The sequence below is a fragment of the Crassostrea angulata genome, chromosome 9 (assembly GCF_025612915.1).
Source record: "Crassostrea angulata isolate pt1a10 chromosome 9, ASM2561291v2, whole genome shotgun sequence".
Lineage (NCBI taxonomy): Eukaryota > Metazoa > Mollusca > Bivalvia > Ostreida > Ostreidae > Magallana > Magallana angulata.
In genome coordinates this window covers 13018079-13090167 of record NC_069119.1, presented here as the reverse complement: position 1 = coordinate 13090167, position 72089 = coordinate 13018079, and the positions used below count along the sequence as shown (strand labels likewise).

The 72089-nt window shown below is 34.0% G+C and overlaps 3 protein-coding genes and 1 long non-coding RNA gene across 7 annotated transcripts in view; 2 read left to right on the top strand and 2 right to left on the bottom strand.

Annotated features, from left to right (window-relative positions):
* LOC128164192 (uncharacterized) overlaps positions 1–8846 on the bottom strand; it is a 16307-nt gene extending 7461 nt beyond the window's left edge. The window contains exons 1-2 of one of the 3 annotated variants that reach the window (XM_052827948.1): positions 8755–8846; positions 1280–1393 (exon numbers count right to left, since the gene is read on the bottom strand). In XM_052827948.1, the coding sequence (XP_052683908.1) occupies positions 1280–1364 (85 nt within the window). In that variant the 5' untranslated portion in view covers positions 1365–1393; positions 8755–8846. Of the gene's footprint in view, positions 1–1279; positions 1508–1535; positions 1627–8754 lie in introns of those variants that run through there. The other 2 variants (XM_052827947.1, XM_052827945.1) reach the window with 2 other exon arrangements.
* A 13478-nt stretch (positions 8847–22324) lies between these two features.
* LOC128162905 (uncharacterized) lies at positions 22325–44122 on the top strand. Of its 2 annotated transcripts, XM_052826326.1 has the most exons (9): positions 22325–22639; positions 32940–33200; positions 34146–34265; positions 36500–36748; positions 37332–37424; positions 38455–38633; positions 38974–39109; positions 40013–40036; positions 41363–44122. In XM_052826326.1, exons 1-9 carry the CDS (start codon positions 22588–22590, stop codon positions 41437–41439), a joined length of 1191 nt encoding a protein of 396 aa, XP_052682286.1. In that variant the 5' UTR covers positions 22325–22587; the 3' UTR covers positions 41440–44122. The 2 variants fall into 2 exon arrangements, with proteins under 2 accessions (XP_052682286.1, XP_052682287.1); XM_052826327.1 differs by lacking the exon at positions 40013–40036 and having other exon boundaries at positions 22329–22639.
* A 1218-nt stretch (positions 44123–45340) lies between these two features.
* LOC128164131 (uncharacterized) lies at positions 45341–47543 on the bottom strand. The gene is made up of 3 exons (XR_008240904.1): positions 47456–47543; positions 46170–46239; positions 45341–45509 (listed from the first exon to the last, which is right to left on the bottom strand). It is a non-coding gene; the product is annotated as an uncharacterized LOC128164131 (long non-coding RNA).
* Positions 47544–59936: 12393 nt separating this feature from the next.
* Positions 59937–71702, top strand: LOC128162919 (probable ATP-dependent RNA helicase DDX23). Its single transcript, XM_052826338.1, has 15 exons — positions 59937–60055; positions 61045–61163; positions 61469–61591; positions 62253–62370; positions 62758–62890; positions 63145–63281; positions 63561–63737; positions 63999–64078; positions 64707–64935; positions 65244–65389; positions 66811–66988; positions 68156–68395; positions 69442–69702; positions 70397–70571; positions 70998–71702. The coding sequence occupies exons 2-15, from the start codon at positions 61054–61056 to the stop codon at positions 71225–71227; spliced, it is 2337 nt and encodes a 778-aa protein (XP_052682298.1). The 5' UTR covers positions 59937–60055; positions 61045–61053; the 3' UTR covers positions 71228–71702.
* The last annotated feature ends 387 nt before the right edge of the window (positions 71703–72089 follow it).

The window sequence follows — 72089 nt, the reverse complement described above, 5'->3', positions numbered from 1 at the left end:
TCCTCTTTATATACTTTAAAGCAATGCATTAAACGCGTACTATCAAACTCTAGTTTTTAAGATCAAATGCATAAACTGCCAATCTTATCATCGGCCTGAGCGTACCAAGTATAACAATTTTGGAAGATAAATAATAACAAAACGAAGGTTAACTTGACCTACTTTTGAATTAACTGATAACGAGACTGAAGAATACACCAACTACCAAAGTTTGGATAATACTTAAGTTATTGATTTGACTTTTAATGATCATTAACAGTAAACAAAGACAATGTGGCATTCGCTTAAAGATATGAAGATATTTAGCAGCCACCGAAATAATATCATAAGTGTAGCATTATGTTTCCTAATGAAAAGATTTTAAAACAATTTATCTATATATTTATAGATGAACTTTAAACAAACCTACGGCATATCATTTGCATGATGAGGGGTCACTCTTTGTACAAGTTGGAACCTACACAATAAGAGGATGCTTGCATAGTAATCTCAAAAACATTTTTCATATATTTTTTGTGGAAATTTGATTCCGTTTTGGGGCCCGATTATTGATCCAAGGTCATGGTTTTAAAAATCAACTCATCCAAAACATTTTCATATGTATGTGTCTACCGACTCTACAAAAATAATTTAGAAAAATGCGGTGTTTATGTATAGGTTTCATGTTATGAATTTATATTTCACTCTGTTTTTTTAATGAAAAAAAATGTGCATGTTATGAATCTAAACCCACCCACATTCCACTCGCGAATTAAAATCTTTTGCTTGCATTTTTAAACAACGCAGTTGCGCTATGCTAGCAATAATATTCATACTCTTCATATTTGAAAAATAAAACTTTTCACTTTTCACTTACATTGATGAGGAGTAAGATCTTTTGTTAAGCTTGTACACTTCTTTAAAACAGTAAAAATGGATCCGTTCTTTTTACTACAACCTTTGAAGTGGATGTTTAGGTTCTTGCAATTATGGAGTTGTTTACACTTTCAAAGATTCAAAAAGCTCGGAAGTAAAAATAATAATTTTGATGATCTAAATCAAGCTTATTTTTAGATTGCTGAAACTGTAGATTGAATTACTTTTTAAAAAATCTGCTATCATGTCCAGGAAAATTTGTTTTCTTGATATAGATACATCTATAACAAAGCATTACATTTCACGGAAGACTGTACTTCTTTTTATAAAATCACAGTTAAAGCCTTGTCCAAACAACAACGGTTTACATAAATCACTATATAACAGTATAATTTTTAAATAGAAATTTTACATAATGACTTACCTTGCATAAACATGAAATAAAGAAGAGCCGTGATAATTCGCTGTTCTCCTGTTGTCCATCTGGAAACATATCTACTGACTTCCATATTCTATGTAATGCCACGACAACGATTGCCTTGAAATTTAAGATATTACATGTAATACAATCCTTTTAACCGGACAAAAACATAAACATATAACAAATATATTTTGTAATTTTGAAGTACATGTATCACTTTAAAAAACAAAAACCATGTCTTGTTTTAAGATGTACTTACTACATGTAGTTTCCGTAGATATGATAATTTGGAGGTTGTCCAAGATCGTACTTAAATTTTATACAGTATAGATCTGTACTAGGTATCTAAAGTGGTTAAGGAAGTAAAAGCGTCATTGTCCCTTTTTAAGCGCAAAAATGAAGATTTGTTTTTTTAGGTTAAGGATGTTGTCTACGTTGTTTTTAAGTTCAATGTCATGAGAAAAATTTGTTGAAAATACAAAACATATATATAAAATTAATATGAAATTAATAAATTTTGGACATAGCATTCAATACTTTTTTGTTATTTAAATGGAAAAATGCTCACCCAGAAATGGACTTTAGCAAAACAGGAAATTCAGACTATTTTTCATATTTTGTTTTCTGCTCAAACAATTTTGACAAAACTATAACATAAACTTTTATATTTTATTGATTAGTCAATATAGTATTGTATATTGTTATTCGGTTTTTTTTATGTGTATACAAATTGAGTAATGCGCGTTAGCGCGTTAATAAACTTTGTATGTACACACCACAACAGTTATGAGACTATATCTTTTAAAAAATAACGACTAATGCTTATTTATTTACATTATTTTTTAATTCTTGCTTTGTCTGCGAATTTGATTTTTATCTTGAAAATTCTATTGCATTCTAACGGTATGTTCATTTAAATGGAAGAGCCACTGTAACAGAGACAAGCATGATTTTGATTTTCGATTGTGGTGTTGCATTTCACCAGCATTCAGTGTTTGTGATGTCTCAATAAATCTCGCCATTTGAGGTAAGGTTTGCGGTTACAGGGAGACAACCCACCCATTTTCATTGTGACGTAACACCAACTAGTGTATGTTTTAATAGATATTAGACTTTAACATGCGCACTCACATGTTAATCGAGTAATATGCATAGTATGAGAACAATGAGACTTTAGATACATTTTTTCTTAAAAACCAATAGGCTATATCATGACCCCCTGGGGTACGTAAGGCAACAAATGTAAGGGGAGGGGGCCAAAGTGTTACATGGTAGTATATTGGGAAAATCTTTAAAAATCTTTTTACCAAGAACCAGTTGAAACTTATTTGGAAAAACATCTCTATATCGTTTAAATTCTGGTCATTTCAAATCATGACCCCCAATGGCAGGATGGAGCCACAACGGGGGATCAAAATTTTACATATCTGTATTGTGTTAGATTTTGTTGCGCAGGTGACCGACGTGACCCCTGGACCTCTTAATTCATGATCTGTTGGTGTTTTAAAACTTTTAAAAGCTGTTCAGAAGGATTTGGATGTCCAATATAGAATGTCTTTGAAAAATTCTTTTTGTGCAGGAAAAAAATGATCAATGATATAAATGTAAGCATTTTTTTTTCTTTCGGAGATTAAGATTTTTAAAACAGACGTTCTCTTTATAGTGCTTAAATTCATTCTAAAAGTGCATCAAACCCCCTGACATTAATTAAGAAAATCAAAGCAAGAGTCGCATTGACCACATCGTTTACCTGAAGTTCATAAAGTACTGGCAAAAACAGAATATACAGTTAAAAAAAACATATGTACATTTGTATCTGATTTTATTTTAGCACAGAACATTTGTTTAACTTTGGATATCTCCTAAATATATCCATATATTCAGATGCAGATTTTTATATGAATTTGGTCTATGTTCATTTACCAAGTAGGAGGCTTTGAACAAAATTTGATTGAATTTGGATTTATGACCTTCTGACGTATTAATTTTGCAGCTAGATTGCTTCTTGGAAAGACATTGGTCTTTGATTTAAACAATTTATACATTCATTTTCAACTCCACATTTAGATATATTGATGATTTTTTTTTCACTCCTATGTTAACTAGATATATCACAACGAGCTTGAAATAAAACTGAGAAGAAGACATCAATTCCTATGTGGTTATTTGAATAGAAAACAATGATATCAGCCATAGCCCATGATGAAACTCACATCATAACTTTATCATGTTAAAACACATAAAATATATTAGTTGTGTTGTGGGCGACGGCTGCGGACACATTTTACTCTTCAAAAAACTATGAAAGAATGTGCCATTATTATTTTTTGAAACAAGATAAAAGTGCATAACTTGCCATTTCATATACACACTTGTTCAAGATAGTATATTTGTATTTTCATAAGATTTAAACAACTTTTGAATTTAGGGCAAATAATAAATAATAAATGTTGATGCAAGGAACACTAACAGGGTAACTGCAACAGCCGTTAAGCTGTTTTGGGAATATCTTGAGTCGAAATGCGAGAGCGGAGACTTCAAAAATTTACAGTGCGAGAAGTTAGATGACTTGCGGCTAGTTGTTACTATCAATTTCAACATAATATGTTCTGGAATACCTAAAATCAATTGAATAAATAAAGTGTAGTTATTTCAGGAAATATGAAATTACTCTATTAATCAATTGTTTTGATAAAATATTGCTTTATCAGTATAAAAGCACAACACTTATTTTAATATTAAAACTAGAAAATAATATAACGAATGTAGCCCTTTCGCTCGGTCAATCCATAGATATATCGACTTCACAGAAAGCATATCGACCTCGCGCTTCGTGCTCGGTCGATATGCTTTTCTGTGAAGTCGATAGATCTATGGATCGACCTCATGAAAGGGCTATATTTGTATAATATATTATGATATGGTAATGTATTATATGATACAATATTGTATAATATGTAAGATATGTATCACAAAATCATATTTTTATAGCATGTAATATGATAGTGTATCATATAACATAATATTGTATCATGATTTGATATTGCATTGTGTATTATGTTACATTATGGTATTGTTTTGTATAATACGACATTGCATTTCATGATAAGTAATGATAAAATAATGTATCGTGTGATACAAATTTGTATAATACATTTACCATGCGCGGATCTAGAGGGGGGGTCGGGGGGGGTCCCGACCCCCCCCCCCCTGGAAAATGAAAATTTATTAAATTTACATAGTAAAATTATCGCGAAAATATGCCTCGGACCCCCCCCCCCCCCCTGGCAAACACAATTATCCTTCGGACCCCCCCTGGAAAAATTTTCTGGATCCGCGCATGATTACACTTGCAAATAAAATGAAATATTTAGATTTAAAAAAAAAATCGTTAAATCAACAAAAGGTTCAAATGGTTTGTAAATGTATTTTTGTCTATCTATCATTCCATTCATTCTTTTGTCTTTCTGTCCTAAATATCTTTTTATTATTAGCATTTTTGGTATTATAAAAATAGTGCCTGTCTGGAAGGGTAACAGTTGAAATTGACACCCCGAGAAAACCATTGTCAACCTTCGCGAAGCGGAGGTTGACAATGGCTTCGATGAGTGTTAATTTCAACTGTTACCCTTCCAAACAGGCACTATTTTTTTATTATACTAAATGTCTACATTTTAAAGAAGACTTTTTTGCCAAGTGTGTTGCTTTCGCTGAGGGTAATAGAACGGATTATAAACTGCGTCTAAACCAATTATATTTCAGTATTTAACATGAAAGTATAATAAAACGTTATTATATCATTAAGAGTGCAATTGAAACGCTTAGTAGCTTTTTGCTTGTTTTATTAAGCATTAGGTATGCTATGCATTTGCGACGCTTCGTGATAAAATTTAATCATTAAGCTGCAATCTATCATTAGCGGTTGATGTTGTCAACTATAAATGCAATAAATTGTAGCATTAGGCAATGCTATTGCTACGTTTAATAATATTTTCATAATTAGGCGGCGTTTTATCATTAGAGGTTAATACATTGTTATCAGTTTTTACCCGTCGTCGTTCGTCGGTCATAAACTTTTGAACATTTTGAGCTTCTTCTCTAGAAACACTGAACCAATATCAACCAAATTTGGCATAAAGCATTTATGCCTAAGAGGAGTATGAATTGTGAAATACATGGCCCCTGTCCATTAAGCTTGGGGGTGGGGCTTAAGCCAACAAAATCAATGCACTCTTTTTAAACTCGTCTGTTTTACTCCTGGACATCAAGAAGTCCTACTGCTGGCATTATTGAAATAAGCGTTGAGCTTTTAAAATTGTGAAATTCATGGTCCAGAGTCAACGGTTCTAGCACTAGGATGGGGCTCTAATAATTATATAGTGAAAATGCATTAATTTGTTTAAAATGTTCTTATTTGCTTCATGGGTATTAGGCCCGTGATCTAAGTTCGTAGTTATGATGAGGAAGAATGCCTCTTCCAAAATTGTGAATTCCATGGCCCCTGGGTCAGAGGTTCTGGTGTTAGGGTGGACCTCTAAATAAATGCATTAATTCTATAACGATATTCTCCTCTGCTCCTGGGTAATAATTCAATGAATTAGGTACAGTGTTACGATTAGGAAGAGTGCTTCTTCTAAAGTTTTGAATGTAAGGTAAGGGGTTCTGGTGAAAGGGCAAGGCTCTAATGACTAAATATAGGACAGGGTGGTGTAATTTTGATCGATCATTTTTTGTACTTAAGATTTATTCATTTATGTAACTGTATGTTATGCTACAATTTCTTAGTGTTTTCTTGTAGACTTTTAAAAGTTTATTGTATCAAAAATTCCTGAAATATCTAATCTTTTATTTTTTTTAATTATGGACATGGCAAAAAAAATTACATGTTTCCTGAGAGAGATAGATAATCATAACCAAGTAGTACAATATTTACATCTTTTGGTATATCATTATCATTAATGAATTGAAACTAAAGACTCTCTCTCTCTCTGTCTCTCTCTCTCTGTCTCTCTCTCTTTCTTTCTCTCTCTCTCTCTTTCTCTCTCTCTCTCTCTCAGTTTAAATCACTTAAGAAATTTAAGTATGAAGCAACAATTATTTCTGTAATATCAGTTTATGTAACAGTTCACTACTCTGACAATAGGAAAATACGATATAACGGTAAAATACGGTACAAGTGTTGCCAAAATGATATATGTATAGTCAACTAGCAGTCATGAAACTCCTGAACATTAGAATTTCACACTGCGCATGTATACCAAGGACAGAGGCGGCAATTATTCATCAAACTGTCGACGAGGAGTGTTAAGTGAAATAGATAGGACTTGATGGACTTTACACTGTAATCATTATAAAAAAACTAAATAGTTATAAAACTAAGACGTATATTCTCTACGAGAGTTCATCAGTGCTTTAAGCGTACGAGAAAGAAAAAGAGAGATCTGCTGGTGTATGTATTAATATTTAATAGAAAAGAGATAAAGAGTGCATTGTACACGACTAAAGTATGAGAGACATGAGACTGATGAATAACACCGAGCTCTCTCAGCTTTGATCTAAAGAGAGAAAATGTGATATGATCTAATTGTTTAATGATAGGACAAGGACCTGCACTCCATGGCTGAGCTGCCGTGGGAAACCTTCTACCAGAGTTTATCCATATGTTACTAATGATGCAATGGGATGCTGATATAGAGAAATAAACTAATCCTTGTTTTAGCAGTATCCATATATTGTGCATCAAATCCCAGTCATCATGAAGCATTGTATAAAATAACTCTCATATGATAGCGCGTTCATTCTTGCCATATTATCAGCTAAGCAATGCAATAATAATATGTACATGTAGCGGTAGAAAAGGTAGATAATAGAATGGAGGAGACCTATTTTATCACGTTTCTAAACCTATATGGGAGCGCCATTCTCGATCTTGAAATTGTACAAGTCATTAAATTTGAATCTGATAGTGAACATGAACCTGTGGATATCTTAAAAAGTGTTTTATATTTGAAACATTTGCCAAAACCCTTCAGCTAGGAAAGATTTTAAAAGGTATATTAGACAATAAAAAAAATCTAATTAAGAGTTTATCATTCTAAAAGTGAAAACACATAGTAGAAATTTATGATAATACTCATTCTCACTTTTTTAAAAATTGTTACCATGGCAACAATTTGAGCTTTTAATAACTACGTTTCCGGTATTTTGTCAGCTAACTGTTAAGTTATCAACACATATTAGTAATTTATGAATAAATTCTTATTTTAATAAGTCTGAATTTGAAATTTGAATATAATTATAGATAGTTTGCATTGATTCATTCTACATGTATTTCATACATATTTACGGTTTTCTTGGAATGTTGAAGAAACCATAACCTCATAATACATGTATATGTATAATGAGAAAAATGGAATCATTCATGCATAACAATATGAAAATGTAACATTCAGTATAATGCAATAAAATATTATTACAAATAATGCATTATACAAAGAAAAACATGCTGGAAAATAAATAAACAACGACATGAATTAGCCATAAAAATAGAAAGTGATTAATGGATTCATATGAAATGATTCCAAATGTAAAGAAAAATCTACTAGTTTTGGAATGGTACTTTCTAGAGTTCTTTTCACATTTGTAACTCTGGATTGTCCCTCAGAATTTGGGGAAATAGATGTATTGAGATTTTTTGAAGTGGGTAAGCTGTAGTCCAGAACACGCAACTTTTTCTGCAGTGTACATTTTAAGAACACCTTTGCTAATAAGGGGATACAATATAGGCAGACGTTTTTGCTTTTTTCCCTAAACAGCAATTGTTTTTTAGACACCGCGTGGAGTAAACTGTGCTACAAAATCTCTTGCGGTGAAAGAGCTGTGTTTTTAATCAACTTTCTTAAAGCTTGTACATCAACAAATCCATTGTTGAGCATTGATTTTAAGTTGAGTTTAGAAGTGAATGTACTAATTTTTCCTGGTTATAACTTTTTCTACCATGATAGATCTTTTTTAAATATTGATAGTGAGTCAAAAAATCTACACACACAAACTGTCGAAGAACTCCCCCGTTTATATTCATATTCAATATTTATGACCGTTTTAAGAAGCACAGGGGAGTCAAACCCGCCATTATAAGAGATCCACACAGCATGTGGAAATGCTTTTATCCATTTCACTAATCCAACAACTGCTGCATGGATATCCACAGCATCCATGTGTATACCATTGACTACCATACTCGAGCCATTCATAACAATCCCAGTGACTTGTTGTACAGAGCTTGTTATAGACAATCTTGGTATCACATAGACAAAAAAAGTTGCTCCAGATTGAAGTTCATTGGCTGCCATTTGTGTAATGTGGCGTAAAACATTCTACGAACTAAATCTTAAAAAAGGACTAAAATTTAAATTCTTTGAAAATAGTATCTCTGTAAAGAAAATGCATGTACTACTAAATGCAGAACTATATCTTACTCAGGTCAATGGTTTCCAAGTCAAATGTCACTAAAGACGCAGCAGCTCCCTCTATCAAAGTGATAGGTTTAAAATGCCACGAAGTATGGCATCTGGTAAACTATGGAACGCCATAGCTGCCTTATGTGGCTATTTCACAGGAAAATAGTGCTTTATTATATTATGCTGTGGTTATTTCATGTGAAGATGGTGCTTTATTATATGAAGATGGTGCTTTATTATATGAAGATGGTGCTTTATTATATGAATATGGTGCTTTATTATATGAAGATGGTGCTTTATTATATGAAGATGGTGCTTTTTTTTATATGAAGATGGTGCTTTTTTATATGAAGATGGTGCTTTTTCATATGAAGATGGTGCTTTTTTATATGAAGATGTTGCTTTATTATATGAAGATGGTGCTTTTTTATATGAAAATGGTGCTTTTTATATGAAGATGGTGCTTTATTATATGAAGATGATGCTTTTTTATATGAAGATGGTGCTTTTTTATATGAAGATGTTGCTTTATTAAATGAAGATAGTGCTTTTTATATGAAGATGGTGCTTTTTTATGTGATGGTGCTTTTTTATTTGAAGGTACTTTTTTTTACATGAAGATGCTTTTTTATGTGAAGATGGTGCTTTGTTAAATGAAGACGGTGCTTTATTATGCGAGTGTAGTGCTTTATGATATGACGGTGGTGCTTTTTAATATGAAGATGGTGCTTTATTATATGAAGGTAGTGCTTTATTATATGAAGATAGTGCTTTTTTATGTGAAGGTGCTTTTTTATGTGAAGATGGTGATTTATTATATGAAGATGGTGCTTTATTATATGAAGATGGTGTTTTATTATATAAAGATGGTGCTTTTTTATATGAAGATGGTGCTTTTTCATGTGATGGTGTTTTTTTTTATATGATGGTGCTTTTTAATGTAAAGGTGGTCACTCGGAATTCCACTTATTTTTGAATACTGAGTTAACCATTTATTATCTCGAAATTTTGAAAGTACAACAAAAAGTTATGCAATCAAAATCCATTGATACACTATATATTGCTAGTTCCTCTTTTTTCTAGCACAATAAGTATATAAGATATCGAGTAGATCTAGCTGTGTACGACTTTACCTCAACCGAACTTACATCTATTAAGTGACAACTATGTAATGTCGGAATTTTACAATAATTAAAGCTTAGTAACGTTATCCTGAACTTTGCAGAACAGAAAACTGAAATTATTAACTATTTGTGTTTAAGCGAAGGTAATTCGATGAGACGTAAATTCCCTATCAATCTGATTAAAATCAGATCTTTGATCCGCTCTTTATTTTATAATTTACCGCCCAGCCGGTCTTCTTCATTGATGACCGTTCCTCTTTAACCTAAGTGGCGAATTGGAGGAAGAGTTCACATTGTGAGTGGTTTCAAATCAAAACATTAAAAAAAAACAAATAAAGGAGCAGATTGAGGATCTGATCTTAAACAGATTAATGCCTTAAGAAATAGGATTTAACTTGAAGTTAAAGTAAAGGAAAGTCAAAGGGAAAGGTCTACTTTACTATAATATAGCTCAAAGTAAAATGTCAAAAAATACTGACAAAATATTGTATTATTCAATTTATCATATTTGTCAATTCAGTTGAGATTAAGTACAGTTCATCTCGTAACTTAAATACTTATTATGTTTTAAAAGAGAAACAAGCAATTGTATATTAAATGGATTTAATTGTATCATTCATTTTTTTCTAGTTTCAAAATTTCGAGATAATAGATGTTTAACCCAGTCTTCAAAAATAAAGTTCCGAGTGTCCACTTTCACATTAAAAACCACCATCACATAAAAAAGCACCATCTTCATAAAAAGAAGCACCATCTTCATATAAAAAAGCACCATCTTCATATAAAAATTTAAAGCACCATCTTCATATAATAAAGCATCATCTTCACATGGAATAACCACAGCATAAAAAAAAATAAAGCACCATCTTCACATGAAATAGCCACAAAGGCAGCTGTGGCGTTCCATAGTAAACTCTCAATCTCAGTATCAGCATCATGACCAATATGTAGACAAAATGTAAACAATTTTTTTAATAATCCTTGAGTATACGTCAAAATCATCACAACAAAAAAAGATGGAAATTTCATAGAGGTAACTTCCCAGATTGGTACGATATCCCTTCAAGTACTTCAGAGGCATTCTGAACAACAGCACGCTCTTGCTTCAGAAAATTTCTGCATAGATTCTGGTGTTCATTACACGCTGTGAGAGTTGTCTTTCGTTACATTAGTTTGGTTAGTTTTGAGCCGTAAAATATTTAACAGAATCATGTGGTATTCATATTGAATGAGGATTTAATGCTCACATGTGATTCACATTGGCGACAGTACTGATGTTGCAAAATTTGAACTTGAGCTAATTAATATTTGATTGAGTAAAGGTAACTCATCTACAAGTGTTTATGTAAATCTATGGACAATATAAGTAACTCGTTTCTCGGCCAAAGAACTTGATGACAATTTTATTTTGCATGGCAAGTATCCCACTTCTCTCTCTATCTTTCTCTTTTTTGGTGTCATCGTCATCATTGTCTTCATTTTTCAGAAATTTTATCCGATTAGGATTAAGCAAAGCGCTGACTTTTCTCTCAACTACATCTAATATACATGTTGCATGTCCACGAATACTTTCTATAAGTTGTACGCAGGATCGAGTGGGAGTGCATTTTATGCGTCCGATTAAAATAGATGCGTACTTCATTTGTTCATCTGTATTTTCTTTTTTTTATGTATTTATAGCAGATGCGACACAGTTTAATTCTCGTACGGCAGATCGATAGATAAAGGTACTATGTAAATGATACACTGGAATCGATGTCATAGGACACCGAGTTAATATGACGTCCTGTTTCATGCTGCAACCGAAAAATGGCTGGATACGCGACTAGATTAACGACAAAAAAAAGTTGAGAGAAATAATGGATTTTTAAAGACCAAAAAAAAACTTTTTAAAAAGGTATAAATTTCATGCTTGGTTAGCAAATTCAAAAGAAACGTGAAAATCGAGGAGTCTGGGAAATAACAGGGAGGGGGATAAAATGGTGGATCGTGTTTGCTGTCGATATGATGTGATTTCATTTGATAACAAAGAAAACGAAATAAATATGTCGCCTTACTCTGTAACTGTAAACCTCTTACGTCTTTACCAAAGGTTTCCGTGAATTACGGAAATAGTCGAGTTCTAACGAATGTCAACAAAAGGTCGTCTGTCGCAGGCCTTTGATTTTATTTACTATCGCGCAGTTTAATACGGATGTTGATCCACAATGTTATGACGGTAAGATGGGGTATAATCCATGATATGATAAATTCACCTGCAAACAAAGACATAGTCACATAATATATGTAAACTTGGTTGATACGCCCTAGCCATGGTTTTATCTCTTAAGGAGAGATTAAACGCAGAATATGATAAAACTTAATCCGAAAAACCAACAAGTGTGCCAACTGACTAGAAACAGTATTATGCATGCTGTAATGTGAACATTAGCACAGGGTTTTAAAGCAAGACTGAGGAAGGTTAATTTAAATTATATCATACTTAGTCAATATGTCTTTTGAATTTCATTAATGAATTATGCAATGCAGTCATGCGAATGCATGCTAATAAAAAGCTGTAAGGAGGCTATGTGGTCAAAAGATTAGTCGATAAACGTTAAGATTTATATTTTTAAATGCAAACTTTTTACAAACCATTAATAACTATTTTTAAAATCCGAGATTCACGCGATGACAGCAACCAGAGAGAAAATTCACGCCCAGATTCGGAATTTTTCGAGGGGGTGCAAGGGGGGGGGGCTGAGGTTCTTTTTAGTATTTTATCATGTGAATTTAGCAGTTAGTTAGAATTTTCCACGTTGTATCCAAAACTACCAACCATGCCCCTGCATCGATCCGCATGATCAGCGCATGAAATTGATATTTTCCTTCTTTTTTTTGGGGGGGGGGGAGGGGTTAGGGGATGGACAGTCGGTAATAAATCAACCCGACGTCATTTCTTACTGTCAGCTAATAGAGTCATGATCTGTTTGTTTGGGTTGATCAAAATGAAAGGTGTGATCGGAAGGTTATTTTTATTTATAGAGATTATTCGCGGCTCTGCACCAAAATACATTGTGACTTTATAGTATCGTAATGATGTGATAGAATGTTATCCTCCGCCAGATTTTTATTCCTGATTTAGAATCAGATGTTGCTATATAGAGACATACTTCCGATAAGGGCACTTGAACTTTAAAGCAGTTGTGTACTTTACAGGTACTCCTCCTAATGCTTGCTGCACGTTATTTATGAATGGCTTTAATTATAAATCTACCTCGGAGATTGTCCGCAATGTCTGACGCCGTCCTCCAGATATTTTTATCGAATTTCATATTATTTTCAACTTGCCAGTACCCATTTTTATGTACACGGATTTAATTGCTGGTTTTCTTTTTAAAATTTTTTTTGGATAATCTTTTTGTTAGTTTTCGAAAGATATTTTTTATTCTTAAAAGCAAATGCATTATACTTATCAATCAATAAATCATTTGTATTGTGCAGCAGTGAAGAACATCACTATGTTGAATATAAAAAATGCATTAAAGATACGCAATGCATCAATGTATGAATTTTAACTGAATGGCTACACATTAAGCAGACGATACTAAATCGACGATAAAACTCGAGGCAATGAATAAAACATCAGATCGATTTTATCGAATTCGGACCTATTTTCAAAGAATGATTAATTAAGAATAATGCCATTTTCCTACCAGGTGTAGGGAATTAATGACTCTTTACGTAATCCCGATCGAGTCGGTATGAAATAAACATTCCATTTCCTTGACAACAGTCGATACTATGAAATAATGCTTCCGCGAGAACAATTAGTCCATCCACTGGAAACAATAGAATTTCAATAGACGATAGTGAAAATCTTTGATTTATCGAGACCATGTAATTTTTCTTTTTTAACTACAACGTTATTTGTAGACAACGTTCTGCAGTTTAAAATCAGATCATAGCAAAAAATATTCCTGATCATACAAATTTTGTGGAACGTTTTAAATTTCCTTTGATTTTTTTTTTTCATTTACTTGTGTCTTTGCATGTTAATTAAAGTACGCACTGCCCTGTGCATTATTACAATCGATTCAGAAATTGCCTAATTCAATGCATGATTAATTCACTATCAATATCATGCAGAATTCACAAGAATGCCCTCCGCTAATTCTCAACATTATTTTTTAATCTCCATCCACAATGACACACTGCTGTGCAATATGAAATATTCATTGATAAGTTGATCGTACAAAAGACCACCTGGTGGTGTGAGGTATGCGTGTCTCACGTAAATATTTTACTATCTAGTTTCAGTTTCACATGTTTAGAGTCATATTGAAAGTATTCTAAAAAATTTAATCACGTTTAATAACAATAGACATGTACTGATTAGATGGAGAAGTTTCTCTCTCTCTCTCTCTCTCTCTCTCTCTCTCTCTCTCTCTCTCTCTCTCTCTCTCTCTCTCTCTCTCTCTCTCTCTGTTAAAGTGTCGTGACTAATAACCGTGAGCGGGGTGGGGGGGGGGGGGGCAATTAGAAAATTTTGTGCAGCAGTGATTGTCGAGCATTGCCGAATTTTGGAATTCGAAGTTCGACTGCGATTTAAAAAAAAATGTCGAATGTTTGTTGCCTCATCTGCCCAAAGGCGTTGTGGCAGAGAGCTATATCTTGGCCAGTTAACGATTTTCTGAATGACAAACTGGCACATTGTCGCGGACTGCTCATAACCAATTAGCCAAAACAATGGCGACTTGATCCTCTTTCAGTCTGTCCTTGTGTCTATAGCAATCGATTAACATGCATCAATATTCCAGATTTCTTTTCCAAGGCCATTTGCTGTTAATAAAGAAATGTTGGCGGCCAATGGGCTCTCAAAACAAACGCTTTCATAGTGCTTTCACCAGCATCATGCAAAATACAATTAACGGGGTATATCTTATCATTGAATTATGCATCATATATATATATAATTGGCTTATATCTGCAAAAATGGCGTGTACGTGCATGCATAAGGAATGCTAGGAATGTTTCGATCCATGACGAGGGGATCAATACTTTCAGATTAATCCTTACACTCCACATCTACATGGTCAGGGACAAGTGTGAGATCAAGGTTTCATTGGTCAATGACCGGTGTGCGTTTATATCCGAGGAGTCTTAGAAATATAATCCAAATATGCAAGTCGTGAGAGAGAGAGAGAGAGAGAGAGAGAGAGAGAGAGAGAGCTATTTCTATTAAGAAAAAAGAAGCATACGAATTAAACTTCACAAACACAGCATATCAATCTTTATATCAAACATCACAAACAGTGAAGAATACATGTACTTCATTGTTAGGCATGCTTCCTTTCTCTTTATTTGATATCAAATTTAACATTACAAACAGTTTAGAATACTTCATTAATTGTTAGGAATGCTTCCTTTTTCTTTACTTGAAATCAAACAACACAAACAGTGTAGAATACTTTATTGTTAGGCAAACTTCTTTACTCCTTACTTGAAATGAAAACTATTAGATCGAAAGTTTTTTCCCTTATCTTGGAAGGAACACGTGGTGCACTTCGCGCGTTGATTTGATTGACAGGGGTAGCACGTGGACTGAAACTGCATGCTGGATTCAATCACAATATACAATATTCTTTTGTGAATACTACTTTTATGAAAATATAATATTAGTATATTTCAGATGAATGTAAAATTACGCCAAAACTTCCCTCTCTCTCTCTCATTCTCTCTCTCTCTCTCTCTCTCTCGCTCTCTCTCTCTCTCTCTCTCACACACACACACATAACGATCATGATAAGAGAATATCTGGATCGACGACACTCATTAATTCTGTACGATAGAAAAGGGGGTGGGGAGTGTTGTACGGTTAGACGAAGAAGTTTGCAATTTAAAGGTTATCTTTTGTCTTTAACAGGTGTGAAAACCCCTAGGACATGCCGTTTTCTACCTTGGGTTTGCAAATCACTAAACACAGGCAATAATATCGACTCAAGCTAAAACACACAAGAAAAGAAATGTGTACATAAATAGTTAATTTGCATTGTATTTTTTGATCGTTAATTCGAGTTGTATGCATTTATTAACATGTACAGTTTAGGATCCCATGTTGTTTTGTGATGGAAAATAATTACCTCCTCCCATTATTTGTAAAGAATAAACACCTTTAAGTAGTAATATAACAATTTAATAAGGTTAAAATAAGAGAACAACATTAATTATTTTAATATTATCTACCTACCTCTGGTGTCAACCTGAAAAATATCCTCGAGACCTTAAATTACCATAATACTAAACCACTTCGCGAATATTCTCACATGATAAGCGGTAAGCGCGCTGTTTTTCTTTAAATAAAAAAAATCATAAATTGTCATTAGTTTAATTGCCTTTGTCTATCAGTACTTTCAGTACTTTGATTACATTTCATTTCATATCGTGTGTTTAGGGCCAAGAAAGCGCAACTTATAAAATGGCTAGCGTGCCTTACTGTGCATTGAGTTTAGTTGGTAATTGAAAGCTATCTGATATATGTCTCCTGTATCATATTGTTTTGCGAAACTAAATATTTCCTGAGGGAAGCGGTACACATGAATGTTAACCATGACAAATCGATATCAAGCAGAGGGGAAGCTAAGCTTTTACTTTTACTTGCGTTTTGTTGTACACTTAAATTTCAATGTCAACGTTTACTTTCACCTAATCCTGATCAGAAACACACACATCATCCCAAACCTGTAGTTGTGTGGGTTTTTTTATCAGACAAAAAATCTTCTGATCTTGAAAATTTATTTAGTTGACAAATTGGGGTGAAAAACGCTCATAAACAAAAAGGAAGACTATATATATAAGCTTAATTCAATATAAGTCATTGCATTTGTAATGGTCTGAACAGACATAAAAAAGGTAATAAAATATCCGAGTGTATTCACATGCATGGACATATTTTTCCTCAATTTATGTAAAACATGCATCAGAATAAAAGAAACCTGATCATGAATATCGGGTAAAAATATGCCATTTTCTGTTCTTTTCTGGCCTCATCATTTGAAAGGTTTGGTCATGCAAATAAGCTTATTCCAGTTCAAGACTTTAAAACAAACTCTCTCTCTCTCTCTCTCTCTCTCTCTCTCTCTCTCTCTCTCTCTCTCTCTCCTCTCTCTCTCTCTCTCTCTCTCTCTCTCTCTCTCTCTCTCTCTCCATATGGCAGCTTGATAAACCCTCCAACTCAAAAAAGTAAACAAACTTAAATACCAATAGATCATTGAATGTCCTACATGACATTTGACCTCGAACCAAGGTAACGGATTGCTAAGGTCCACGTAACTCAAACAATGGTCCCAACTCAACATAAAACAGCTGCATCGCCAGGATGATGCGATAAATTATACGATAAAATAATTTTCCACAATTCCATTCATCGCGTTAATTAATTATTTACTACCAAATGCGCGATATTAATTAATTTGATACCCCCTTGGGGCAACGTGTGTACACGCTTTTTCAAACCAAGCAAAGGCATTTGTGTTACGTCTTGTATTATATACTGTATATACATGTATATGTACAATGTAGTAAAATGTAAGCCGCCATGGCTTGGCTATTTATCACGAGGTGTCAGCGCTGAACTCAAGGAGGATAAGTATACGCTGTAATATTTACTACCTGTTAGAATTACCGAGGGGGGGGGGGGCTGAAATATCAGGTGTTTATGGCCATGGCAAGAGGCTGCCTTATAATCAAATATCTGAAGTAGAAGAGAAGTACGGTTAACTATTTTGAAAAGCTTGAAGTGCAATTATTTCCGGAGGAAATAGGTGATAACGGAAGTATTTTAAAGAACACAGCCGAAAAGTTCAGATATGACAAAATTCATCTCTGGGGTTTGTCAATCGTTTGGAATAGTATTTCATAGATATCTACATGTAAGTCAATGAGGAGAGGAAATATCTGCATGGGGGTGGGGAACCAAACTTGATCAAGAATTGTATTATGGTAAAGCATACATCATCAGCAAAGAGGTCCTAAGCATTGAACATTGCTAATAATGATACAATTTCCTTCATAATATCACAAGTTTTGGCTTAAGCCACAAGTGCACTTTCAAAATATCTGCAGTTAAAATGGAACTTGACACTTTCTATGACAGTCTTCATGTAGATTGTCAGTTTTAAATTGACAGCATATCAGACGATCTTTTTCCCACTAACCCACAATCTATTCAACGAAATTGACTTCAACCACCAACCATTTATTAGCATTGTCGTTGTACAATCGAACCACATTGTCATCTTATACAATTATCAATTTCATTGACTACAATATTTTCATTCTACCAATTATCAAATCATCATATACTATTCCTATTTGTTTTTCTATCACCAATCATTAATATTCCAACCATCTTGCAACGGCTACTTTGTCATTTAAAATACCTTTAGCCATTTTATCGTCAACCATTTAACATGCATATCTTATAATATAAAGGTACACCAACGCTTTTACAAAAAGATCTTAGTACCATAAACCATTCTTATTATATATTAACAAATATTTCATTGAACTAATACATCGAACCATTAACCAAATTAATCCAAACCACTTCGCCGATAATCATGATGCATTGATATACGATGATCGAGTCGATCGGCGCCATCTGAACGTCAATCAATAATACATGAACTGTGGTGTTGTAAATATTGGAGGGTATCAATTTTCGTGGATATAAAAAAAAATAGTTTCGAGGATACGTAAATTCTTGGTTATGTTTTACCAATTAATCAATTATACTCTTACGTGTGTTTCTTTATTCAATGAACATTTTATTCAACAATAAAATCCACGACTAATGTTTTTAATGCTACCAATGTTAACCATTTCATCACGATCGTGAGTCTGAACTTTGGCTGCACCTACTCTAGCACTAACTGTTTACAGTTTAATTGAGTACTTTAGCATGACGTTCAATCGATGTGTTATTCATAAGAATTTGCTGCTGGGATTTCAAAATTACGCAACTGCTCTAAAACTCTTAGTAGCAGAGTGTCACAATTGGTCTGACCATGCAAGACCAGTCATGCACGTGTTTCCAACAATGTGCAATATACGCACGTGTATGCATTTTTTTTCAATTATTATGTCGTGCAATTCTTATATCTGTATTTTACGGAATCACGGAATTTCAGATAGAAATATGTTGATCGAAAACGAGCTTGACAATAAACTTAAAATGCGGGCTTGGTCGAGGTGCCATTTCTCCGTGGTATCAATACTCACGCAATACAGTTAATTCCTTGTTCTATTGGCAACTTTGGTTTGTCATTTTCTGATTTGTACTTTAAAAGTACACGAATGATTTGCTTGTTAGCACTCCACGGTTTTTTTTTTTTGTTTTTTTTTGCATGTACTTTTTTAGTTCTTTAAAAACTACGAATTTGTGGAACTATAAACGAAATAATGAAAAAATCGGGTTTTTTTTATCATAATCATAACCATTATACATATATTAAATTATGCTTTCAAACTTACTACATATGTATAGCTCAATTTTAAAACTTATAGGTTGATACAGGAAAGGAAATGTCACCATGTTCTCTCTCTCTCTCTCTCTCTCTCTCTCTCTCTCTCTCTCTCTCATTTGAACCCTTATTCAATGATCCAAACCAAGATTGAATTGTTGCAGCTTTATAACCTTGAGGACTTAAACCTGAAATTTCAACACGGAAAGTACAAAACCTTTCAATGCTCCTTTTCATTCGGAGAAAAGGCATATTGATTCAAAAGATAAATTAGTTTCCAAATTTTAAATTCAGAGGAGGTCGAATAGTTAACCCGTTATATTAATATCTTTTGTATCCAGTTTTTTAAAACGCAACTTTCCGCGCGCAGCTAACCGTTGCTGCTATTTAAATCTTTGCTTGTGTCCTTGGAAGCTCAAATATCCGGGTGCAATGATTTTTTTCCTTTCAATATTTTTTTTTGGCCTCCAAAAGGTATTGAGGATCTCAGCATTTTTTTCATAATCTTCTTTGCTTAAAAATCGTCATTCAAATCGATCTGAAAAAGCGGGAAATTGTGCGTATTAAGACATTGAGCGCGTCAGCCGCAAGTGCGCATGCTTTTTTGCTCTCTCTCTCTCTCTCTCTCTCTCTCTCTCTCTCTCTCTCTCTCTCTCTCTCTCTCTCTCTCTCTCTTTTGACTATTATTATTTATTCTAAAAGAAAGATATATGATAAATTCTCTTGAAATAAATTGAAATATGAGATAGATATGTTTAGCGTGGTGCTTTATGATCAATTTTGAATTCAATATTATTGGTACGAAATATTCGGTACATCGTATATATAATTTACGAATATAGTGCACGGTGCGCTCTTTATGTTTAACTCGGTATATCAAAATAGAAATTAACTCGGTAGTTTTTATGAGCTTCATTTTTCAGTGTTGTCATTGTAAGAAGATTTACAATTGTGTTTAATACGGGTACCTGTGGAGATAACAGATGCCCCCGCTGAGCTCAGGGGGCTGGGTTACGGGGGTTCATACAAAGGGATTTCTTTTTAACCAGCTACCCCCAGTCATTGAATACCGTAACGTTTCGTAACCTCCGAGGTACTAAAAGCTGTAATGGTACACGCTATAGTTTATCTGTTCAATTACGTAGTCATCAAGTCGAGCGAGGCGACAATGGAGCTACCTTAAATCCCATTTAACAAAAAAGAATTTAATCCAGTTGTATTTTCATGAGAAAAAAAGAGATTATGACACAGAATAGTTAAGGTGTCTTTTTTTACCAATACAAAGCAGAATTATTTTTACTGTCAAGCGTGTCTGCTGCCACGCGTGTTTGGAAAATGCTTTGGTCTCTCCCACTTGAACGCGCATATTATGAAAACATATCCACGTGCATATGTAAATTTTATGCATTTTCTTAAATTACATGCAGGGTTTTAAATGAAGTAATCTCGCTAATTAATGGTCCAATCGCAAAATGATTATATAAAATATTGACCAGCAAGGGACGTTATTATGTTTTTAAAATCAGGCTAGAGAGAGAGAGAGAGAGAGAGAGAGAGATGTGATGGTTAGAAAAGTACAAAAAGCAGGAAGTCTTATTTTTTTCATTTTTCGTGCGATGAAATTAATGTACGGAGGGTATAATAAATAAGGAATTACATGTCAACCAACCTGTCAACAAGTTTTATACAACAAGTGTGTAATTTTGTTGATAAAGATGTGTAAACCCCGCAGACATATCAACGACATGGAACGAATAATGATTTGATTGTTTGTGGGAGATTATTACGGACGCGCTTAAATTCTGCTTAATCCGCGATAAGGAAATTATTTTCTGCATGTCAAAATAGCTACAAGCAATTCTTAAAACAATCAAAGTACTGAAGTACTGTCGGGAGTTGATTTTATTGATTATTATCAATTTTAGAATCAACGATATGTTATGCAAATTTTTATAATATGAATTCTCGAACTTTTCCGACAAGAATATCGAGAAAACCCCATATGAATCATGTTGTGTAATATTTAAAAATAGAATTAATTCCATAAAACTGTGTCAGTAATCGAAATGTTTCTAAAAATTGTACACGTCTGGATCCAAGCAATAATAAACTCTAGTCTCGTTCAACCAGACGCTCGGTTGTCTCCGTTAATCTCCGACTACCAAGAGAGATTCTCTGCTTGTCGGAGATTTTGGAGACAACTACAAAAAAACAATTGAATAGTTCGTTCTATATAAAATCTGACTATTTTCAAGGTATTTATAGATACTTATACTTACAGATGTTTGAAAAACAATGGTACAGCATACAGTACACCGAATTTATCTATCATTTTCAAGATCTACGTCTTGTCAGCGGTGATGATTTGTGCTTAGGTCCAAACACTGTATAGGAGAGTTGATTAAAATCAACTGCCAAAAATTACATGTTAACCCTTCTCCGTTTATTAATAGATATAATGTCAAATTCCGGTTTGTTTGTTCGGTTTTTTTTGGTAAATAAACTTATGCAGCATATACTGCGTGCCTGTGCTGGAAACATTCTTTGGAATGAGGATATATGCAACTGCGCTGATAAGAGAAAAAATTCTGCGCAATTGTCTAAATTTCTAAAGTAATTTTATGATAACCAAAGGTTGTACAACTCAGACATGCAGATCGATAATCAATAGAAAATATCAGCGAGATAGATAAATTTGAAAAGATATTTATAAATGCTATATTTTTTTTCAAAAAGTAAAAAAAAAAAGTTGTCTATTAATGATTCAATTTTTTTTTTACATGTAATTGTAAAATAAAGTGAATCAATTTTCTATTAATATTTTATTAAACACCCTTTCTATCACAAACCAATCTTAAAATTATCAGAAAAAACGAGGAGTAAATATCTTCCTGCGGCTTTCAGTATTGATCGGTATGCATGCATCGTACTATACTACAGCTAAGTCGCGGTTGTATACATCTATGCATAAGTGAAGTAATCTATATAATACGTATCCCCGACCCGTATGTCCAATAATGAGTATATTCATTACTTCTGCAGTGTGTGACACGGAATAAAAAATAAAAAAATTTCGTCGCTTTTGGAGCTTTCCCGGGTTAGAATCGTCTATCCATTGAACCTGTAGGCCTAAAATTATAGGGGGCGCTACTGTGACGTCACACAGCGTGGAAGTCACCGTGTGTTTTTGAACAGGGACTACGCATTTTGCGACGAAAGCGAAAATGGGACTACAACAATTTTATTTGGCCATATTTGGTTTAATTTTAATGCAAGGTAAGTTAATAGTTCGTGTTTTACTAATGTTTTGCGCATGTTATCTTTTGGACGTGGACTTTGTACGAATCTCACCTGTGAATTCGACACACCGGTCTATTTAAGGGTGACGCCATGTTTTTGGCGGAAATCCCATTATCAGATTTTGACTTCTTTGAAACCGTGAATGGAATATTTGAAGAAAAAAAAATAATCAGGAACGGCAGAAAAACTGGACAACTTGCTCACCGACTTTAGACCCGTGTAGATAGCCAATTCATGTATTGATTTTACTTTCGATATATCTATGTGTTGAAAAGTTTCGGTATCCATTCTCCCATTATGGAATCCAATAGCAGTGTAGTCTATTTTAGGATTGCGTAATTTATCTTTTTGTGGATATACAAATGTTCAAGGTCACTTTCTTTTGGTTTTTTCTTCAAAGGAAATGTGCACAAACTGCATCACACAGTCCAAATATTTAATGTTTTATTTTCTTTAACTTCAATATTGAATTTTGTTTCACAATCATGAATTATGTGCATACTTAACAGCTTTGAAATATTATTTCCATATAAAATGATATAATGGAATTTATGGCACATGGCTGTCCTTGCATAATTTATACTTATTGGCATTATTTATGAAATATTGAGTTATTGACATATTTATGATATTGTCAGAAGATTGCCCAAGGGCAAGCTTTATTGAATCAAGATATGGCAAACTATACAAATCTTGCATCAAATTTTGGAGTATGTGTTGAGTTCACAAGCATAACACGTTGTGTATCCATGGGATACTTATATATATATAATCAAATCTGTATAAAGCTAGTAAATTTTACTCTCAAGATTTCAGCTGAATTTTAAAAAAAGGAAAAAAAAGAAATTGAAACTTAATAGAATTCTACATCAAATCTGATATCTTCCATCCATTCGTACAAGTACTTGCTCATGGCTTGGTGCAAGCTCAAGGCATCATGGAAATCAAGTGTCCACTTAAAATAAGTTTACAGCTTCTTCAGGATGAGACCCCAACTTGGTGCACAATTTTTCTTCCTCCTTGAATCTGTTTTGTAATGACTGTCATATTATATCTCAAGAAGATGCCTGAATGATGTTAAAAGTCTTAATATCATATAGATACATGTATACAATTGTCAAGGTAAATTGAAACTGGCCATAAAAAGAGGGCGGGTATAGGGATGTAAACTTCATGTACGTGCACTAAATGTTTAATTGCATGCATGAAATAAACTTTACTGAGAATTGGGCTTGAATAACATTGAAAATTTGGGGTACAGGTGAACAGCCTTTTATACAACACTGATGAAAGTAATGAAGTTTACATCAAGTGATGAAGTAAGAGGTGTATTCTTCTATCCGTCAGCTCTTGAGGTTGGGTTGATGACCACATAATAGCTAGGCTAAGAGACTATACATGTAGCTGCAGTGTTAAATTTGGACAAAAATGAGATGAGGGTCAACAATAAATTTGTCCTGTATCTGAACTAGGGTGAATTTTAAAGATACAAAACTTTATGAGTGCATGGTTGCTTGTTTTTGGAGACCCGGGGTCATTAGCCTTACTTTGAGGACAGATAGCATCATTAACAGGGTCCCTGGGAAGTCCATTACTCTATGTCACCGAAACTGCTGAGACAACTGATGTTAGTGATGTATGTGTCGTTTGTGTGTGCTCTTCATTAATAATATTACACACACAGGCATGCACATACAATACATACCACACATATAATAAATGCGGGCATGAGCTGAAATTATAGTCTGCATGCTAGCTAGGTCATATCTTTCTTCTGTTTTTCTTTTCTTTTTCAATGTGCATGCCAGTGCACTATTGATTTTCATAATTCCTTTATTGGCTGGCATCGATTTTAGCAGGAAATGCTTAAGTTAGGAAACTGGTTTTGAGATTTTTATGAGTTATCCTGTGCTAACTTTATTACTCCTTCATTGTTATATATTTGTTAGGGAGGTTCTATTGGATTTTAAATCCTTATGCAATGTAAATCTATAAATAAGGTGTTAGGTATTCTAACAATGTAACTATTCTTAAAACCATTTGTTCTTCAACAAAAAATGCATGTCAAGCTGCTTTCATTCAACATTCAGGCGGTATTTTTTAAAAAGTATTTTTGCTGCAGCAGTTAAAATTCACTGAATAAATTTCTACCTGGGACCAGTGTTAGGGGTTCAGTGTTAAATGACCAGAGAGCTAATTATTGGAATAAAGGACAGAGGGCTGATAGAGATGGTGTGCTGTGTACCACTGAGCCAGCACACCTGTGTTGATTACAATGTCGTGTGTTGACATTGTGGCAGGTATATAAATATTCCTGGGTATGACCAGACTATTTGTCATACAGTCTCAGGAACGGCCGTGTGATTCATTACATACTGGGGTTTTTGTATTTTTGAGTGAATTTGTCAGTAAATACGCACTACTCATGTGAATATGAGTAAAGTTCATTTTCATCTCTCTCTGTCTCTCTCTCTCTCTCTCTCTCTCTCTCTCTCTCTCTCTCTCTGAATTGTATTAAAGAACTCCCTCTCCCTGTACTTCAGTCTAATCCACGTAATCATCCTATCTGCTTCCACCCCTACCCCACCCCTAGCTGTCTTAACACCTCATGAAAAGGTGAAAAATGTAAAAGGAAAAGTAATTGTCATTTTACATAGGTTAATATAGTACACTAAGCATTAAGGAAGCAAAACCTAATTACATAAACACAAATTTTACTCTGTTTAACTGTCTGGGCCTGGGAAAACCAGATGTGCCCTGAGCTAACTACTAAATTTGACATTGTAACACAGGTGGAGTTAACTGTGCTGTATCCCAAGTGGTTCGTGTTCATTTCAATATATGCAAAATATGTACGGGCACTTATTCGACTACATGTCCCCGACTCTATCAGCTATGCAACCCAATGCCAGTGTTTATAAGTTGTCACCAGAGATGGGTATTTTTATTTGGGCACTAATGGTTGAATATGATTTAACACTGTATTGCGTCTCAGGTTGATTTTTTTTTAAAATGTTCATTGTAGACAACACTTAGTCATGTGACATGTTAAAATTTGCTTTTAGCATGTTTCAATTTCGTATGCATGTATAAGCATGAAAGGGAAACTAAAATTGAGTGCACAGTTGAATGCAGACTTGAGTGTAACATCGCCTCAATGTTTAAATTACTGATGCAATTTTTATATTCTTGCCTTTTAAGTATTTTATTTTATTAAAACTTGATATAAAGTAATTTTTTTTTCTTCCCTTTAAATGTTTCCTCTATCATATTTCTTTCGCAAGATTAGGTGTTTATTAAAATAAATCTACTTTTCTAATTCTTAAATGACATTATGATTTTATACAACTCACTCCTTCCCTCATTCTCATCTACATCAGTTCTCTCTATCTCAAAGCCTCCTCCCTCTGCCCCTCTCTCTATCCTGTCTGTCTCCCTCCTCACCGTACCCCCCTCTCTCTCCCTCTCTCTCTCTCTCTTTCTCTCTCTCTCTCTCTCTCATATCAGAATGTTCGAACATTCTATATCCCTGTATGCACTTTAGCAGTAGTACTATACACCCAATCTACATACTGTTATTGCCCCATCACTCAGGTAATTTTATTCTCCTTTTTGCATCCTGGCACCATTCTCCCCATACCAAATGCCCCATCCACTAAACCCTGTATAATTATACCTCTTGCAGTGATCTATATAATGAATTCTGACAATAAGTTGTGTGTCTTGCATTCAGCTGTAAACAAGACAATGAAGTTAGCAGTAAAAACACCACAACAAACCAAGGTGGATGCCTTCTAGGACTCTCTCCCTCTTTCTTTCTTTCTCTCTCCATCTGGCTGACCCATCTATAGGTATCTGACTTATCAGGTGTTGACCAACTGTGATTTATAGGACCAGCTAGTTCCCCCCAAAGGGAGAGTGGGTTTTATTTCTGTATCTGTAATGTATTGTAAAGGGTAACCTCAAGTCTTCTACACTCAAAGCGAAATGATCAGTCAACATTATGTTGTGAGAATGACATTCTAGCTTATATCTATCAGAAATTTGGAAGTCTTGGACAAATGATGGTCCTTCAGAATGATTTATAACAGTAGACTGTGGAAAAACTGAAGACATGCACAAATGAAAAAAGACTCAGAGGTTTAGTTAGAAACAGTTATCTCTCTCTCTCTCTCTCTCTCTCTCTCTCTCTCTCTCTCTCTCTATTCCCCATACGCATACACTCTGTATTGTCAAAACCATGTAAGGCAAGTTATTTATGCATGAAGCAACAATTATTTCTGTAATATGATTATGGATGTAATAGTACACTACTCTAACAATAAAAAAATAATCCAGTACAGTCCTTGCTTTTTGTTTAGGCTTGTCAGAGTGTGTGTTGTCAATTAAAATCATTATTAATATTATAGCATTAGACATTTTCTCTCCTATAATCCTACACCTAATCGCTGCTATGCCAATCAATGCATTCTACTCTTGTCCCAAACTACATCCTTATTGATTCCAACCTGAACAAATAGGCAGGCTAGACTTTCTTTATCAGGACTACAGGACCAAAGGAAATTGAAACAAAGCCATCTGTCAAGTTGGATTGACCATCCCCCTACCCCCAGCCTTTAACCTTGAAACAACCAAAACAGAGTCATTGTTCATAATCACTGCACCCCCCTTCATTTTTTGAGTCAAAAAGGAAGCAGTTGTGTGTGTGCTGCATCCCCCCCCCCCCACCACCACGTATAACCTTGAAACTGATTCAAAATTTAGCCATGTATTTTATGAGTGCTGCAACTGTTTTCTTCAGGGAATCAGAATTAGAATGGATACTGTGATTTTATATTTATGCATTCTGCTAAAAAGAGTCTCTTTAACATGTTTAAAGAAAAAGCTGCATTTTGTTTATTGTTCTTTTTTTCATGGGAAAAGAAGCCTTCAAAGACATTACAGTTTATTGTAAAATTATCAGTATGAATATAAGACACTCTGATTTCCCAAGTGCTGTCAAAATGATCAAATACAAAGTTTTGAACTTGAAATTTCACAGTGCTCTAACATTTACATTTATCTGTTTGTTATTTCTCATTTTTATTTCTAAACTGTTCTTGGTACCCTTAATATTAAATAATGATAACTTCTAGATCTGTTAGTTTTTAGCTGGCTACAACACTAGAAGTTTTGAGATAAAATTGAAGCTTGAATATTAAATTGCAACTGATTCAGAATCTGAATTGCTGATATAATACAAAATATCTATGGTTATGATTTTTCAGAGCTTGTGGACAAGACTTATTCAGCCTAAGCAGAATAGAATGTACTTATTGGAATGCCAATAGTTATATCTCAGAGCTGCTGATTCAATATGGCTGACCAACAGTACGTTTGAGTAAATCCGTGCTGCCAAATTTTCAACCAAGTTGACTTAACTAACCACCATCTCCCATCCCTAGAATCTTAACAGCTTCTAACTCCCTGACATATTTTCCCCATCCTGAATATTTATATCTATCAAGCTGCTGAAGAGAATTGTTAAGTTGATAGACAGCTCTTAATATAGCTCTTGATTCAAGGAAATGGCAACTTATAGACGTATTGCTGTATCATGTATACCTAGTAGATAGAATTGATACTTTATAAAACTTGGAGGTATGATTGGATTAGCCTGTGCTTCCGTATTTAGATGGTAAAGTGCAGACTTTCCTGATGTCAGTTTTAGTTTGAATCAGAAATAATTATTTATACATACCTATATAGCTACAGATTTAGGTAATTGTAAAACGGAGAGTAGAAAGTCTCTTCATTTCTAAAGTGATTGGTGTTTTGTCAGCTTTGAGAAATCTTGTTACCTGGAAAACACCACAACTTGAAAAAATGTTTCTATCCATGGAAGAAAAGAAAAGTTGTTGAAGATTAAATAGTTTCATTGATTTGCTGTTTGTGTACGTATGTGACACACTTGACACCAAATCCAGAGGTTGAATGTCCGAACGATCTTTATACCTATTATCCCTATACCTATCACCCCAGGCGTCTTCAATTGAAAAAAAAAAGTTGGAATTTTTTTTAGTAAATATAATGTAGAGTTTATACCCTAATCACTAAGCCAAATGGCAAATTATGATCTGTGCAAGAATAAGGTTTCCAACCAGTGACCTATGGAGTTTTGACCGCTTATTCAGTAAACAGCATGTTCAGGTATTTTGAGATGACGCATCTGCACACAGATCATGTTTAATAAACTGCCATTTGCCACAACAGTGGTTAATGTGCACCATGATTCTGTCATATTTTTTTGTTGTGACTTCACGTTAAACAACTGTGATGGTATCGAATTAAGTTTAGACATTTGTATGGCACATACAAATAGGGAATACTGTATTGGAGAAAGAAAAACTACACACAAAAGCTGTGCCCTCAAAATGTTTTATCAGACCTTGATTTCATTGTAGCCCAAGGATAATCGTTATGATTTCATGTTTAACATTCCATGGTAGCCATGAAAAGGACAAATTTATGTTATTTGTATATCAATAATTTCCCACGCAACTTACGTTGGACACTCGGTCTATGGGATTAAAAGGATTTTTTATAGAGCTACGGAAAGCTAATGGAGTTTGTGTGTTTAAGTCATGAGGGAAATCATCAGTACTTGGTACTTAGATGAGACGAGAAGCATAAAATTGACTTTGTCTTCCATCATCCTGGGGAAAGTAGGTTTTAGTGGATGCAGATGTATGTGCATATTTCTTTGTCAGAAAGGAGAATAATAAATTGGGGGGGGGGGGGGAGAGAAAGGTGTGCATGTAGACATGTCATGTATACATGCATTATTGTACAGAAGAGAGTCTACATGTAAAAATGTCACTATATACAATGTATATGCATAGTTGAAAAGAAGAGAGAGAGAGAAGAGAGATGAAAATGAACTTTACTCATATTGCTTCACATGAGTAATATGTATTTACTGACAAATTCACTCAAAAATACAAAAACCTCAGTGTGCAGGTGTATGCATGGAAGAGGGAATGGGATGACTTTAATGACTAAGTACTGTACACTGTACTGTGGGGATGGGGGGGGGGGGGCATGAGACCGATGCATTACACTGAGACAAGAGACATGCTCACAGCTCTGCTCATCGAGAGAAAGAGAATTTGATATGATCTAATTGTTTAATGAAAGGACAAGGACCTCAGATCCATGGCTGAGCTGCCGTGGGAGAGGAAACCCTGCACCAGAGCCTTATCCCAACATCACTAATGTCTGATTGTCAGGAACTGTGTAACCGATGTAATGGGAGGTTAATGCAGGGGACTCAACTGATCGATGCTGTGGGAGGTTTATAATGCAGGGGAATCAACTGATGGCTGTTGTATCAGCATCCCAATCTCGTGCATCAAAAGCCCAGCCATCATGAAGCATTAATGAAATAACTCTCTTGTTAACACATTCACTCTGCCTTTATTATTAGCTGGAGCAATGCAGGAATGTTTTTTGGGTTTTTGTCTAAATGAACATTGGATCCCCGTTTATTGGCTTCAAAATCAGATAATGGCGAAGGGGAGCATGGATGGCAGCATAGGCTGCATTGTTTGTGTAAACCATTGATTGCTTGTAATTGTATGTTCATTCATGAAATGTCTAGTAGCTAGTATTGCTGGGGTTATTTTTTTGGGGTGACATTGTTTCATTGATACCTAGAGATTTTTTTGAATGATTTGTGATTGACAAGTTCAATAGAAGAATGATTGGGTTGCAGATTTTCAGATTTGCTGAGTTGTGTAATCGTGCAAGGCTGCAAAAAGTTGATTCTACGTTTAACCTAACCTTCAAATTAAGAAAACCTTTATTACTAGAGAGGGCTATAAGATATATATCCAAATATTGCTGAGTTGTATTCATACTCATGTAAATGGCCCTGTGTAACATGTCAACAAGTTGCGTGACTGACCCATTGTAGTTTTTTCTCATTTCATAGACTACAATTTAACAATGGGTAGTTTTAAATATCTTCAAAGAGGCGCTGCTTAATAATTGAATTAAATCCGAGTCTTATTGTCAATGGGCTAATTACCCACTACTAATGATGAGAAAATTCTAGTACATTTGTACAACTTTGACCTTACAATATTTAGGTCTAGAACTTGTTGAAAAATGTCAGGAATTTAAATTTGATATTGTTGAGATTGAGTTAAGGGTGTTGTTGCTTTGTTGTATTGGTCTCATTATAAAATATTTAACTTTTTACGCTTGAGTGAGTCTTTCTCATAATTCTCATGTAATTTTTTTTTTAAAAGTTGGTTGGAATTTTTCAACAGACTCTGTAAACATTCTGCATTTATTGCAAAATTTACAACTGCTTTGAGCATTTCATCTATTGTAGAGCCTGGGTAAAATGAGTATGTATGGTAATTAAGGAAGGGCTTCCTGCTATTTAGTTATATCATGTATATATACTCAGGAATAGGAATTAGTCACCATTTCGAATTCCTTACACTTTGATCAGGCAGCAATGAAAATGGCGTTCAGTTTTACAAACGTAGTAGTCATTTGAGATGTTTTTACAACATCCTTCAGGGGTACTACACCTTTGTGTTGGAAGTATTGACGACTTCTGCTGCAGTTGTTTGATTTGTCGGCACAGTGGAAAAGCACAGGGCCCCTAGTCAATATGACCCGTGTCTGACCAATAAAAATGAGTGGCCGCCTGATCCTTTGTTTGTACAGACCAGTAAAAATCTGCTGACAATGTACTCAGGTAGTCTGATGCAAGTCAACAATAAAGCAGGACAAATTTAAATGTCCATTTACTGAAAAGCTGAAGTCAAAATTAACTAGCAATCTAAACAAGGTATACGTAATGCGGCCAGACAGGGTGGGGGAGGGTGTATTTTGTAGCATAGGATTGGAGGGGAGGGGAGTTTGAAGCAAAAAAAACCCAACTTAATAAGTAAGGGGAAGGGAGCTAAAAAGGATGGAATAAGAATACCCCATGGTAGGCAAGTAATAAGCCTATAGCAAGTAAATAATTATGGGGGGGGGGGGGGGCAAAAAGGGGTGGAATGGAATAGAAATAGCTCGTGGTATGTGAGTAGCTTATACCGGTACATGTAATAAGTGAGAAGAGGGATCAATAAGGGGTGGAACAAGAATGACCCACTGTTTGTGAGTAGCTTTTACACAGGGATAGTGGGTCAGAGTGTCCTTGTGTCTGAATAATGAGCTGATGGCGATACATTACAGAGGAGCTGTCTGTTAATGATCAGTCCTTAATAGCCTGGCTGTATAAACTGCACGGTGTGCATATTCTAAATAACGCATTGGTGCAGTAGCCATGCATTGAAGGATATAATAGTCAGTGTGTAGCAGCTTGCAGATCTAATTAATCCATAATGTGCATATACATTTAATTCAATTAAATACATTTAATTCTATTTCCTGGTATACCGTAGAGGGGAGAAAATGTATCTAAGGTCATTGTATGGCTCAGTTAAGGTGAATGCATTATGTTGAATTGCTGCATACATAAACTGGAGGCATACATAATTTGAATTTTGATACATATATTATATATACATGCATTAGTTCTGTGGACATGGCTCATGCTTCAGTCCCCATGCATTCCATCCTCTGATGGTGTACGCCAGTATATATGTGATTTAATTAACTCACTGGTTCAAGGACCTTTCAGATGGAGATAGAGAATAAATTTGTCTTTCCTTAAGATTGAAAGAGTTTCCTTTATGCATTGAGGGTGCCTGTTGATACTTAGTCATGTGGGTCATTTCATCAGGGGTCACATGATAGGGAAACAGAGATGGAGTCTTTGTTTTTACTGGCTGGCTTCTATAAAAGAGGGAAAGGTTGTTGACCTGCAAAAATAATATATTTTTAAAACCATTTAAATATTATCTGAGATTCAAATCCTAGGGTGATGGAGAAAAGCAATTTATTTGTATGTATACATACAAAGTCATGTCGCATACTGAATGAGACATATTGTATTTAAACATTTTCTGTAGACAAATTCTCTTATAGAATTGAGATTAAGAAAATGGGCTGATTTAGTAGCAGGAAATGCATTGTTTAATGAAGGAGATATTGAAGCATATATATACAGACACACAGCATCTAAACTTTATACTTTGCTGTATGAGTATTTCATTGCTATATGCAAGAGAAAAACTTTTTGGTACATCGATCATGTAACAAAATTTGACAAATATTATGTTTAAGCCATATTCTACAAACACTCTTAATGAAGTTTTGCTTCTGTTTTCAGGACTAGCATGGTCCGCTTACACTGTGAACGTAGCATCTCAATCCACGCTGGTGAATCCCGGAGATAAATATGTGGCGTACTGCAATATCCCCGGCCAGGGGGCCCTCGACATTATCAGTAACTTGAAGGTCAAGTGGTTCCACAATGGTCAGCCCCTGACCAGTTTGTGTGAGTTTCTGTCAACTGAACTCGCTCAGAGGTATTCCTGCAAAGTTTTGTCACCACAGCAGAATAACATCAGCTTGGAACTTTCAGTATCAAGTAAGTGTGTGAAATAACCCTAGATTTTTATGCCCCTCTTCAAAGAAGGTAGGGCATATTGCTTTGCTGTTGTCTGTCGGTAGGTCCACCATCAGTTTTCAGTTGCAGGTATTGAAATGAAATTTGGTAGATAGGTATATCACAGTAAAAATATGCTACGGTTCAATGTCACGATACTGTAGGCTATAACCACGGTTCAGTATTTCGATCCAGAAAATTTTTATCCCTCCGATTCGGTTTGAAAATTATATTTTCGAAATAGCTTCTGGTGTTGAAAAACGTGCTTCGCATTATCTAATTTTGCCCCCTGCTACAGTGCACCCCGTAAATCTTCGATATGGTAACATTTTGGGTTTTATAGGATAAACGAAATTGCTGAACAAAGTTCCCATATTGAGTGTTCCTACATGTAAGCACTATTTTGCAGACGTTTTCCTACATGCATATTGAACCTCATATAAAACGGCATTATCCATGCATTTGTTTGTTGTCGCAAAAAATTAATACCACATTCTTAGGTGCTCAAAAATGTAATTAAATTTAAATTTCATCCTAGTCATTAAATATTTTGCTTTCAGAAAATTCATTACATCTTATATATTATCTTATATAATAAGAGCATAAATAATTTAATCGTTGTCAGTGTTGAAATAAACGATATTGATGTCAACATTAGATTTTTAACCTGTGCAGATTATGTTGACATTCTGATATTTATACAGCTGATTAGGAAAAATATGTGGGGAAAAATGATAAAACTAAAAAATGGAGATTAAAAAATACCATGTTATGCGTAATTGTTATTTTTTAAAAGCAATTCAAAAGTATCATGATATGTATCGTATCGTAGTCTGTATTGTGATACCTATCGTATCGCGAGGCCAGTGTATCGTTGCATCCCTATTCTTTAATATTGACAATATTCAATGTGATTTTTTTTTGTAGATGTTCAGAAAGCAGATGCAGGCAACTTGACCTGTGAGGTGTATGAGAAGATCAAGGAGGGTGACCAGTGGGTCAAAGATGAATTGGTGGCCAGGAAGTCGGTGCCTATACAAGTCAGAGGTAAAGAACTGTAAAACAGCAAACTTTTAGTTTTACTTAAACTTCCAGTTATTCCAGTAAAGCTACAAGTGCTTCCAGTGAATTCAATTCACTAAATCTACTCTGGAAGTACTAAAAATTCTTAATTTTATGCAGGAATTTCATTCTGCCATTCCGCCGTCTTTTCTTTTTTCTTTTTTCATCCTCCATCTTGACTTTTCTTGGAAAAAAATCTGTAAAACTAAAAATCAAATCATGATCATCTAATGTATTTTCACCATTACAGAGCCATATATTGTACTTTTACAATTACAGAACCATATATTGTATTTTCATCATTATAGAGCCACATATTGTATTTTCACCATTACAGAGCCATATATTGTATTTTTACCATTTTAGAGCCATATATTGTATTTTCACCATGACAGAGCCACATATTGTATTTTCACCATTACAGAGCCATCTATTGTATTTTAACCATTACAGATCCATATATTGTATTTTTACCATTACAGAGCTATATATTGTACTATCACCATTACAGAGCCTATATTGTATTTTTACCATTATAGAGCCATATATTGTATTTTTTCCATTTTAGAGCCATATATTGTATTTTTACCATTTTAGAGCCATATATTGTATTTTCACCATTACAGAGCCATATATTGTATTTTCACCATTACAGAGCCATATATTGTACTATCACCATTACAGAGCCATCTATTGTATTTTAACCATTACAGATCCATATATTGTATTTTTACCATTACAGAGCTATATATTGTACTATCACCATTACAGAGCCTATATTGTATTTTTACCATTATAGAGCCATATATTGTATTTTTACCATTTTAGAGCCATATATTGTATTTTTACCATTTTAGAGCCATATATTGTATTTTCACCATTACAGAGCCATATATTGTATTGTTACCATTACAGAGCCATATATTGTACTATCACCATTTTAGAGCCATATATTGTATTTTTAACATTACAAAGCCATATATTGTACTATCACCATTATAGAGCCATATATTGTATTTTTACCATTTTAGAGCCATATATTGTATTTTCACCATTACAGAGCCATATATTGTATTTTCACCATTACAGAGCCATATATTGTACTATCACCATTATAGAGCCATATATTGTATTTTTACTATTACAGAGCCACATATTGTATTTTCACCATTACAGAGCCATCTATTGTATTTTAACCATTACAGATTCATATATTGTAATTTTACCATTACAGAGCCATATATTGTATTTTTACCATTACAGAGCCATATATTGTATTTTTACCATTACAGAGCCATATATTGTACTATCACCATTATAGAGCCATATATTGTATTGTTACCATTACAGAGCCATAAATTGTATTTTCACCATTACAGAGCCATATATTGTACTATCACCATTATAGAGCCATATATTGTATTTTTACCATTACAGAGCCACATATTGTATTTTCACCATTACAGAGCCATCTATTGTATTTTAACCATTACAGATCCATATATTGTATTTTTACCATTACAGAGCCATATATTGTATTTTTACTATTACAGATCCATATATTGTATTTTTACCATTACAGAGCCATATATTGTACTATCACCATTATAGAGCCATATATTGTATTTTTACCATTACAGAGCCACATATTGTATTTTCACCATTACAGAGCCATCTATTGTATTTTAACCATTACAGATCCATATATTGTATTTTTACCATTACAGAGCCATATATTGTATTTTTACCATTACAGAGCCACATATTGTATTTTCACCATTACAGAGCCATCTATTGTATTTTAACCATTACAGATCCATATATTGTATTTTTACCATTACAGAGCTATATATTGTACTATCACCATAACAGAGCCTATATTGTATTTTTACCATTATAGAGCCATATATTGTATTTTTACCATTTTAGAGCCATATATTGTATTTTCACCATTACAGAGCCATATATTGTATTTTCACCATTACAGAGCCATATATTGTACTATCACCATTATAGAGCCATATATTGTATTTTTACCATTTCAGAGCCATATTCTGTACTATCACCATTATAGAGCCATATATTGTATTGTTACCATTACAGAGCCATAAATTGTATTTTCACCATTACAGAGCCATATATTGTATTTTCACCATTACAGAGCCATATATTGTACTATCACCATTACAGAGCCATATATTGTATTTTTACCATTACAGAGCCCATCAAAAGCATGATGTTCAGGTTTGACCCCAGCAAAAACGAATATCTCACCTTGGACAACAATGAGGCCCTTCACCAAGTGGAGGTGTTACCGGGCAAGTACGCCCCCTCCTGTGAGGTGACGGGCAGTATGCCCAAAGCCAATGTCATGATCATGATGGGCGACAAGATGATGCAGGGGAGGATCGTGGACATGGAAAACAAGATGGGCACGCAGTTTGTTGCTGAGGAGACAGAGTTCAGAGGTCAGTAGTTCACTTTAGTATTGGGATGGGGTTAGGTGTGGAGGAATGATTACTAGCAAGTCCATCTGGTTCGGATCTTTGGGTCTTGTGGTAATGTTCAGGTCCCCAGTGCTGGTAAGATGCTCTCCTCTTCCTTTTATTTCACAGATTGGCGGCTTGTTAAACCTGCTGCCTGTTCCACAACATTAAATGTTTGTCGAAGTGCAGTATCTAATGACATATCGGGTTGATTGGTCATCATTGGCCACAAATTTACGTGTTCTTGAAACTGTTACAAAATCAACAAGGTTATATATGGAGCCTTTTTAATAAATTTAGTAGGTGAAGATCATCTGATACTTTTGCCTTTGTATTTCACTTATAGATTGTACATGAAATTCTGCACTGTTTAATTGCATGTACCATGCCATAGATTATTGTTAGTTACCACAATTGATACATAAATGTAACAATTACAAGATATTATTGAAGTGCTCACATATTTTGTATGGTATTTAGTAAGAATCTGTATTTGCTTGGATGATTGAAAGAAGTGCAATAATTGTTGACTTCAGATGTAGGTTTGAAATCTTGACTTTTTCAGGCAACAGCCAAGTTAATGTAATGTGTAGTGCAGAAGTTGATGGACTACCCAACTCAAAAATGGAACGAACCTATCAAGTTGTGGTCAGACAAAGTAAGTAGCTCTGGTGTATTATATTATTAAAGCAATAGACAACTTAGAATAAATTCAAGTAAAGATCTAACTATAATGCTTCATGCAGGTAAGAGGATAGCTAGCATTGTAAAGTGTTGCATGTTATGTAATTTTTTTTTCTGAAATATTCTTACTGCCTTCGTAGCATGAATGAAGAACAAAAAAAAGCATTTTAATGTCTATATTTACACTGATCATCATCATCATATCAATTTTCCATGAAAAATGAGTAAAAGTTCGTAAATAATTATAGTTGTCAATTAGAATGTTACACAGATTAATAGGAATAGCAAATTTTTCATACACAAGATGGTTACGATGGACATTGGTAATCACAGGTTCTTGGAAGTGTTAGGTCAGCCAATGCAAGTTCGTGGAGTTCACGCTTTCAATTTAATTGAAGTTTCGATTGATGAAGAAATAATTAAATAAGCAATAAAGAAACAAGCAAAGTCAATAAGAAAAACACAAAGAAGGCATCAATGAACAATGTTAAAGTTATCTAAGAAATAAACAGCATGTTAAAAAGTTCACTGGGATATGAAACTGTACTCAGCTTAAAGCTGAATACCACTGGTAAATTGATAAGCACTGTCGGCCATATTTCTCTTATCACAGCTATCCTGCAACCCCATATAAGATGCAGACCTCGGAACAATTTGAAGCATTTCACTGTAGAGGTCTCAGCTGTTTGGACATACTTACTAGTTACTTGGTTGCAATGAAATTATCAAATTTTTAACAAACTTTTTCCATGCCAGAACAACATCAAATAAACAGGTCAATGCATCATTTACAAGCAGAATATGCATATAAAATAAGAAATAAAAGTGTAAAATCCAAAGACCACGAAATGGATTTACACATCAGTCAGGAGTTTCAGGTGTGCAATTGGATGTAACGAAATCGAAGGGTTTATGTACATGTACATATGTGACAGTGCGTATTTATGAGTGGTGTTCAGCTTTAAAGGAAACAAAACTATTGACTGATTCTGTTTTCTTTACAGGAGATCCTAAATTCAAGTGTACCAATACATCTGCTATTGTTAACAACAAACGACACATGATTACATGTGAAGTGTACGATCTTGAGGGTATCTCGTGTAACAAAGTCTTGTGGCAGAAGGGGGACACTGGTGAAGATTATGAGCCCGGCAGCTATAACAACATCAATGTAGCTTGTAGGGTAAGTCAAGCAAACAGGAATGATAACTCTAGCAAACACAAAATGAAAATTCATACATTTACTTCATTTCAGTCAGTTACATCTTTGTGAAGCAATGATGATATTTAATACTGTAAACTGGTATGATTTGGCATGTAGTTTATTGTGTAAATGATATGTATGAATATTTTCTCTCTGATGTTGAAAATTGTTTTGAACGAAAAATATATAATGTGTAAGTTTAGATGTAACACCCCCCCCCCCCCCCCCCCCCTCAAAGTTGATAAAGTTGATGTATCCAGTTGTTTTTGGACACTTATCCCATCATTGATCTAATGGATTTGCACATTACTTTGAACAGGAAGTAGACAGTTCTAAGATAGAGACGACGCTGGAGATTCTGCAGGTGACGGCAGAACATTTTAAGACACCATTCCGTGTCATCTACAACGACCCGCTGTCCCAGACAAAAGAGTACCAGCTTAGCATTCCACAAGGTGAGACAAGGCCAAAGATATTTCCCCTATTCAATACGGCAATAGAATTAATCAGTGGGTCACACCATGTTACCTGATGCAGCAGTGCTCGAGAACTAACACATATCATAATAGATGGTCTTTCTATAAATGGATTGAGATGTGGCTAAAATTCGCTAAGAATCTTACACTTTTTCTTCTTCCAAATTTGAAGAGCTTTTCAGGCAGATGAGAAAATTTTCAGTTAGGGATGGACAAGGTGTGGATATTTTAACGAGAAGTAATATACTTTTTCTTTCGAATTTTCGTACAAGTTTTTAGCAAATGAGAATTTTCAAGGGTGAAAGAGAGGTGGGGGGAGGGGGAGAGAGATAAGTGTGTGATATATTTATGTTACATGCCATATTCTTAGCTCGTAGAAGGCCAGAGTGAAGGAATGAGGGATGGGTTTTTTGTATTACAATTTATAGCGTTTCTGTAATGCAGTCCTAGGATAAAGATGTATGTGAAATTAACATGAACTTTTAGGCATTGACATGTAAAGAGCTGAATCATGCATTGTGTGGGAGCAATTTTTCCTTCTATTTCAAAGACTTGGGCATTAGAGAAAAGTTTTTAAGAATTGGGGGGGGGGGCGGGGGGGGGTTCAATACATCAAGCTGGAATAGCCAGGTGTCTTTAGATACTTTTTTACAGAGTGCTTTTGGCTATGTACGTGCAGTTTCTAACATATGAAAAAAAAGTTTTGTTTCAATAGTTGCCGTGAAACAGCTGGTTTCAATTAATTTAGAAAATTTGTGACAGATAACGAATGTTCTCTTTCTGCTGTCGTGTGTTTCCTTTCTCAAAACTTCCGCCTAATACTTTAATGCACAGATTTGTTTCTTTCAAAACCACTAGAATGTCTAATGATTTTACTTGCAGAAAAGCCTGACTCTGAGGAAAACAGTAATTGATTTATAAATATGTCCTTTCTAACATGACTGACGCTTGCTTCTGTTCCTGTAGACATATTAACACTTTATTTGGGCTCTGTGGTTCTAGATAAGTGCAGAGATTCTATAGTCAAAAGACATTTATAAAAGAGAGGGTGAAGCTTGTGGCTGCTAACAGCACTTGCATTTGTGCGAAATATACTTGATTGTACTTCAAGCACCTGGTCTGAAGACCATATTAAAGTTGAACACTGCTTGTAAGAGGCGTTGTCTGCCATATTAACAGAAAATGCACAAAAAGCAAGGAATAAACGCAAAAAATTGTAGACCAAGAAGGAATACTACACAGGCCACAAGTTTCAGGTGTGCAGTCGGGTGCAATGAAATTGAAGGTTTACACCTGTGCGACGTTGCCGTTTTATGAATGGTGTTCAACTTTAAGCTGAGAACAGATTTCTGAACGAATATCAAAATATATAATTAACATATGAATTGATTTTCAAAATAATTAAAAGAAAATTGTGATCTTGTGTTTGTAGTTGAAAATAATAAAGTTTCGCATTTTTAATTTGATTTTACACAAAATTTGAATGAAGGTATTGGAGGTCTCTATTTTGACCCTATAAGTCTGTTCTCAGTTTGTAGTTTTGGCATCTAATTATGAAGTGCTTTGAAGTATTTTTTTTTATCCCCCCTCCCCCCCAAAAAGAGACATTAAGGATTTTGGTATAGGGACAATTTCTCCAACTTAATTGGGTATTTTCTGTTATTAATTGGGTAAAAAGAATGAACATTTTCAAACCTGAGGTAAAAGTTACAGCTATTAACAACTTGGTGGGATAAAATGAAATGGAAAAGTGCATGCATGTTTAGCTGTTCAAATGAAATGGCTGGTGTGATGGTTTAATTCAGAGTTTTTCATTAAAGAGGTCTAATGTGCATGGTGACCATATTTCTGCAAGAAGTTTTTAAAAAAAAATCCATCTCAGCGACCCAATTTTTTTTTATCTGAAACAAAGATTAGTTTCTTATTTTAATTCATGAATGCTTCCTTTACTCAGTGAATTCACTTCATCACAAACCAAGAAAAGTTTAAATTTGACTGGTACAAATGTACCGTAGTATAATGTTCACCTGGGATGTGATTTCTTTAAGCAAAAAAGTTGAATTCTGCAAATTAGAAAGTCATTCTTTCGGTGAAGACCCCAAACTGATTTGATTTCCTTTCTTTTTCTTACATTGCCAATTACAACCTGAGTACTAATTGTTACTTTTAACCTTTGAACTGTTATTTTGTGATTTGCTATTGCTAACTGTTATTTCGTTGTTCATTTTTCAGAACACAGCAACTCGGCAGTGGCCCTGCAGACATCCCTCGTATTCTTGTTTTCCATTGTTCTCACTGTGATGTTGTAACAAACACAGTCCTAGGACAATTTAAAAAAAAAAGAAAACAACACATAGTAAATACGCAAAACAAAAAACAAAAACTGAAGAGGACAAAATTCCACACTCACAATCTTTTATGTGCCTACAAAAAACTTCTATTTTACAAACACACGCTCTTTGTATCATCTTTTGCGGATGTGTCCGTACTCCACGCAAGTTTAGCAGCAGGAAAGGAAAAAGAACAAAATCCAATGAATGAAACACTCTTCAATGTACCTCAATTTGCAGGGAAATTTGAGACAGTGCATTACTATATTTTTTTTTTGTGATAAATTCCTTGATTCCTTATTGCTAAGATCTACAAAATGATTTTTGAGTCCCATTGTATAATATGTATTTTTTTCTTCTCTCGCCTTAGAAGGAACTGATTTGCTTAGCAAATAACTTTGTCCATAGAGTAGACATATGTGTAGCAACTTGTATCAAAAGGTTAATGGTAGATGCTGAGGATTGTTTGATTATCATATTGAATTTGGTTAAAGGTAACTTACAAACGGCAGAAATTGTAAATAAAAAATCTTTCTTCTCTAAATGAAGCTCTCCAAGACTTGATGGAATTTAAGCAACTTTTATAATTATAGGACATTTTTGCTTGAGTTTTTTATGGATGGTTGTGTAGAAATACGCTCTATGTCTGAGAATTCATTAGAGCTAGTGTTTTATTATCATAGTGTATGCAATTGCAAATATGAAAGAGAGGTTTTTAACGCATCTGAAATGTATGTGTGCCATTTTTTTTAAAAGAATTTATATTTGTTGACTTACTATTACGATATGTACATGTTTGGTTGTGCTATTTTCTCCCACAATCTATTATTAAACTGGTGTGTCTTCTTCCTTTTATTGCTTTACAAAGACCTGTATTTCAAATGAATTGATCTTTTTTCTCAATTGTGTCTCTCAAAAAGATTTATTTTTTCTAGTTCTGTTTTTCAGAAACATTTTTTTTATTCAAGGGAAAAATTGGAAAAGGTAAAAATGTATCAACAATGAAATGATTAATTTAAATCTTTAAGCAGTTGTATTTTTATTTTTTTTTGTATTTTGTCAAAAAAAATTTCAATAGACTCTTTTTTATGAAACCTTTTTTTTTTTGCTTTCATACAGAAAAGCTAGATTTTAATCAGTTGTAATTCATTGTCTTGTTTTGTAATGAAAAAAGCAATGTTTTTTTGACTGATGATAAGGATATTGGATGTTTTTCATATGTACAAACTGCTTGTTTAATTAGCCCTCATACCAGGCTATAGCCATGAGATATGTGTAGCTTTCTGGTAAAAATGTAATATGTACATGTGCATAAATCCATTGCTACAATTACATGTATTTGTATAAAATCCTCTATTCGTTTGTGAATGTTATTTAGGTAAGCAATTAACATTGAGAGTGTTTGTCTGTGTGCGCGTGGATGGTGATTATGTCTGAGTCGCATATATGCTTTTTTTATTCAGCAACATTCCAATGTAACTATCTTGAACTTTGTGTCTGGACATTTTTATTCATTTTTCCTTCAAACATCCACAGACAGTAGTGGTCTTTTCTACACGGGATGAACTTTGGTTTTATATAAATGCCATTCATTCTTGGCATCAAAACAGAAGTAAGCTAAAAATTTTATTAAAAAAAAAAAAAAAATAGTAGTGAATTGATGCGTAAGATCTTATGCAGTCAAAATTTTGTTAAAAAATTAATTCATTTTATATATTGGCCAGTTAGCCTGATTTGAAAAATTTTCTTAGACAGAAGTGCTAAATGTAAATATGTATATTTTTTTCAGATTCTTATTATTAACTTTACCTGTGTTTAATATACTTTTCTTTTGTAAAGATTTTTATTTACCAAAGACAGGGTCTTTGCATTTTTTTAAATGATAAAATCAATAAATTTTCGCATTACTAACTTCAAGTTGGAGGATTTCTTTTAATGACTGTTGATGCAGTTTAATTGCTTATTCAATTAGATGAACTAGAATGACTTTATCTTTAGATTGAAAATGAGGGGAGATTTATAACGTTTAACAAAAACACTACCATTGGGGTCATAAGGTTACATTTTCTATAACATTTTGTGAAAGAAATATCCAGTCTCCAAACTTTCATTTGACATCATCATCACCAAACTATATAATGTATGCACATTTTTTTAGTTCTGTATCAAATACTTATTAATAAGTGAGTGTTAAATTATTACAGCTTTTGAAGGCAATGTATTATTACGACTGTATTATCAGTAAAAGAATAATAAATCCATGGTTGTCTTTTATATATATAATAGTAGATGTTTTGAAAAAAAAAATAATGTATTTAGTGTTGTCAATTTGTAAAATTCTTTTGAGTGTTTATTTTTGAAATAAGAATTATAAGTAGATGTATCTAAACGTAATGATGTAATGTAAGCTATAGCTCCCGTATAAGTTTAGCCAAATACAGTTCAGCATTATGGTTTTATTCTTGTTATTTCTGCTGTTGCCCATTTCCTACGTCAGGATTGTGTTTGTTTTATCCAAGATACACGTTTCTATCATTATACTGTAATATCTATTTTCTCATTGAATGTAAGGAATCTAGTGATGATGTTTTATCTGTTGTGGAAAGCGTATTTGAGTTTATAGTTATAAATTAATGTTCATTATTAAACTTACGATACAGTCTGTCTTTTGGTGTTGCTTTTTTCCTAACTGTAAGATTAATTTTGTTAACTGTTGAACGTCTCATCAAGATTTATATATATATATATATATATATATATATATATATATATATATATATATATATATATATATATATATATATATATATATATATTTATTGTGACGTCACAAGATGAAGGGATCCCATTCAACCATACGAACAGTTTTTTGATTGAATGACCTCAATATGGAAATATAGATTGTGAATTAAGCATTACAGGTCGTCTTATTTTACTCGGCATTTCTATATAGCAATTTAAGTAAACCTAGGAATTACGTAGATATAAATTTGACCCTGCAGGTATGCAAATGCAGCGGGTATTATTGCAGTCGAGTGCGGAATACATGTACACTCATATGCATGTGCATACGTATATATGTCGTGAGCCAATGTCAATTTTAAAGATATTTTATTCTGTGGCACATAACGGGTGGGGTGTTTATCTTTACACATAATTCATATTGGAGAAAAAATTCAGTGACTAAAGCACATGTTAAATTTTTTGAAAGTCCAATAGGAATTTCATTTCATACAAGCATTGCTTAGGGGTACTTAAAATAGGACGTCCCCTAGTTCCTATGCAAAAGATTGGAGCGTGGCATTAACTTTCCAATTGTTCATGTATATATATTAGATCCAACTGATAATATTTTGAAAACAATGAAAAGGATCAAAGAATCTGAACCTGATTGCCAAATTTCGCATGACTTTACTGAAGATTCCAAGGCTAATTGAACGTGAGGAATAAGTATCGACTTAAAATCGCGTGAAGTACATCTCGTGGATTCTAAAATATTTTATTTTATTTTTACGGACAGAGGTAAACTAAGTTAAACTATAACAAAACTCCGGCGTTCGCGATTTTATATTCTCCGTTGAATCGCGGGATTAATGACTCGCGTAAAATAATGAATCTACAGTACTTTCTGTAATGATTATGCTTAGCAAAATCATAAAACAAATTGTGTACTAAAATACACTTTTTAATTTAAATTTTTTATACTAAAAAGAATATGCATCTAAGTAGTATTAGTTAATTCACATTGTAATGTTACCGAAAATAAGCCTGAATCACCATCTTTCACGAAAAAAAAAATTAACCCTCGGGCACCCCTATATCATATGGATACGACGGAACCGCGCATTACGTATTCGATAAAAGACTCCAAAAACTCAAGTTAAAAGTATAGATTGTTTATTTTAAAATATACATTGTGCTCCAATCCCTAGATGTTCAACCGTAGATGAAAGGCGGTGGTCGGCCAAAGAAAGGTCTGGGCATGAATGGGGCTCCGCCGTAGAAGTAGTCCGGAGGGTCGGGGAAGTCTGGAGAATCCCCCATAATATCTAAAGGATGAAAAAAATAAGAATTATAAAAAATTAAGCTCCATTGCGATAAATATAAATATATTCTAGTATGTTTAATTTTACGAATTTACAATTCGCGACAACGAGAATCTCGTGAACCTGACGAAATTTTCTCATAACAAATAACAGTTATAATACCGAATGTTTTCGTATAAACTTTTTTAGTGACTGTCTTTAAAATTAGATATGCTTGGCAATAGGAGAAATAAGCCCTTAATTATCTTGTATACATGTAGAATCTCTTTTCGTTGGGCTTTAATTACATGTAATCTTTTTGTGTGTACGAAAGAGCAACCCTAGCTGCGGTAAATGTTATTCCGAGGGGTTTTTTCCGTATAGTGTCATGTTAATTATACATGTATTTTGAATTTACCGGATGGGTGTGAATATTGCCATGTTGTAAATTTTATATTTACACCCTCCCAATAAAATTAAAATTTAAAACATACAGTAGAGCTATAGTTCTGGAATATAGCTGCAACTATACTTGAGAAAGTCAAAATTTAAAATAATTAGAAAGTTCAAGAAATTTCACTTTAAGAATGCTGTGCGCATGTCTAAGATTGACACGATCTTTTTAATTGTATTCTTTTAACCTTGTAGTTAAAAAAGTGATCTAGGAATATATTTTCTGCTTACAAAATTGTCCAACAGCAAGTGAGACGAGTACTGCCAGGAACAATAACCCTGTTAGCAGGAACATGGTGGGCTGTAGAAAGGAAATAAAGTTTAAAAAACATGTAAATAAAAAAGAGAATTTGATTCAAGATAAACTATGTATTCATTTCTTTTTTTAAAAAAATCATTTATAGATATGTCGTGTTGTAAATTTTGAATTTACTTGGTGGATGTAAATACAAAATTTACCATGTTGTAAATTTTGTATTTACACCCACTCAGTAAATTCAAAATTTACAACATGACAGATATATGTATGTATGTGCATGGAGTGTTCATTTCTATCAATGAATATATACCAAATATATTTTTCATGAGGAGTTTAAGATTTAATATCAATGTCATTTATAATTTGATCGTATGAAAAGGAAGAAAATGTAAGCATTAAGCCGTCATTTATAAATTCTGTATTACTTTGAAGGTGTAAGATTCGTGGCTGAAAGTCTTATTGAATATAAGTGCATCAAAAAACACTTTCAACCGATTGACGTATTTTGAAATATAACATTTAGTAATATTGATGTAACGATAGTCATATTAATTAGTTAGATTATTGTTATTATTAGATATGATTGTTACAGTAAAACACGTCTGTAACGAAGTGCCAGGGAACGGAGATTGTGCTTCGCTATAAACGTAATTCGTTATATCAGTCAAGTTTACAACATGTAATTAAGTCTTGGGGAATGAAAATCACTTCGCTGCAAGCGTCATTTCATTATAAGCGTTTTCGCTATAACCGTTTTTAATGTATTGATATTGACCTATAAAATACTAAAGTCAAAGAAATAAACATTGTAGTTGTTTGCCGTTAAAATAGCTTTACGAAGTTAATATACAACTTATTTTTTCTTTGATTCTCTCCAAAAATAGTTTTGTAAGTTTAAAATTTTATTCATAAATTTGAAAAATATCAGGAAATAACGATTTTCATTTTTATGAATAATTTTTTCTGTTTTTTAAATGATAGAAATTACTTGACCTTTTTTGGCATTTATTTAAAATAATAATAATATCATGCATGGATCGATAGCAAATTTCGGCCTTTACTAAACTTTTTGGCCTTTACTAAACTTTTTTTCTGAACAAATGCAAAAAAAATCATATAAAATAATCGAGAGTTTATATCGGTTTAAATTCAATTGAGAAATCATATCTTTAAGAAAATTACTTGATATACCCATTGAATATTGCATGGTGTGTCAAGGCACCTTAATTAACAGGTATGTCTTTATACATAAGCTTACCTGTCGTTTATTGAGCTATTAAGCCTGTGTGTCTTTCCCTTCCGAATCGCCACCCAATAATGCGAAGTTTGACAACGAGGGGTCGCATTTTTCTTTCTTTGCCCTCGGCCAACTGTTGGTTCATTTCAAACGGAAATGTCCCGAAAAGATAAATAATTACGATATTATCAGCTAAACCAACACAGAAATTGGTCTTGTAAACAATCATGTTGTCATAAATTACGGAAATATGGAACATAATTTCAGGGAACGCCATTTGTTGTAAGAGTATTTGTATGTCACTTAACTACAAGATTTAATGGATGGCAAGATTTGCCATCATAAAAAAAATCGTGATGGAATATCGACTTGTAGATAATGTTTTTAATCATAAAAACGTCCCCATTTCTCTTATTTCGGTATAGTTTTAGTATATGTCAATTAATCAAGATTATTACGAAAGGGAAAAAAGTACACAAAAACATATGTTTGTCCTCTTAGAAACACATATAGCAATTAATTAATGAGTTGAAAAAATACGCATATAAAGAATTCGGTTACTGTATATCACGAATAAAAAACTGACATTTATATACACGTACCGTCATTTTGATTGCAACTATGATGCATGACAAATTACTTGATTGTTTTGTTCCTTCTATAAAAGAATTACTATAACGTTTCCTTTCAAATTATGAAACTCATAGGCGTCGGAACCTTTTTTTGCAAAGTTATACATAACCGTGTGACCAAAGATCTTTTTTTTTCCTTGTGAAGATTTTTTATAAGTCTAGCCCCCCCCCCCCCCTCCCCACTGATAATTGAACTTATAGACGCTGATATCTTTGTCTCCTTAAGGGAAGATAAGTAGACAAGCTATACTCCGTCAAGGCAGATTTTTCTCAATGGCAGGATACAGTATATAGATTGAAACACGTTCAATAAAATGCCTTTGTCTCTTGTGTAATTCATAAAGAAGTCTCAAAAACTGAAAGAAGAATTGTGAAGGAGCTTTAACATTTGCATTAAAATACATGTATTGCGGGTTTTTTTTCTTGAATTCATTTATTTCATACATCAGATATGCACATATATGCTGACAAAACATTACTTTTAAATGTTTTAGATATAAATAACATACCGGAATATTGATACACTTATCTTATGGAGAGAGAGAGAGAGAGAGAGAGAGAGAGAGAGAGAGAGAGAGAGAGAGAGAGAGAGAGAGAGAGAGAGAGAGAGAGAGAGAGAGAGAGAGAGAGAGAGAGAGGGTAATCTTAATAAACTTAAGATAACCAAGTGTCATGTACCACAATGTTTAACAGCACATTGATACTTTGAACAGAAAACATTGCACCGATCTTAAACAACGAAATAGCCCTTTATACCCTACAAGCTGTTTCAGTTAATTAAGTTAGTAATTCAGTGATGTATTCGTATTATTCAGGGAAGTCTGAAATATGTCATGTTTAATATATGCCTTTGGTACATGTACAAACATACCATCTCCACATACATGAATTATGTATTAAGATCTGTCTATGGGGGTTAAAGTATAGGCCCCATCATAGCATTTATTTATGTCATATAGCTATGTATACACAAATTCTTTACATTTTGGACACAAAGACTTGTATAAACAATAATGGATAATAATTCAACTCTCATTGAATATCCTGAGAATATTTTCATGTACAGTCTAGTCTGACGAATATTTTTCCCCACCACGATTTATGAAATACCATTTGCCTTTAATACATGTAAGACATTCGCCACCCCAACAAGCATATATATACGTAAAAATGAAACTTGGCGTACGTGGTGCCATGCATCGTATAATCAATATTCGTAAATACTAATTTTTGCGTATTGATATAGAATCATTTGTCATGCCTTCGAACAGCATGACTTTATACCCCGAAAATTGATGCCCATTAATCAGTATGAATGAAAACAAAGTACATGTACAATTTTGAAAAGATGTGGGACCTAGACACGATTTTAGATCAAAATTTTATTTTCGATTTTTAGCTCACCTGAACCGAAGGTTCAAGTGAGCTTTTCTGATCACCCGTTGTCCGTCGTCCGTCCGTCCGTCTGTCTGTCTGTCCGTCCGTCTGTAAACTTTTCACATTTTCAACTTCTTCTCAAAAGCCACTGGGCCAAATTTAACCAAATTTGGTACAAAGCATCCTTATGGAAAGGGGATTATAAATTGTTAAAATAAAGGGCACAGCCCTTTTCAAAAGGGATATAATTGCGAAACAGTGAGTATAGGGTGCATGTCTTTAAAAATCTTCTTCTCAAGAACCACTGCACCAGAAATGCCAATATTTACACAAAAGCTTGTATACATAGTGAAGATTCTAAATTGTAAAAATCGTGACCCTCGGACCAAAACTGGGGCCCCAGGCGGGGTTCAAAGTTTAACATAGAAATACATAGGAAAATGTTTAAAAAATCTTCTTCTCAAGAACCACTGCACCAGAAATGCCAATATTTACACAAAAGCTTGTATACAAAGTGAAGATTCTAAATTGTAAAAATCGTGACCCTCGGACCAAAACTGGGGCCCCAGGCGGGGTTCAAAGTTTAACATAGAACTACATAGGAAAATGTTTAAAAAATCTTCTTCTCAAGAACCACTGCACCAGAAATGCCAATATTTACACAAAAGCTTGTATACAAAGTGAAGATTCTAAATTGTAAAAATCGTGACCCTCGGACCAAAACTGGGGCCCCAGGCGGGGTTCAAAGTTTAACATAGAACTACATAGGAAAATGTTTAAAAAATCTTCTTCTCAAGAACCACTGCACCAGAAATGCCAATATTTACACAAAAGCTTGTATATATAGTGAAGATTCTAAATTGTAAAAATCGTGACCCTCGGACCAAAACTGGGGCCCCAGGCGGGGTTCAAAGTTTAACATAGAAATACATAGGAAAATGTTTAAAAAATCTTCTTCTCAAGAACCACTGCACCAGAAATGCCAATATTTACACAAAAGCTTGTAAATATAGTGAAGATTCTAAATTGTAAAAATCGTGACCCTCGGACCAAAACTGGGGCCCCAGGCGGGGTTCAAAGTTTAACATAGAAATACATAGGAAAATGTTTAAAAAATCTTCTTCTCAAGAACCACTGCACCAGAAATGCCAATATTTACACAAAAGCTTGTATGTATAATGAAGATTCTAAATTGTAAAAATCGTGATTCTTGGACCAAAACTGGGGCCCCAGGCGGGGATCAAAATTTAACATAGAACTACATATGAAAAATGTTTAAAAATTTTCTTCTCAAGAACCACTTCACCAAAAATGCCAATACATACACAAAAGATTGTATATATAGTGAAGATTCTAAATTGTAAAAATCGTGACCCTCGGACCAAAACTGGGGCCCCAGGCGGGGTTCAAAGTTTAACATAGAAATACATAGGAAAATGTTTAAAAAATCTTCTTCTCAAGAACCACTGCACCAGAAATGCCAATATTTACACAAAAGCTTGTATGTATAATGAAGATTCTAAATTGTAAAAATCGTGATTCTCGGACCAAAACTGGGGCCCCAGGCGGGGATCAAAATTTAACATAGAACTACATATGAAAAATGTTTAAAAATTTTCTTCTCAAGAACCACTTCACCAAAAATGCCAATACATACACAAAAGATTGTATATATAGTGAAGATTGTAAAAATTGTGACCCCCGAACAAAAGTGGGGCCCCAGGAGGGGTTTAGATTTTAACATATATAGGAAAATGTTTTAAAATCTTCTCAAGAACCATCGTGCAACTGTTTGGGATATTACTATGCATACATGTACATCCTTAAATAATGTAGATTCAAAAAATTGTAACTCCCAGACAATTTATGGGCACCAAGAGGGGTTCAAAATTTAAACATTTTAAAAAACAAAGGAAAAGTTTAAAAATGTTCTTCTCAAGAACTACAATGTTTTAGTTAGTGGAATATCTATGCATGCATCCTTCGCTTATGTAGATTCCTAATTCGTAAAATCGTGACCCCCGGACCAATAATGGGGCCCCAAGATGGGGTCAAAGTTTATTATAGAAATATAAAGGTAACAGGTTAAAAAATCTTCTTCTCGAGAACTACAATGCTTCAATTTGTGAGATTACTATCATGCATACAACCTTGGATAATGAACTCAGGTTCGACAGTTTTAAAATAGTGACCCCTGGACTAATACTGGGGACCCAAGATGGGTTTAAAGTTAAATGTAGAAGTACTGGTATATATGGAAAATGTTTAAAAATCTTCTTTTCGAGAACTACAATGCATCAATTTGTCAGATAACTACGTAAGCACCCTCAAATAGTGTAGATTCGAAATTATAAAAGCCATGACCTCAATCTAATACTGGGGCCCCAAGAGGTGTTCAAAGTTTAGCATAGAAATATAGAAGGAAAATGTTGAAAAATCTTTTTCTAGGGAACTATAATGCTTCAGCTTCTGAGATAACTATGCAAGCATCCTTAAATAATGTAGATTCCAAATAATTAAAACTTTAGCACTGGACTAATACTGTGGCCCCAAAAGGGGTTCAAAGTTTAACATAGAAAGATATATTGAAAATGTTTTTAAAAAGTTCTTCTCGAGAACTATAATGCTACAGTTTGTGAGATTACTATGCAAGGATCCTCAAATTGTGTAAACTCTAAAGAAGTGGAACCAAGAGTTATCGTTCTTAATGTTCTGTACAGTCTGAGAGTTATTCCTCTTGAAGTGGAACTCTTCTACGTTCAGTTTTTCAGGTTGTGTACGTGCGGTCCCACCGCAGTGCTACACATTTTCATTCCTATGCTACTATTTATGTTGTTCAAGCCAACCATAAACCTCGGACCATTACTGGGTCCCCAGAAAGGGGTTCAATGTTTAAAATAGAAAAAGCATATGCTATGAAATGTAATGTTACAAGGAACTGCTGTTCAGGTGAGCGATGTGGCCCATGGGCCTCTTGTTTATGTATAAAATGGTTTACATGCTCATTTTGAATGGTTGACCAATTTGAATGTTCGTAGTCAAGTTATAAGAGAGATACATAGTTAAGAATTCGCTGTTATGTAAACAAAGCTCGATTCTTATATTTGTTTAATTACAAGTAACCCTCGGTTACAAATAATGAAAAGTATGGAATTACCATTTATTTGACAAAATGACTCATGGAAAACAAGGTAAACTGATTTTACGTATATGTATTTGTAATTATAATATTATCAACAGAAGAAAGCAACATTTGATTGAAACTTATACCAATAAAATTAATATGTAAAAGATAGCAAAACTTAAGTTTTGTTTACATAACAAAGAATTTCAAACTCTATATCATGCTTATAACTCAATATTTGACTTTCAAAGTTTGACAAAGCAATAAAAATAGCCATATTAACCATTCTAAACATTAAAGTTGGAAAACCGCCAACAATATTTTTTTGTCTAAGTACCTTTAATCAAACCTCACTATTTATTTTGAATATATGTGGTGTTTTTTTTTAAAAAAAAATGTAGAGGATCTGTAAATGTTTTGGAAAAATTATGAAACATAGATATCAACTAGAGCAGAGCTCGTGGCAAAGCCACGAGTAGGTCTTCCGTTGTTGCTGCGAGATGAAAATTTATGTGATTTGGTGTCAAACGATTATAATGACTAATGACTAAAATTTCACTTCTGCTTTTGTTATAAAAACGTGCTGTGATTAAAAGCCTGTATAAAGACAGGAAGAAAATGTTTTAGGAAAACTATTTGTCGAACACAGTTTGTGTAATATTAACTGTTTTGAAAACTTTTTGAAAAGTTGCGTTCCCGTGGCGTGTTCACGGCGTTGTAAAATTCATGGAATCGCCGTAGGATCACAAGGAAAATTCGGAAAGGCGTTCTTACAGAGCTCCCAACTACGTTTCCACAGAGTTCTACTTGGCGATTGACAGCCCTCTCGCTGGGTATCCGCCGAGCGCTCATGACGTGCTAGGAGTTTTTACCGCGCATCCACAGCGTGCTTTGTGCGCTGACTGCGTGTACATGCGCTGTTGGAGACTTTACGGCGCTGTCATGGCGACCTTACTCCACTTCTACGGCGTGTTTATCGGAACGGAGAGCCACGGCGCGTACTTTGTGCATGTTCAAAGTGCGCGCCGTCGCATGGCGTTCTAAAATGTTCTAGGCTAGGATATCCCACCGCGGCGAACGAAGATGCCGTAGAGTTGTTACGGCGCTGTAGAAGACTCTAATTTGTTTACATGGCGTTTAACATTATTCAATTACGAAGCGGGATCGCTGTGAGGACGCAGCTCCAGTGTGACAGGGGTTTAAACAATGAGAAGTTTAATGGCGAGTTAAATTTTTTAGGGTAGCATGGATTGTTATATATTACATGTATTCATGATTCATGTAAGGAAATGTAGGTAAAAACGTGCATAAAAAACACGTAACTTCTGTAAAAAAATCTTTCTAATTTTTTGAAGACTATGTGCAAGTTTAAATTTGTTTCGTGCTGTCAAAATTTGGTAAATAGCCAAAATTAATGGCATCTCTGAAAATTTATTCAGGGCTGATATTATTTGATAATACGAGTAGACTTGAACATTTAAAATAATAAACAGCTATTAAAGATCATCGGGAGAATTTATGCATAAGTGAGCGTCTAAATTTTACTCCTGATATACAGACACCGCTATGTACCGTAAAATTTAATAACATTATTTACAGAAATGAATATTACTTCTCTCTACGATGCAATAATATTCAGGTTTTTTTTCTCCTTTATCGGATCAACAGTTACTCTCTCGGAGAAAGTGTACGTATGTATTTATTAAAAAAAAGGGGGGGACACTTCAATAAATATAATGGTGTTACGGTTTTTATTTTCAGTTAATTTAATTAAATGTGACAAAGGCGCATATTCGGTCGGATTTTTGGAAACATGTACATGAAGTAAATTTGATGCAAGTTCCATGTTTGTTTTTTGTGGTTTTTATTTTTTAGTTTTTTTTTGTTTCTCTCTGCTTTATCATAAAGATATATCAAAAAACTACGTACATGTCACAAGCAATATTTGCCTTCTCTATTTATCTTGTATTTTAATAGATTGGGTAATCATTGTTGAACTAAAATTAGTATTCCACTGGCTGTAGCTAACCTTGTAAGTAAATTAAGTTGCATGACATCCTCATAGCACACAACTTCAATACAACTTTTTTGTAAATTCAATTTTCATATAATTAGCAATAAAGAAAATCCCCAAGAACACATGTCCATCTCACTGAAGTGTTACTTTGAGAAGCGCATATATTTTTTGGAGGCAGATATGTCGCTATATTATAGTCTGTAAGTCAAGTAAACTAATCTGTCCTAACTTGCAATACTTTGATGATTTCTATGGCGACCACCTGCATAGCATAATGTAGTCGTATTTCATAACATCTTATCCCAAGAAAAAATTACATTTGACTTAAAACTTTTAATTATAATATACATTATTCTGTTCATAACTATATATAATAGAAGTCTAGCGTGTTCGACATGTTAATTTATTATAGCCACGTTCTCATATTACGATCTCGCACCTTTAATGTGAAAATGAAAGTCTTGTTGTTTGATAATTGACCACTTTAAAGAAAGCACCCTTCGAACTGTTGATTAATTACATAACAATTGATGATCTGCAGCCATAAATAAGCTGGGGCTATATATGTTCTGAGATTATTGCGCTGTTCAAAGTGACACAAGATTTTCGGTAGCACGTGGCGATTGAATTTACGCAATAAAAAAAGTTGAAATTTACAAAGACTGAACGAATAAAAAAACGGGTGGGAAAGAGAAACACGCTCAGGAGAAAATGTTACACATAAGAAGCCGTCACTATCAAATGATTTTCGACAGATCTGGAATTAAAAAAAAAAGCACTTGGCAGCGGGGAGGTGGGTAGGCAACACAGAAATAAGTTCGTTTTCACAATGAAACTAACGACCATGCATGTAGAAACACTACAGAAGTTATTATTATGTGACCGATAGAATCTAAACAAAACTTGTTTCAAAACTCATGTGAATATTCTTTAAAATAATCACCGTATGCCTTAATTCAGGGCATTCTTTTATCGTGTCAGCACCAACCGCAAGCATGACACTTTGATCATAATTTGATTTGATTTTTTTAAATTACCTTGTACGCTGTCGTATAAATCAATGCTAAATCAACTGTACGAGTAAAATTAATTTTTCTGTTCATCTTAAACCAATATAATAGTTTAAAACATAATAAAAATAGTTGTGTTCGTACAAAATACCAAACATGCACGCGTGATAAGGTACATATGTACATGTAGAGGTCACTTGCGCGGGATCTCCTCGGCCATGTGCGAGCTAGGGATGATCATCATTTAAAGGTTTTAATATGATTGAAAACATTATTTGTACAGTTTTTAAAACATTTAAGACTTACAAACCAACCATTCAAATATGTCTCACGAGTATTTCCGATTTGGAGTGATATCGCTTTTATTAATTTTCAGAACGACTTTTTAATTTACTCTCCATTTTTTAAACTAACTAAATACAAAATGAACAAACTTTTATAACATAAAATTAAAGCAGTGTACAGTGTATTAACGGCTATATAAACTCAAACACGTTCATATTCATGTAAGTGTGCGGGTGCGAATCTTGTGTATTAGATAACTAGTGCAGCCGTGGATGATTTCCTCGGCCGCGGGCGAAGGATAGATTACATAAAGGTTTAACGCATACACACGCACAGCTAAGAACCTAGGAAGATTTGAAAAGTTTGCAAATTAATGACTTAATTCTATCAAATAGAAATTCTTTTTTTACTTAAAACCCACCATTGATATATATGTCTGATATTGCATTAGATTGAGAATGGCATTGCTTTTATTAATTAACTGAACGATTTCTTAATTGACACCCTATCGTTTAATCCAATTGAAGAATAAACCTTTATGTGTAATCAAAACTGAAATAATTCTTCAGTTCGCAGCTAACTTAACTCATATATGAGAGACGCAACTCTCGTGTATTAGATAACCGCTGGCCGCTAGGTAGTCCAGCCGCGACCATGGTGACAGATTTTCTCGGCCGTTGGCGAGGGATAGCTTACGTAATAATACACATCTCTGATTCAAGGTGGATTTTAAATGCATGCAGTATGATAACTAAAATGTAATGCATAGAATTTTTTTTCAATAAGTATTTTGTGTTTTACTAGAAAAGAAAAAGAATGTTTCAATTCTCGTCTTTAAGGATTGTGCACTATAAGAACTAAACGACAATGACTTTAACCTCTATAAAAAAAAAAGAAGCATGTGTTCTAATTTTTTTCTCATGAATTAAATCCTCCTGTATAAACCATCATACTTTCTCTGGTAACTTTTTGCCAGTTTTACGCGCAAAGACTTTCGTTAACTTGCCAAATGAAAGCAGGTACATGTTAACATGTAAAGCTTTTTACACTCATACTACACAAATCACTTACAAAATAACATTGTAACGACCTTTATGAGATCCCAACAAACAACTTTTTCAGCGACAGCAATATCGAAATCCTAACCGTTTTTGAGTTATTAAGCAAAATCTTTTGAGGGCTACTGGCCCTTAATTTAAGGGGCCAGCCCTTTTTTATTGGTGTCAAATGAAAGCCCTTAACATTATGCACAACTTTTGTTCTATATGTATTTAGGAAATATTTCAAACTAAAAAGTTACGAAGCTAAAACATGAGAAAAATTTTGCTATTTTTAAAACATAGATTTCGATTGATTAATTCGAGTGGAATAATTGGAAGAAACTAAAATCTAAAAATCAGAGGACAATATTCAAAGTGTCAATAATAGAGATTTTTAACTATAAATTATTTGCTACGGACCATTTCGGAGCCTTTGTCTGGAAACTAACGCCCCTAAAATTTTAGAAAAAGGGGAATAACTCAAAACCGGAAGTTGCGATTTCAATTTTTTTGGTGCTCTAGAAACCTAATTCAATTTACAATATACTGTGAAAATTTGTATGAAATCAAATGACAAACAAAAAAGTTTTTGAGGATTTAAAAACGTCTAGAAGAAGAAAAATAACTAATAAAAATCCGAATGTGTTCAAGGAAGACTTTACAATTATTTTTGGTACGAATTAATTTTACTTTGAACATTACGCTATTTTTTAAACCAAGGACGCGGAACTAAAATTTCCGGAAAAATCAATTTTAAACCCCGATATCTCTGTAATGCATAGTCCGATTTTAAAACGGCGTTCGGTGTTAGATTCAGCTTAATAAGCTCTACAAAACGCATATTCGTTTTTGATTTGATCAGAAAATTCATTTTTTTCGAAAAATTTGCAAAGCAACGAGTTGGTCTTCCGTTAATGTCCAAAGTAAAGCTAGAATTACCTGTTAAAAGCAGAGTTCCTAAACCAATAACAAGAGTAACTAAAAAATGAGAAAAAAATTCGAATAATTCTTGGTACGACTTAACAAAATCCGAATGATTTTAAGTACGACTTAATTAAAACCTTTTCGATTTCAAGAACGTCTCAACAAAAAAATCCGAATGTGTTCAAGTATGGCTTAACAATTATTTGTGGTACAAGTTAATTTTACATTTAATTTTGTGCTATTTTTTAAACCAAAAACGCGGAATCAAAATTTCCGGAAAAATCAAATTTTAAACCCCAATTTCTCTGTAGTGTATCGTCCGATTTTAAAACGAATTTCTACGTTTGTTTTTGCTTCATGATTAATATCAAATTATCGCTTAAAAAGAGTTAGTATAAAAAGACTTAGAAGCCCTTTTAGCCCCTAATTTGAAGGGCCAGTCCTTTTTTCTTGATATCAAATAAAAGGTCTTGCTAATATAAACATATTTTGTTCTACAAGTGTTCACGAATTGTAAACCGTTCTCGAGATATCTAAACAACTGTGTTTTAGGGGCCGACCCTTTAACCCCTTACCGGGGCCACTAACAACAAAATTTTTGGTATCATTTTGTTAAGAACATTATTTTGAACAATTTTTGTTCTACATTGCTTATCAAAATATTTCTCTTTTTCAGATATAAATGATAAAAGGTTTAAACTTCTGGCCCCTTGAAACCCATAATTACGTAACATATGACGTAGGTATGGTACTGTAAAGATAAACAGCTGTACAGTGAACATTTTTGCTTCTATGATTAATAACAAATTATTGTTCAGTGAAGAGTTATTGTAAGAAGACTTTACAGCCTTCTTGGTCCCAAATTTGAGGGGCCAGCCCCTTTTTCTTATTATCAAATTAAAGGTCTTGCAAATATAAACATATTTTGTTCAACCAGTGTTTACAAAGTGTTAACCGTTCTCGAGATATCTGTACAAATGTTTTTTTAGGGCCGACCCTTTAACTCCTAAATTGGGCATCAACAAAAAAAATTAAGGTGGCATATTGTACATAACATCATTTTGAGCAACTTTTGTTCTACATTGCTTTTTAAAATAGTTCTCCTTTTTCCAATATAAATGATCAAAGTTTCGAACTTCTGGCCCCTTGAAACCCCTAATTACGTAACACATAACTTAGGTATGGTACTGTATAGATAAACAACTCTACAATGAACATTTTTGCTTCTATAATTGATAACAAACTATTGTTCAGTTAAGAGGTATTATAAGAAGACTTTAGAGTCCTCTTGGCCCCTAATTTGAGGGGACAGCCCCTTTTTCTTGAAATCAAGTTATAGGTCTTGCAAATTTTAACATCTTTTGCATTACATGTTTTAACAAAATATGTATACATAAAAAGTTAATACAAAAAATGTTCTAAAATTTTGTGGAAAATTTTAGTGCTAATTTTCAGGTTCGGGCGAGCTTCAAGGCCTTAAGCAATTTTTATTAACGGAAGCAAGGGGGTACATCTACAAACATTCATCTACAATCCCTGTAAATTTCAAGCTTTTGTCTTAATTAGTTTCGGAGGAGATGCTTGGACAAAATGACCCTTAAAAATTTATAAAATCGTCAATATATGAAACCGGAAGTGACGTCATCATATGAAAATATAACAATATGTAGCGCCGTTGATGCTCTATAAGTCCTGAAAATTTCGTGGAAATCGGTTGAATAGTTTATGAGATATAAGCCACCAAAAAAGTCAGAGGAAGAATAATAATAATGAAAAAGAATCCGAAGAAAAACAATAGGGTCTTCCGTTGGAAACGGAAGACCCTAATGAAGAAGACCCATCAGAATCAGTACAAGGTCTTCCGTTGGAAACGGAAGACCTTAATAAATAAACATTAAATTTATTTTTAAATATCAAAATTTCAAATGAAAAATCCACGACTTTACATATAAAGGTCTTAAGCTTTCGTTAAACCTTAGTGAAAAAAAAAAGATTTGTTGCAAATCATCGTCGGAACCCACTGAAAACAGAGTAACGGAGAGAAAACCCGTGGGTTCAGACGATGTAAGATACATAAAACCGAACTATTCGAGGTACGAATTAATTTTCAAAATCAACATGGCTGCGCCCTGGGTTCGATTGTAAATCGTTTACGGCTTCGGAAAAAAGGAAGATTTTTCAAAGTTATTTGAGATAAGGAGTTTGTCAGAAGGTAAATATGATGATTAAAGAAGAGGGAATACTTTGATATGTAAAGAGGGTGTTTGTTTGAATATAGTATCAGAATTCTTGGTCCAATTGCTTGAGGATAGAGAGACAAAACATGGCCATCGGAATTTGTTATTTTATAAATAGTTACTAAGTTAGTTTTCTGTGGTGTATTTTAGACTAAAGCATATACTTTCAAATCAAGTAGAAGGATTAAAAACAAATAAATTAGGCCTATGTCTTACACATGTAACGAAATTCCTACAATTGAGCAAAAACCAGTTGAATCTATGCAGAATAAGCCCAAAAGACAGCACAAAAACTTAAGGCAACATTTTTACAAAAATACTGGGTACCTATATGAATTGTAATAGTGTGTTTATAGTTAAAAGGCTCAGTACAGCAACATCCCTAGCATTATTAGCTAGTTTAGTTGGTACTGGGATTTGACCAGTTCTTGCCAAGTACCATTTCTAGCCAGTGCATTGTTATTAATCATTTTTCATAATATGTAAACGATGTGACCGTTGGACTGATTTAACACAGTTCAGTTTGATTTTTGTAGACCAAAAATTATTGAAAACACACACAGTAGGTGCCTACTCAAATCATGAGCAGAAGTTAAACTAAACGTCGCATGCTCAGTCTACATTATGAGGTCATGTTTCCCATTCAAAACTTACAAGTTTTATCTTTGAAAATAGCCGAAGAGAATTATGGGATTCTGAAAATCTTTATTCATTATTTCATGGTTTTTCAATTTAATTTATATGTTGACTACCGGTAAAAAAATTGAATACTTTATTCAGTATCTGAAAGATCAGTTCCTTGATACATTAATGTTTTTATTTTCCATCTGATAATTTGATAGATGCACATAGAACTAGTCTTGTTTCTTAATTGAAGCACCATCTTGATTGAAGCATACATCCAGAGATGTATTCATTTACCATGCAAAGTTCATGTACAAAACCTACAATTTTTTATTTTCAGATTGTGATAATGGATGTTGAGGAGAGCAAAAGTCATGATGTCGATAAGAAGCGAGACAGATCAAGGTCAAAGTCTCGAGACAGGAAGCGGAAACGACACAGATCTCGCAGCAGGGAGAGGTAATGTAGGAAGATGTTTTAAATTTAAAAATTTCATGAAATGAGTAAAATTAAATTAATTGCTTCTGAGTCATATGGAAAATTATCTGAGTGGAAATATTTTTACATGTACATACATGTAGCAAAAAGTATTTTTGTTGAAATATTTCTGTTTTCTGTTACTGAAAAAATATCCACAACTTTTAAACAACCTTTTCCCATACATTTATGTGTAGCTTATAATGTTTATGAACATTGTTAAACAGTTTTTCCTGGTTTAGAATACTTGCAGATAATTATAATTCTGGTCCATTGAATTTTATCAGACACCGCTCAAGAAGTCGTGACAGGCAGCGTCAGAGAAGTAGGAGCCGCGAGAGACGCCGCAGTCGTAGCCGAGACAGACACAAGAAAAAACACAGGGACAGCAAGTCAGATAAAGACCGAGGGTGAGAGAAAATTTTCCTCTACCCCATTCAATTTTAAAAGGGCTCGGTAGTAATGGCCATTTTTAGGCTGTATTAATCTTCTTTATATTAAAATAGGAATATACCAAAATTTTCCTCCACCCCAATGCTTACACCTCTCCCCCATCAATCTCCTTTAGCATCATACATTCAATTTTAAGAGGTCTTGATAATTGTGACAATTTTTAGGTTGTGTTGATCTCCTTTAGATAAAGTGCTCTTCATATAAAAATAAAGGAAAATACCCGAATTTTTCTCCCCGCCATTCTTACAGCTTCCCCCCATCAACCTCCTCTAATACCATACCATCAATTTTAAGAGAGCTCTATAGTTGTGGCAATATTTAGGCTGTATTGATCTTCTTTAAAAGAAGAGCTCTCTATAGAAATACCCAAATTTTTCTCCACCCCATGTTTACACCTATGAGAGGAATACTGTAAAAAAATTCATGAGGAATGATAAATACATGTACGGTACGTTTAACATATAAAATTTTGCATTTAAAAAACATAATGTAATGTTTCTTTTCATCTTATACAAGGTTGTTTTAGTGTTTCAGCAATAAACAAAAATAAAAATAAATTGGTCTTTACACTTAATTGTTTATTTCTTTACATAATGAGGATCTGGGTGTCTTTGTTAGGTTGAAAAAGGAAAAGAATGAAGATGAAGAAGAAAAAAAAGAGCAAGTGAAGAAAGTACCTCTCTCCCTGGAGGAACTGCTAGCAAAGAAGAAGGCCGAAGAGGAGGCCCAGAGTAAGGTATGTAGTACATGTGTTGTAGTTAGGGTGGAGTGAATAAATAGAGGAAACTAAAGGTGATATATGAATCAGAAACCTGAAGGCCTTGAAGTTGTTGACTATTGGTGAACACTGGATGAGGAATAGGTAAAACTGTTCCACCTATAAGAGACAATAATATTACTATTTCATTTGTTTTCCAACATGTACAATTGCAGTCAAACCCTGTTATCTCAAAAAATTCAATTGGACTGAGAAAAAATTGAGATATCTTTTAAGAATTTTAGATATCAGGTTAAGGAGAGTCTATTTAAAATATAAGTACATGTAGTTAAGACTTCCAAATCACTCCAACATATTATAGATTTTTGAAAGTTCAGCTGTAAATACTCTCTCTCTGAATTGTAGCCTAAGTTTTTGACCAAAGAGGAGCGAGCAGCCGAGGCGCTGAAGAGGAGACAGGAGGCTGTTGAGGAGCAGAGGAAGAAACAGGAGGAGGAGAAAAAGAAACAGCTGGAGTACCTTAACCAGGGAAGAGAGGGTGAGGACCACATATCTCTGTACTGTATTGTTTGTATTAGTTGTACAGAAACAGTAAAGAAATTTGTATATTTTGCAAAATTTGCTGACTCAGCAGTCTTACTGTTCTAAGTAAAATTCAACAAGATATTTGAAAAAAAAGCAAAAAAAAGACAACAATATTCTCCTTAAAAATATTTAGCTTATGAAAGCTTTGTGGCCTTTAGACCGTGGCTTGAGACTGTAACATCAATTACTTAAAATTTTTTGTTGCAGATGACCGTTACAGAGACAGAAGAGACAGAGATCGACGAGATAGAGAGAGGAGGGAACGAGAGAGGGAAAGAGAAGAGGGAGAAAAGAATAGTGTGATAGAGTATAAAGACAAGGAGAGAGAACAAGCAGCCATCAAGGTAAGAGAGAGAGAGAGAGAGAGAGAGAGAGAGAGAGAGAGAATGAGAGAGAAAATTTGGGATTAAAAGAAAAAGAAAACAAATATAGAGGAGGGAGAGACAAAAACAGAATTTGGGCAAAAGAAAGGGAAGAAAGATAGATAGGGATACAAGTGAGAAGAGGAAGAGATAATTAATGTCAGAAACCTTTTATAAATATGGATTTCTGATTTGTAATACATGTATCAATTTTCTTTTAAAGTTAAAATTAATTGTGTCTTTTATCATCTGTTTGTAAAGGAAAGATATCTGGGAATCATGAAGAAGAAGCGTCGTATCCGCCGACTGAATGACAGGAAGTTTGTGTTTGACTGGGACGCGGGGGATGACACATCCCAGGACTATAACTTCTTGTACAAGGATCGGCACACCGTCCAGTTCTTTGGGCGAGGCCACATTGCTGGGATAGACATCAAGGTATGGCCCAAAAAAATCAATTAATCTTTCAGAATATTTATGCAGCAGACAGTTTATTGCACAATTTGGAAAGGTATGATGGTATCTGAAAAAAATCCATGTACTGTGGAATCTTTATTCATTGAAGTCCTAGATCTGGCTCCAAGACCTTAATATATTAAAATCTCACATTCTATTTCATAGTTTTCAATAATACATTGCCATGTATAAAGAAGCAGAAGAAGGACCAGTGTCTATAAATATAAATCTGTTTGTTTACAGGCCCAGAAGAAGGACCAGTCCAAGTTTTATGGAGAGCTGCTGGAGAAGAGAAGGACAGCGGAAGAGAAGGAGCAGGAAAAGTGAGGGATTATCTACTGTATACAGGGAAATATTTGCCCCTATTTTATTTTTGTCCATTTCGTCCTCCTTGTCTATGGGCATATTTTAAACTGGGCAAATTGCATTGGCTCAAATTATCTCTTTTTAAACACAACTTTGTCTGGGCAAATTCAAGACGGAGCAAAACTGTTTGCATGTGAAGATGGGCGAAAATTACACGGGGTGAAAATTACTCTGTAAACAGTATCTATTATGAGTAAGAGTGAACAAAAATGTACTTGTGTATAATGTGCATGTAATGCATAATGATTAAGGGGGTTCTATGGTCTTGGCTACTTTTAGACTGTTTTGGTCTCCTTTAAATTAGATGAAGAGATTTATATAATACCAAAATAAAATTCATGTACTTTCTTCTGCAAATGGTAAATGAAAAATAATATGCAAGTTTGAGAACAGACTCAGCTTTAATTTTAAAAACCTTTAGCACATACATTAGTTGTGCATATCAAGTTTTTTTTATCCTGGTTATAGTATGAAGATTAAGGTAAATTTATAAACAATATCAGAGCATTTAAATTGATGAAACTATTGATGTTGAAAATTGCTTGTTTTCAATGGGCGCTAACTTTTTGTATCATATTGCAACAGGAAACATCAGAAAAACCTTGCCAAGAAGGAAGCGAAACAGAAATGGGACGATCGTCACTGGTCCGAGAAAAATCTGGACGAGATGGCGGAGAGAGACTGGCGTATCTTTAAGGAGGATTACAACATCTCCTGTAAAGGAGGAAGAATTCCTAACCCGATTCGCTCCTGGAGGGAATCTGGTCTCTTACAGAAAGAAATTCTGGACGTCATCGAAAATGCGGGATACAAGGTAAGTTACAAACTGAAGTCAGGTAGGGAGAGGGATAAAAAGTCAGAGTTGAATATCTAAAGAGACTTTGTGTTAAATTTATGACTATAAAATCAAAAACAAATAATCGTATTAGAATGTATGTTCTTGTACTTGAAAAAAATCCCCATCTGCATTTGTAAAATGTCAAAATGCTATCACGAACTAGTTATTTCTGTTTAGATGAATCAGCTTTTGGAAGTTTAAAATAAAACTCATATAGAATTTCTAAGAATATTACAAAAAGAGTAAATGAACGCTTAAATACATGTAGCTCTATACTTTTACAGGAGCCGACGCCCATTCAAAGACAGGCTATTCCAATTGGTCTACAAAATCGTGACATCATTGGAGTGGCAGAAACTGGCAGTGGAAAGACAGCCGCTTTCTTGTTTCCACTTCTGAAGTGGATCACCTCCCTTCCCAAACTTGAAAGGTAATGTAAGAAAAAAAATCATGCCTTGTGTTATAAACTTTCGTCAAGAATTCAATTCCCCTGTTCTTGCTAATGATAAAAAATCCAAACGAGACTCTTTTTTTTCCTGTTTTTTTAATTTTTTTCAAAACTTTCATCAAAACTAAATTTCTATTTACTTATAACTCTATTTTTAACTGAAGATCAATGAACAATTATTTTTTTATGGAAAATCTTGAAACTTTTTATAAGTTGGTTGCAGAAATGTATTTCATATAAGATTGATGCATGTATGTAAATTTCTTTTATTTCTCGGCCAGGCTTTCCTCTGTCGTTTTTTACGATATAAAAATCCGACTAGAACAACACTACCCCGTATATATTGAACTTGAAATTTTATACGTATCGTTAGTTTGTTCAATGCTTAAAATGAAAAGTGCTGCTAGAATCCCATGTTGTGTGTTGTTTTAATGCAATTTGCCGTTTTCCGTGCAAACTATATAAAAGTTGGGAAGGTTTTACGAAAACCGGATGAATAACTTTTTAATATGGATAAACATACGATTCTAGCAGCGGTTTTGATTAAACTGAGATGTTTTGCTTTCACTTGGTATGTTTATTTTATTTTTGAAACCGCGGGGTAGTGTTGTTCTATCTCATTTTATGTTAAGGAATATACTTAAGCTATTTATAGTTGTCACGTGATAATGCACCAATGTGGCAGTAATGTACTACCCGATTTTATTGCACTGACATACATTTTAAAGGATAATACTAAGTTTTTGATCTTATTCAAAATAATTATTTAATTTCACGATTTTGAATATAACAGTCAAAATAAGACGCTAAATCGCCCATATGCTTCCTTAACACCCCCGCGTGATATTCATGATAATTTGAAGATTTTTGGTGTAATTTCTGTTATCGTTTATACAGTGTACTAGTAATTTGGAGTCATTAAAATTCTGTCAGGAACAATTTTCTTGGATTGTAAATGTTTCACAGGTTCATTGGGCTGTTATTTCATGGATTTAATCAGATAATAAATACAACATGTTAAGGATGTCAGTTTATGAGTGAAACTGAAAGGGATTCACCAAATCAACCAAACAAATTGAACCTCTTCAAATTCTATGAATCTACTATTGACAAAACTGATATAAATAGATTAATCGGTAGGTTCCTTATTAAATGTGATGAATTAATTTCCACTAAAATCCAGAAAAGCAACCCTCATGGATTTTAAATATCTCACTATTATTTTTCAGACAGTTTTGAACTATGTGAAATAATGACAAAAAACTGATGCTCATGATTTTGTATTCGAGCAATTTGATGCAAAACAGCAGAGTTGCGGAAAAAAGTACTCACATAAATTAAGAAATTTATAGAATATAATCAACCTTTACATTAAGAAAATTTTTTCATGTTTTTAAAACCAGATTTGATGACCAAGACCAAGGTCCGTATGCCATTATCCTGGCTCCGACTCGTGAGTTGGCCCAGCAGATCGAGGAGGAAACCATTAAGTTTGCCAAGCACCTTGACATCCGAACTGTGGCCATCATAGGGGGTATATCCAGGGAGGAGCAGGGATTCAAGCTACGGCAGGGCTGTGAGGTAGGTTAACATGTCCCCGAATTTATTTTTATCGCCTGAAATGGAAGCTACAGTGTATGTATATAAGTTGAAAACCTTTTACGAAAAAATTCCTTACTACTAACAAAAAATCACTCTCTATGCAATGTTTTTTTGGATGGGACTTTCATAAAAATAAAAAATTTGCATGACGATAGACCTCACACAGTAAATTAGCATGAAAAGAAATAAAATCAAACTGACTTGTTTCAAAATTAATACAGTGGGGCCTCAGATATCCGGACGCCAGATAACCGGACGCTTCAGTTTACGGACGATTTTATTTGGGAACAAATCTTTTATAAGTTATTTTGTCTCATTTATCCGGAATTTCGTGTTCCGGATCCGGACGGTCTGTTTTTACCACAAAACACTGATTTACTACTAATCTTGCTTCATTTAACCGGACGGTAAAATTTGATGATACCCTACTCAGTACAAATTATTACCCCTGTCAATGAAGTTTCACACCTTTTTTACGTGCTAGACCCTCATGAGTAGCTTGTATAAATACACTGACTTCCCAAATCACTATTAAAAATTGGAAAATTACGAACAACAGTGTATCACACGTGGACACAAAGAATTTAGCTAGATTCGGTTATCATTATTGTTCGGTTAATACTTCATGACAAAATAATAAAATAACGCAGAGTTCTTTATCTCTTAAACACGTCCATATCAACAGACAACTCTAGCATGTGTTGCTATATGGTATGAAAGGCAAAAAAACCTAGTATCAAAACTGGGAGCCATTGTATACAAACGCATTATCATTCGTGACAACAATCGACACATTTCAGATATCCGGACGCTTCACCTATCTGGACGATTGAACTTGGGAACGAAAGCGTCCGGATAACTGAGGCTCCACTGTAGATGCTTAAAAAAAGTGAACTGAAAAATCATAAAACAAGTTATCGTTTAGTTGAAGCCCTCTTTATAATATTTTTTTCAGTTAGTAAACACGTTTGATTTTGAGGTCTTAGTAACACAAGGAGTGCTATAATGTCTTAAAAAAGGAAGTAGTGTCTACCATGTCTTATAACTGGAAATTATGTCTACAATTACTTATAACATGAAGTTCTTTCTACACTGTCTTAAAACAGGAAGGGAAGTGGTGTCTACAATGTCTTGTTATTTTTCCAGATTGTAATTGCGACACCCGGTCGTTTGATTGACGTGTTGGAGAACCGGTATCTTGTTCTGGCTCAGTGTACCTACGTGGTCATGGACGAGGCTGACAGAATGATTGACATGGGTTTTGAACCGGACGTACAGAAGATCCTGGAGTATCTACCTGTTTCCAACCAGAAACCGGACAATGATGATGCAGAGGATGACCAGAAGATGTTACAGAACTTCAGCTCCAAGAAAAAGTACCGCCAGGTATAGCTTTTTTTATCAGAAACAGCGAACAATGGAATATATTAGAATCAAGTTTTCCAATTTCCTGTTGAAATTTTTGATTCATTTTAAGGTACCACACTACACCTACACTTATACTTTTTAAGACACTACGTCACAAGATGGCAATTTAAATATTTTCTTAACTGATTATGTCGTTCGTTTGGGTTGTATATTGTTGTAGCTCAGGGGTTAAAGTATTGGGCTTCAGAACTGCAGATCATGAGTTTGAATCCAGCTGGAGCTGTTGTTCATGTTAACTGAATAAAATTTTTGAAAATGTAATTTTTTATCAAACATTGCACATTTTTTTGCTTATTAGGCTTAAAAAATTCTTATGATATCTATCATAATCAAGTAATTTTCTGCTGATTTGAGAAAATATTTCACAGTGTAGTGAGCCACCTGAAATATATACCTTAAATATATGCATAATTTTTTAACTCCAAAAATTTTAAAATAAAACTAAAGAATTCTTTCCCTGCACCAATAAAATATATTGACAGGGTGCGAAGCTAAATGTATGACTTTTGCTGAAAGGGCAAGTTCTTTATATGCTATTTGCCTTCACCATATTTTGCTGTACATTCATGTTTGTTATACAGTAAAACATGGTTATAGTAACTTTCTTATAATGAATTGATGGTTAAAGCAAAGTGATAGCCATTTCCCATGACTTTATTACATGTTGTAAACTTGATGGATATAATTAATTACGCATATAACAAAGCAAAACTGCCTGTTCGTGGCACTTCGTTATAAGCATGTTTTAATGTAATGTCTCCCAGTGTGTTCGGGTTCAAGTTGAAGGTTATGATACTCAGTAAAACTTGTTTAGTACAAACACTGATATAGCAAATTCCCGGATATAGCGAAATTTTTTTGAGTCCCCTCTCTTAAACAATTCTTAAACAATTCTTAACAAGTCTTAATGACTCGGGGATATAATGAAGTAAATCCATTGGTCCCTAAGACTTAGCTATAACTAAGTTTTACTGTACATGTAATATCTGACATTTGTTTTGTAGACGGTCATGTTTACGGCCACCATGCCCCCGGCGGTAGAGAGACTGGCCAGGTCTTATCTACGGCGACCGGCGATGGTCTACATTGGATCCGTGGGTAAACCCACCGAAAGAACGGAACAGATCGTGTACATGGTGTCTCCCGCGGAGAAGAGGAAGAAACTGGTTCAAATCCTGGAACAGGGCATCGAGCCGCCCATCATCATCTTTGTGAACCAGAAGAAGGGGGCGGATGTGCTGGCTAAGTCCCTGGAGAAAATGGGGGTAGGTTAACAGAGTATGAATCGAAATGTTTTCCATGTCAGAATTTAAAAGATAAGGACTTTAGATCAGCTCAAATTTATTTTTCATTTTAAAAGCCTTGATACTGATATTTGATAACCAATACTGTGGAATCATTACATTCGTAGTGGCCAGTTTTCATGGATTATGGGGTTTTATTTATTTTATTTGTGGGGATGAAAATTCGTGGATGTGTCAGTTTTCAGTTTCAGTAAGAAAGCTAGCCCTTTCAAAATTTGTTTTTGTTGAGGATTTTTATTCATTGGGGAGGGCTACCATAAAATACTACAAAAATTGAGCCACCACAAATTCCAATGATTCCACAATATTTCAGTTTTTGTGGACTGAAGATTTCATTAATAATAAAATATAAGGGTACTTATGTACGTACATGTACTTGCTAAGGTTCTTTATTGTTAATGGCAAGTTGAGTTGGTGGAAATCAAGTTATGAAGTAAATTTTGTTTTTTAAAATGGATACCCAGATGTGGAATAAGATGTTTGCAAAACACAACATGAAACTACAATGGGAAGAGGCAATTGTAGGGCATTAGATTTCTTAATTAAAATTACATTGCTTACAGTGATTATTGTTTAAAGACTAGACCATGTTTTCCATATTTATAAGTCTGATGTACACGCAAATGAACTCTTTTTTTTTTTTCCATTTCTTCAGTACAATGCCTGCACATTACACGGTGGTAAAGGACAAGAACAGAGAGAGTTCGCTCTGGCCAGTCTCAAGGGTGGAACCAAGGATATCCTGGTGGCCACCGACGTCGCTGGTCGTGGTATAGATATCAAGGACGTCTCCTTGGTCATCAACTACGACATGGCCAAATCTATTGAAGGTGGGTTCTTTATAAAGAAATTACAATTCCTTTATGAAATGTGTTTTTTTTTTATTGCTGCTCGACTTTGCAGGGTCATCATAAGCGGGATGCTAAATTAGGTTCATCATCCTTTTACTCAAATGATGTTTTGCTTTTTGTAATAATGATTTTCTGAAAAAATCTTCACTACTGTATAATTGGTTTGTGCAGTTTTGGCATGCCTGATGGGGCAAAATTTTATTTATTCCCATTGACTATTATGGAAAGAAATGAAGGTCATTAAACCCCAGAGAGTTGTATCTCTTATTAAAGAGATAATTGTACCTTATGCATCTATTTTTGCTACTAGCCTCGATGTCTGTGCATGGAAAAAGCATTACATCAAATAGTTACTGATTTTATTTAAATAGCATCATATACATGTATTAAACTGTTTTTCCATAGATTACACACATCGTATTGGACGTACCGGTCGAGCCGGTAAGACCGGTGTGGCCATTTCCTTCGTCTCCGCGGAGCACGACTCTGCAGTTCTGTACGACCTGAAGCAGACGATCATGGCCAGCCCAGTATCTAACTGTCCCCCCGAGCTTGCTAACCACCCCGACGCCCAGAACAAACCGGGGGCCGTGGTACAGAAAAAACGCAAGGACGAGACCATCTTCTTACAGTAAATCTGATTGGCTCTCTGCCTACACCAGAGTGCTGGTGATTTTGGATTGAGAAAGCTATTTTCTAACAGTTAATTTGATTGGCTGTAGTAACATTAAAGAACTGGTGATTTGGATAGAGGAAACTTTTCTGACAATGAATTTGATTGGCTATAGAAGTACTATAGTACTGTTTGATTGGCTAAAGTCACACTATAGTGCTGTTAAATTTAGAAACAGCTTATAGCTGTGATTTACATGTAATGAGAAATGATAGATTTCATCTTTCTCCAAAATTTTTTTTTTATAGATTTAAAAGATGTCCCTTAAGGTTCATAATGTGTATGTGTTTGATGGAAGAAATATTGTTGATGTACATTTAGATATATTCTTTAATGATTATTCCATAATACATTCATTGTGACAATTTGTTCATCAGAAAAAATTCACGTTCTTGTGAATGTTCATATTGAATGGAAATAAAAATTCCCAAAAGAAATTTAAATTTGAATGTTCAGTCAAAACTAAGACATGTATGTCCATACATTTGTGTGCTGCATTGCTATACATGGCTAACAAAACATGCACACATTCATAAACTATAATTAGGAAAAGAACAAATCAAAATATTCTGGATTTAAAATTTGAGTGTTTGCCTCTTTCTTCACAGCTCTTCGTCAAAAGGAGGAGTGAAAATGGCCACAATATCAATCCAGCCATCTTCATCCCTGCATATAAATTTATATGACTTTCATACAAGGGCAAATAAAGCTGGTCCAAAGAAAGTGCGTACATGTAGTTGCCTTTATTTATTACACACAGATTTAAAACAATAGCTCTAATACAAGTGTTGACAGGTAAGATAAAAATTAATGAGTTGGTCACA

What these genes read in the sequence shown, in the direction of transcription:
- LOC128162905 (XM_052826326.1), top strand. Translation starts at nt 22,588, where the DNA reads ATGGGACTACAACAATTTTATTTGGCCATATTTGGTTTAATTTTAATG. An exon ending in TGGTTTAATTTTAATGCAAG is followed by an intron (nt 22,640 to 32,939) that starts GTAAGTTAATAG and finishes TTCTGTTTTCAG; the next exon opens with GACTAGCATGGTCCGCTTAC. An exon ending in CCAGCTTAGCATTCCACAAG is followed by an intron (nt 39,110 to 40,012) that starts GTGAGACAAGGC and finishes TTTTACTTGCAG; the next exon opens with AAAAGCCTGACTCTGAGGAA.
- LOC128162919 (XM_052826338.1), top strand. Translation starts at nt 61,054, where the DNA reads ATGGATGTTGAGGAGAGCAAAAGTCATGATGTCGATAAGAAGCGAGAC. An exon ending in AAGTCAGATAAAGACCGAGG is followed by an intron (nt 61,592 to 62,252) that starts GTGAGAGAAAAT and finishes TGTCTTTGTTAG; the next exon opens with GTTGAAAAAGGAAAAGAATG. An exon ending in CCTTAACCAGGGAAGAGAGG is followed by an intron (nt 62,891 to 63,144) that starts GTGAGGACCACA and finishes TTTTTGTTGCAG; the next exon opens with ATGACCGTTACAGAGACAGA.